General features: G+C 49.4%; 1 protein-coding gene across 3 annotated transcripts; it reads left to right on the forward strand.

Annotated features, from left to right (window-relative positions):
• Positions 1–761: 761 nt before the first annotated feature.
• LOC135896424 (potassium voltage-gated channel protein Shab-like) lies at positions 762–49,022 on the forward strand. Of its 3 annotated transcripts, none has more exons than XM_065424797.1 (8): positions 762–817; positions 901–1,424; positions 39,925–40,589; positions 40,884–41,747; positions 42,374–42,601; positions 43,031–43,364; positions 44,990–45,280; positions 47,457–49,022. In XM_065424797.1, exons 3-7 carry the CDS (start codon positions 40,041–40,043, stop codon positions 45,274–45,276), a joined length of 2,262 nt encoding a protein of 753 aa, XP_065280869.1. In that variant the 5' UTR covers positions 762–817; positions 901–1,424; positions 39,925–40,040; the 3' UTR covers positions 45,277–45,280; positions 47,457–49,022. The 3 variants fall into 3 exon arrangements, with proteins under 3 accessions (XP_065280869.1, XP_065280868.1, XP_065280870.1); XM_065424796.1 differs by having other exon boundaries at positions 763–817; positions 39,990–40,589; XM_065424798.2 differs by lacking the exons at positions 762–817; positions 901–1,424 and adding an exon at positions 14,694–15,390 and having other exon boundaries at positions 39,990–40,589.
• Positions 49,023–71,698: the final 22,676 nt, after the last annotated feature.

Here is a 71,698-nt window from a genome sequence, read left to right on the forward strand (position 1 = left end):
CGAGAAACTGCCGGAAGTGTGAGTTAAATATCTTACTCTCCACTGGGTGTACTTTTGCGAGGAAGACAATTAAGCAATGCTCGAATCACAATGACAGGCGGCGAGTCCATTCTTCGGTCTGCCTCGGTCGTCAAATCTGAAAGGGACAGGCCAAGTCTGTCCGCTATTTATGCATGTATAACCGCACATTTCACAGTGATCGCTGCTGCGCGCGTGAATTCGAGAATGCACGACGCTATTTGCATCGCGCGTGCAATCTGATTAGGCAAGGCAAGCAATAGAGTTGGCGACAATACCCAGGACATTTCCGAAACAGTGTGCGTGTTCTACACGTAGCGATAACTGGGTGGCAGTAATAATCCGTCTGGCGAGCATCCGCCGGCAAAAAGAAAAACAAAGTACACTTGACCATCACGTGAGTGAATAGTCGCACATACAGGTCTGTATTTTGATAGGTTGGCTTGTGTATAGTATAGTTGTGTCGGCGATATCGACCGAGGCAGGCCTCGCGACTTGGCGTCCTTCGCGACACGACGCAGCAGCGTGGAAGGGAAGGATAGGGTGCCTCGGTTTGTTCCCAGCAGTCGCTCGTATAACTTCGGCCTGACGGCTGCCTCATGTCGACGGATGACAAGGTGGCTGTATAGATGACAGTATAGCCGTATAGCTTGGCTCAACATTTATACCGTGCACCAAAAAAGCGGCGCCATGTCGCATCGGGGGCTCGGCACAAAATTGCGTGCCACACGCTGCCGATACGGAGAAAAAAGAAAGAGGAAGCAGTTGTGGCTTCTTCTTCTTCTTCAACGTTCGCACGGTACGTGTCGATTATGTTGAGAAGGACTAAACATCAACATCGACAAATATGTACACTCACGGATCACTGCACTTAACTTACAGGCGATTCAAGCACGTCGACGTCAGGGGACCGACGCCCGTGCAGGGCACTTCGCGGGCATCCCGCCGAGACGCCCTGCGTCCCGTCCAAGTCGGCTTGGCCAAGCAGTGCCTGCGACATGTCTCCAGAGAACACGTGTTCGCGGCCAGCGCGGTAGGCGCCACCTACTCTCGGCAAGTGTCATCTCGGCTCGCCGATTCCCATGGAGGACCGGCCAAGCGCGACGAGGGCCGGTGCTTCGGCCAAGGGGACCCTGACCAGTGTTCGAGGCCGTCCAGCGAGGCGACGCTAGGAGTGGGACGTCACTGCGACGACGGGTCTGTCAAAGTGGCAACGCTCGCCACCGGTTCTCGACCCGTGTGTTTGTGTAGTTCTCCTCTGTGTGTGGTGACACGTGTTACGCTGTGAGACGCGTGTGGTGCTCGAGCAGACCGCGCCCAGACAGAAAACCATGGCCCCGCTGATTGGCCGAGTGCGCTAAGCATGGGACCCGTTCGAGCATGGTACGCCGACCAAGTCACCTAAGGTGAGTGACTGTGCCGGCTCTGTTGTGCCACTAGAGGTCAACTCTGCTAAACAAAATGGGCGCGCTGGTGACTACGTCAATGCAAGGGTACCGCTTGTCCGCTCTACTTAATTCTTTTCGACAGCACTCGTGTGCCTAATGAAGTGTACGTTCACTAGGATTTGACATGGGGCATAAACAAGCACAACAAACGTACCGCTTTATAGGCAGTACGACAGCTCTCCAAAAACAGGCATACGTGCAGGACAGGCAGTTAACCCCCCTAAAGGTGTTTCCAGCACTTCATTTTTTTCATAGATTGTATATGTCCGCGGTGAATAGTGATGTAATGCTTTCACGTTACTCGGGCAACGTCGCTAGCTGTGAAGCCAGGTGTTTGTACTCTGGAACCAATTGAGGCAAATTTTCCGAGTATTTCGTGCGCAGGAAAGCTCGCTTGCAAAAGTCAAGTAACACGAAGCGAATTACCACGCCGTAAAGTTTTCGAGGTGTCTTGACTCACTGTGTGCTACATTCTCTCTGCACTGTTTCTCGAAATCCTCTTAATCTTTTCGCCAACTTATCACGCAACGCTAGGAGGCACTCGTCAAATATCGTCTATTTCTAGCTTTGTTGTCGGTATTAGGTGTGCTAAAGGAAGCCGGATGCCTGCTGCTCTTCGTGGTCACAGTCGCACTACGCGGCGTCGTCAGGTGCACCTGGGGTGCTGCAAAACCCGAATCCCTGGGAGAGTGTACAGTGGTTCGGTTTGGTACAAGTAAAGAAAGAGAACCAGAGTTCACGAGCGCCCGCTTGGGAATCGCGGATCGTTTCTGGGGTGCTTCTAACGTGATATAAGGAGTGAAAAAAAAATGTGTATCCGTCTCGCACGTGCACCTGCAATCACGGCGTGCATCCGTTCCTGGCATTTTGCTCCGCGCGTCGCACGGGTGAGTGAATGTACCGGCCGATCTCCGCACTCGCTGGTGCACGGAAATCTGCGGATTGAAGCTGAAACTGTCAAAATTCTTTCAGTCTACGTGGTGGTGCCGAGCCTGTGCCATTTTTTTTCAAAGCGAAGCTTTCTTTACGTCTTCCTATAAATTTTCTACTGCTGCTGTTGCCTTGAACCCGTCGTGGGGGGTGATTGTTGGGAACTCACGGCAGGGGTGCGGGCAGGGTTATATGCAAGACAGGAGCGCGGCAGAGAGAGAAGGCGACGCGAAAAACTCCTTTGGACCTTTGTACAGCGTCGAATGTGCGCAGTGCCCTTTGGAGCTCCCTGGTCGTCGCCACGAAAAACTCGTTTGGACCTTTGCACAGCGTCGAATGTGCGCAATGACCTCTGGAGCTCCCTGGTCGTCGCCACATCAGCCTCTTGACAACTGTAACTATCCGTGAACCCACGCAAAAGCATTGCAGAAATTGCTGCGCTTACCTTTTTACTAACGTGCACGTTCAGAGTGAAGCTAGATATTGTTACGGGATGTTGCGAGTATGTTGCTGGCTGCTCCATGTTGCTGGTGGTCAGCCATCTTAGCTGTTCTGACACATCCTGTATATATATTGTAAATATAGTTTTTATATACTCGCAGCATCCCCGTAACAATATAATGGTAGAAAGGAGAGGTGAAAGGAGGCAGAGGAGGGATAGAACACATGCAGTTGCGAAACGAGTGAACAGCCTTGACACTCCGCGCTCGCAGTTCCTATTCAAAGGATTGGGGGGGGGGGGGGGGGGGGAGAGGTGAGGTGAGAAGACAAGCAAATGCTACTACTGTATAGTAGACACTGCAGCGGTTGCGGGCAAACGGCAAAAATGTAAGTTCAAGGTACGGTGCGATACGTATTTCTTTTCTACTTCTGAAAAATAAACACCGTACAAATTTGTCAAGTGGACAAACTATGCAGGGCGTGCAGATGCAAAGCTGCACAAAAGCACCGTAGAGTCTATAGGCGACACTACGGAAGCGGTCAGACGTCAAATAAACTTTACTGTGCCCGCCGCGATAGCTTTGCGGCTATGGCATAGCTCGAGGTCGCGGATTTGATCCCGACCGCGGCATTTCAACAGTGGCGTAGAAAAGGAAACGAAGACGCTCGTGCGCTTAGATTTAGAGACACGTTAAAGAACATCACGGTGTCAAAATTAATCCGGAGGCCGCCACTACGGCGTGCTTCATAATCCGATTGTGGTTCTGGCACGTCAATAATTCAATTAAAGTTTAATACTTCTGCCGCGATGCGCTGTGCCATGTGGATCAATGAATACGCTCAGCCCTATAATAGGTTGTGGAGTATGGCGCACAACAACGCCTCAAGCGAACACCTCTCCCAGTGTGTTCTCTTTACTATGCAGGCAAACAGCAGTAGTGTACGCAAGGTAACGTTTACCACTCTCGTGTTGGAATAAAGGCTCAAGAAATTAAACATTCGCCGTGAACATCACCGCTAATTATCGTCGATCAAAGCAAAGAGCACAGAAAGCTTAGCTTACGTCAATTCCCCCAGTGCGTGGGATCTGCGCGCGCAAGCACGCACGCACGCACGCACGCACGCACGCACGCACGCACGCACGCACGCACGCACGCACGCACGCACGCACGCACATTTGTTGCGTAAATTTAGTTCAGAGTCGAACATTCCGCTGCCGGCGTTTCCTTTTTTTTCCCATGTATGTCTCTGACATGCTCTCTCAGAGATTCCCAACAGGTTCCGGTCAGCGCTGTCGAATATCGGAACTGAATTGTTCAGGGTTGAATGTTTCAAAGCTGCACAACATGCTACGAGGGACGGCGTGCTGCCGCGTACGGGTGAGCTTGGAACGCCTGAAGTTCCTTGAAGTACGCGTTAATCTAAGTGCTCGAACTTCTTTTTTATTCCGCTGCTATGGGAATGCGGACGCCGCGACCGGGAATCGCACCCTCAGTCTCATACTCAGCAGCAGAATGCTGTTGACATCGAGCCACAGCTATAGGGGCATATCTGAACATTGCACCCGCGGTATCGTACTCGACGTCGGAACATAGAGGCACCTCTGCGGATACGCTAGCGTTTGAGAACATTGGAGGATTCTTACAGTGACACGTTTTGGAGCCAGTTTCTTTGAGATGTGAGGGGACGTTAAAACGAATCGCGCGTTGTCGTAACTAACGTAGACTTGCATAGTGGCGCCCTTCTCATTCTGGTTGCAGCTCCGGGACTTCAAATATAATCGAGACAGCGGCATGTTGCCCGTACGCATTCAGGAACGCCTTCGATTAAAGAGGCGTGGTGCGTAGCGTTTCAGCGAACGGTCGAGGGAAAAAAAATCGTAATCGCACGACCAGGCTATACCTAGGGCGCGGTGTGACCTTGAGAATCAAAACAATGGGATTACATCGCACATCACGGACCGCCCAGTTCCCCAGCTTGGTACGCTATTGCTGATTTGTTGTCGCTCGACTACCCTCGCCCGCGTCGGAGCTCGTCGGTTCACCGCCAGGCGGGCGCCCCTGCATGCGCGTCGTCGCCACCGCTGCGAGTCGTGCGCTGCACGCGATCCGCGCATGCGAGGTGAATCGATACAGCGTCCCCCCCCCCCCCCCCCCCATCCCGTACACACTGCAGCCGGGACGAGTAGGTCGCGGCGGTGGCGCTGGAATCGGCCGAGAAATAGCGGCAAGCACCCGCCGGCACACTCAACGGTGCAGTTGGTGAGGCGGCCGACCACTTACCGCATTAGGGCTAATTTAAGCACGCAATATGCACCGATCTGGCTGTAAGCAGACCGGGACGTACGGAAAGAACGACGCACTCTCTGTAGATTCTGTTAGAGGTACCAGGGGTGATAGGTGGCATTCGCGATTGACTTTGGTCTAGCAGATTAGGCCGTTAATGGACATTTCCGAGATCGCTGTAAGTTGGTCGCCTTATAAAATGACCCCTGGCTCTCGTCCTCCACAGGCTATGTTGCCGTTAAAGTCAAAAGCAAAATCTGAATGCGTTTTCCCCAAGGAGCTCTGAACCATCGCTGGCTACCTTGAATATCGTTTGCGCTCATTGCCGAGCGTGACTGCACCACATTTCCAGGAGGATAAAGAAATTGAGGAGCACCCTGTGAAGGCGGTTGAACAGCGTAACTGCTGTGGTAGTATAAATTATGTTGGTATAGAGTTTTTTTGGTACGTAACTATACATGCATATAATTATGTATATGTCATTTATGCGAAATACAAAGAAATATCAGGCGCGCACTACGTCACGCACTACGTAATACATACACAGAGCTACCGTCGAAGGACTTTTACGACGAAGCTCTAAAGACGCAGATGTCGACGCAGCTGCGATGGAGCGCCGTTTAGACGCAGGTGGCCGTTAAGCCAAGCCTCGACGCGAGCGACTATATGCGTTGACCGGGGTGCAGTCCAAAGGCGTACAGGAAACAAAGTGCGTTTGTTTGTCATTTGCGATTGAGCATATATACTTCCTAGTTAGTCAGCTGAATGAAACTTGGAAGGACTATAGACTTTTATTCTAGCGGACAAACATGGACTGTCCGCTTCCCTCCCGTAGAAGCCCACGTAATGACAGCAGACGGGAATTCCACAATATTGTCACGTGGAGTGACGTATGAAGAACACAGTAGCAATACTGTGAAAGACGAAGCTAACTTTTATTGGGCTAACCTGTGCCCACAAATAGAGGTTACACTTAAAGAACGGCGACAACGGCGAACACAGTCGGCGATCGTCAAAACCTGATCAGTGGATCAAGCGCGTCGGCTTTTATAGATCTGTCGTCGAATGTTCCAGAGTAACCGCTGGGACCCGCGTGCCTTCCACAAAGTTCTACACCATTCGCGTCGCGCATACATGCAATCAGATTACACAAGGTTCGGCGACAACAGACAGCGGATAGACGCATCGATAACATTCTAGAAACTTCCGATACATGTAGACGCGTCCTGCGCTAAGCGATAACATTTCTTAGACGTTAAAAGCGCCCACCCCTAAAAGGTAAACGAGTTCATGTGTCAATATTTACGACTTCACTGTGAACTACTTAATAATGAAAAGGAAATGAAACTTGGCGTAATGTTAGATTTGTCTGAGCGGCTAATTGTCATATAATTTTCTTCGGTATAATTTCGATAAAACAAGAGTCACAGAATTTTCTGTAACCATAGTCCCTCCGCTGATGCCCAATGTATTGACAGCAGGCAGGAATTCTGTAACGTTTACAACTTCACTGTGAATTAACTAATTATGAGAAGTAAATGAAGCGGCGTAATGCTAGAGTCGTCTTAGCGGCCAATTTCAGTGTGATTTCTTGCCAAGATACCTGCATTTGATTGAGAGCTACAGAGCATTCGCAAGAAAGTTGGCTTTGCCGCAAAGTGTTTTCTGTTCACCGCCATAGACAGCTTCGCTTTAAAAAATGAATTGTTACCTGAGGCTGCAGCAGTATTACACTGTCCGCACTGCGCTTCTCATGGGAATGTAGTCCGAGGACAGAAGTCCTGGGTGGCTGCTGAACTTTCCATAGCAGCCAACACAGAGGAATGTTGAAAAGGTCCATTGTTACGTCTGAACGTGTCACTGAGGTGCGTCACTAAAAGTATGACAAATCAGTTTCGCTTATAAAGCAAAGAGTTAACGTGACATTTCCACGCGAACTACGATTGACTCTCTCATATAGAGCCTATTACTTCGCGTTTGCCTTCCATCATGACAGCGTGGGCGCGACTAGAGAAAGGGCTCGACTTGTGCTACTTCGTTTCGTAGCGAACAAACCGAAGGAGGTCCTCCCCTTGGATAAATTGAACTGAATTGATCCCTACTTGCCGTAGGCAGTTCTGGTATGGCGGAACACAAAGCGATTGAAAGTGGCCGTGACTGGCCGCGTATCTATTGCGATCGCTCTTCTGATCTTAGTCTCTCGAGCGAATTTCATTAAACTTAGCCGGAAGCCTAGCGTTCGTGTCGTCACTCTCACCTGCGTCCTTGTAAACCTTTAGCGAGCGTCTGGTTGTTCCGCTGCTGCTGTCGTGTCTGCGTGCTGTTCGTCTCTCTCCCCTTCCGCCTGTTTGTCGTCAAGGTGCAGCACGTGTGCCCGTCGTTCTCCGCTTTCGTTTGTATTTAGCTATTTTAAGGGTCAGCGTGTGTAATTAAACTCATATATAAACCTAAGAATAGAAAACGCATTGCCCACGGCTTTCGTTCTCTGTAAGAGCGGGGGCACGTTATCGCTGTCACTTCATTATTCGAGTGAAAGGACGGCTTTTTCAAACAAACATTTAAGCTTGAAAGAAAGGAAAATCATTATAAGATCAAAACAGGACTACGAAAGTGTCTGGATTTGTTAATATTATTACAGCGTTTTTCTCGGAATGAAGTTAGGCGATACTTAGAGCCTAGCTGATGCGCATTCATTACAGAGGCACATAATATACGCATTGTGAGCGAAGTATCATCAGGAATCGCCCACGGCTTATCAAACTTGCCAAATTTGACCCTTTCATCTACCGCTGTTGACAACAGCCTGACATAGACTGACGTCGTTGTCGCCGCCGTAGTATTGTACATCTGGTGTTATAAAACTGCTAACTGAATGGGACAAAAGTACGGCGACCGTGGCGTCACGCTATCATTACGTATATGCGTATAAATCAGTGGTTCACGACGTCCTGAAACTTTCGAACACACCCTTGACTACGTTTTCATTACGCGAAGGTACGCGCAAATGCTGACTGAATACTGAGACTGAGTGACTGAGTATATGTTGACGCAATTTTGAGTGTTTTATTGTTTCTTTATATACACCCAACCCTTACGTAATACCCCCTCGTGGGGTTTTTTAAGTAAATATCTGAAATGAAATTAAATGAAAAGGTACGCGTCACTTGCGTTACACTTGCGGCTGCCAAGAATACGTTGTAGGAGCTTAATTTACCATTCTACTACCCAAGAGAAACGTGTTGTGGTATGTTAAACACCACTATTTGACGAAACATTGAAATAAGCTACAGTATCGGTCGCTGATGTTGTGCAACAAAAACTTTCTTTCTTTCCTTAGACTTCGTCGGAATCTAATAATACGGGGTAGCTTGATATTTGATCGCAATTGCCTCCGTTGGCAAACTTTTCACTCGGTCTTTCGATAGGCAATGCTTGTCAAAATGTGACTATGGCGCGTATTCGCGGACTACCTTGAATTTTTCTGAGAGTACGTAGGGAGCCACTGAGTATTGTTTGTGAAACACTGCACTATAGACGGTATTTTCTTTTTTCTGAATCGTGAACTCCTTAAGGAAGGCGACGACCGAATACGCTTCTCCAAATACGCTTCTCGTTATAAAGGCGTACAGTTCAGGTTACCCCCACCCCTTCCCCTCGCCTGATGCGCGGGGAGCTTTCACGACTGCAATGTAAAGCAACCCGGGGCGGTTTCGCAAAGCCCGAGGGGAAGACTCGTCGTTTGTGTCGTTGCTTTTGCGCGCTGCAAGGCGAAACCGAAACTGGTCCGCTGCCGACAGTGCCGTGTGCGCGCGCGCGCGGAGAACCACCGCCCGTCTCCCTGCACGCACGCAGCCGCGGGCCAAGGACGAGGAAGGGCGGGGGTGAGTGCGCTGTGATGGGGGGCGCGTGCGTGCACGCGCGAGGTTCAGTGTGTGCTTCGCCGGCTTACCTCGGGGTCGTGCGGAAAAGCGTACGGAGGGACGGAAGGGTGGTGACGATGTTCACTCGTTGGGCCTTGACACTTGGTTGCACCCGCTCCCGTGATTGCCTTCGTGCACCTTTCGCTCGCCGCACACGTGACGGCCCGCCGTAAGGATTCCCTTAGCTTGTGTCGTTACTTTTCTCGTAGGCGGATTGGATTCGCGTAATTGTCTGCGCGCGCCAGAAGTCGGATACACCTTCGTGGAGAATTGGGGAAATGGGGACGCGCAGGAAAGAAAGGAAAGGCGGTATGGAGGTGCTTGTTAATCGAAATAACAGCAAGCACGGCAGCAGAAACGTGAGTTAATCATATTGCGAGCCAAAGTGAAAAGGACGAAGTTTTCCTAGAGAACATTGTGATGTGAACAAGAGGCACCGCGGTATACTGAAGTAACAGAAAGTATTCCAGTGGAAAGAGATGCTGTCACGATTTACCCTGAGTGTGTAGCAAGTATGTGACGCCCCCCTGAGTGTGTAGCAGGTATGTGACGCCCCCTCGGGGGCGTCACATACTTGCTACAGATGCGTCCTCTGGGTCGACACCGCATCTGGTGGAGGAGTGAAATTAGAACATTCACTCTCAAAGCTGAGGCCGTGCATAACACAGTACATGTCTAATCGGAGAGCACAGAAACGTGTTTGTCCGGCAGTTGGTTGAATTGGGCTTGCGTTGAGAAACGAGTTCCCCTACCAGCGAAGCCAACGTACATCGACGCCAAGGCAAGCGTGTATGTGAACTTAGTTTCGTCAGAAGAATGCATTATCGCAGGCCAGTGAATCTAGGTCCGCCCAAGTCTTTCACGTCCTATATCTCATCCGCACTGCCTCTTGGCGCCATTCGTGCCGTTTTCCGCTCGTCTTATTTTGTCTACAGTCCTCCTGAAATAAACAGCATTTAAACCAATCAGACTATGCCTCTACTAACAGCGCACAGTTGGCGAGATTCGCGTAAGGCCCCCGTGGTTACATCTTAGAATATTGCCCCCGTTTTAGCTGGGAAGACCTACTTGTATCGCAGCTTCCCGTTCACCCCCCAGCCGGAACAAAACAGGCATATAATATGAGCCGATGACGAACAAGCAGCGGCGAAGGTTTATTTTAAGACGTTCGTCGTCTTGAATCTATGTTGTAACAGCAAACACGGTGTAAAAAGCGCCTTCACCGCGAATGCCGTGCGGCAAAATAAACCGAGCAACGGTAGCACGCGAAGCTCGCGAACGCTATCCGCGATGAAGCAGGCGGAACTGCCAAGCGCGAGGTCGCAGCGGCCACTCTCCGGTGGGAGAGGAATGTGATTAACTGCGCATGATTTTGGTTTACCGTCCAAAAGCAGAACGGGGCCCATGAGAGAGAGGCCGTGTCTGAGGTCTGCGGATTGATTTTTTACCACCGGAAAATGGCCGCCGCTGCAGTTTGGAATCGAACCTGCGACCTCGTGCTCAGTATGAGAATGCAGCATCCACTGAGCTGTGGCCCAAGATGCAAGAATAATGCAGGTACGCCTGTACACTAAGATATTTAGGCACGTCAAGGGACGCTTGGTGCTCGAAACGATGAGAAGGCCGTTTACACAGCGTTCTTCATAGTCCGAATGCGGCCTCGAGGTATTGGGGGCGAAGACTTGCGGAGTCGCCATCTGTCGGAAGCGCCTCCCTTGCGTAGTATGAGGGATCACGCGGCGCGCTCCTCATATGTTTGGCTGTCGGCGCTCAATAAAAACACCACGCGGGAGCCCTCCTGAACATTTCTGTAAGTTCTCTCGAAACGATGGAAGTTTTCTACTGTCAAAATAATAATCTTGGGCAAACACAAAGCACAGAATAGTTTATAAAGGCTAACTTTTTACTGAATACGTACAGTGAACGCCACTGCGCGCGGTCACCGCGATGGAGTCTCCCGAACCGGCTTCTTGCGTGAAAGGTAGGCAGACGCTGTGAGCAAACTGTGTTAAATGTGTTCTTCTAGCGGGCTGTCTGCATAACCAAATGGTGCATAACAGAAGGACGCCTCAATGCAGCTATCGCACGGGTTCGCAACGAGCGACTACGCGTATGCATGTGTGTCCGCGCACAATGTTTTGTTTTCGCTGCGAGCGCATTTGCGCACCGTGTCGTGAGCTTTAGGCCGCAGAATATGAACATTTGACATCACAGAAACAACCATTGTTGCGTGGACACTATCAGAATTGTTCAAAAATAGGGCGATATAACGTAAAACTATTCCAAGCTTTTCTATTCCAATTCTGCAGTCAGCCCACCGCGATTGGTCAAAAGCTTTTTTGGACCACCCCCACTTCACCTGTCTGTCACGCGGCGTCACGAAAAGCGCGATAGCTCCCCATCTGATATGACGTGTACACACTGATTATGCATAATTTGACCGAACAAAACAAAAATAGTTATTTCAGATTCGACGCGTTCTTGTCATTAACCCTCGGCTATTGGTCAAAAGTTTTCGGGCTGCACCGACAACACCTGCCTCTCAGGCGACGTCACAAAACCGCAAAGACTTACCGCGTCAAAGTGACGTGTACGCATTAAAGATGCATTGATATGCCGAAAAAAAAAGAAAGCTTGAAGGTGGAACTTCAAGCTTTCGTTTTCAGCTCGCTTCGGCGCCTCCGAAGCAGCCGACGCGGCCGCTGTGTCCACGTGATCCCTCATGCCACGTCACGCCGACAGTGGCGCCAGCTTTTCCAGTGGTGGAGCTCGCCCCTAATATAAATTAACATAAGTAAAGTAAGTAAGTAAGTAAGTAAGTAAGTAAGTAAGTAAGTAAGTAAGTAAGTAAGTAAGTAAGTAAGTAAGTAAGTAAGTAAGTAAGTAAGTAAGTAAGTAAGTAAGTAAGTAAGTAAGCAAGTAAGTAAGTAAGTATATAAATAAAAATCACCGCCCAAGCACTCCGTACAGATGATTAACCAGCGAAGCTGAAACGTGCGGCCGCGGTGTTTATCACTTGGTTAATTCCGACAGTTCATTAAACGACGGCTTGGGAGGCTGTCGGATCTTCGGTACGCAGTTGCTGCTTGCGCTCGGCTGCACGAGCCTGTTCTTGTGCCCGGGCTGCAGCATCCGCACGGCGTAGACTACCTCGTTCCCGGTTCCACTCCAGCATTGCTAATAGAAAGCTGCCTGCTCCTCAGGAGTACGTATGACGCGTGGCCTACCCATGACACGTGGCCTACCTCTGGCAAACCAGAGAAACTGCTGCGCGCGCGCTCGGCTGCGACGGAGAACAATGACGTCAATCGTGGCGCAGCTAATCCAACATTACTTAGAAAGCGCAAGGCATTTTCACTCCGATCCATGACGTAATGTTATCTGGCCTGACTGCCATAGAATCTAATTGGGATTCTCCCGAGTAGGCAGCAGTGATTTTGACGTCACCGCTTTCATCACACCAGCCTTGTCAATGGAAATTTTGGGCCAAGTTGCGTGACGTCATGGATCGGAGTAAGCAGGCGTTGTGCTATCTAAATGGTGTTGGCTAATCGTGCGCCTCTCTTTCTCTTTTTTTTGCACATGCGCATGGGGCTGTGTCGAAGGAGTTTTCGACGTACAGGTGACCGACCGATGGATGGACGTATGAACCGGCTAGCCATATATACAGCTTCGCTGTAATAGGTGAATGAATGAATGAATGAATGAATGAATGAATGAATGAATGAATGAATGAATGAATGAATGAATGAATGAATGAATGAATGAATGAATGAGATGCACATGAAGCTGCTAAGCATCACTTCGGCCGGTTGGTACATGCTGAAGCTGAATAGAGTGACATCGCATGAACAAGGCGACATAGGAGAGGGACAAACATTCGTTCATCTTATCTTTCGTCCTCTCCCGTGCGCTGTTACTTTGTTTAGCTTCAACGTACTTTGACTACTGCTGATCAAGAAGATGTACATTATACGGTGAAGAATGTACCATACGATGTGCATCTTATTCATCAGAAGTAGTCAAACAATTTGTGCGCGCGCGTTTTTATTACTTTTTTCTTATTGTCATTCTGGCATAATGATACGCTACGGAGAAAGTTGACTGAGTGGATTCTGGTCAACAAGCGCGCAGGCAGAACAAAAATAGTTCAAGTAAAACAGCGCGACTGCTCAAACATAGCCCGAAACAAGCGGCGTATTACCCAAAAAGACGGTTTTGGAAAATCCGCTCTTTTTTTGTAATTCGACCGTACACGGGCGCGTGCTCACCAGTGCAATGTGTTGAATCAATTCCAAGTTGCGGAGCTGCGCTAGAGGAAAATGAATAAGTTAGAATAAGCTAGAAGAAATTAGGACTAGCTCACGGTGGTTGTGTAACCTGTTTTAATAGGACTGTCCTGTTCAAATCCGGTCTACTCGAGAACCCCAGTAGCTTCACTGATACCGCCAAAAGAAGCTTTGTACAGCGCTGACAGCGCGACACCGCGCATTACTTTGATGGACAGCGTACATTATTCGGCAGATCAGTCGACCGTTAGCGCGCGCGCTACCGGCGTTGTTCGGAGGGCACGTGTCTTCTCCAGTACGCTCGTGCGTCGTAAACAACTGGATGATCAAGTGCTCCGGAAGCGGCAGTTGTTTACCACTTGCTGCGTGGTGCCCCACTCGTCTGCTTACCCTCGAACACGCACGAGCATCGAGTGGGGTGCGTGCGTGCGACGATATACGCTGTCGTGCATGCTTGTATGTCGCGAAAAGTTAAACGGGGCGAGCGGCGCGCCAACCTACGCTAAAGCGCCTGCTACGGCTTCTGCTTAGCATCGCACACTGGCTCGCTCTTTCAGCGCACTTTCTGACTGGGGTACGCAGAAAGGCACACGGGCCACCACAGCAGCACGCCTGCGTGCTTCCTGCTTTATCGTTCCGTTTGTTATTCTTTATTTGATATTTGGCTTCTCCGTTGGCTTTTGTGCACTGCAGGCAAAGCACGCTTTACAGGGGAAAGGGAAAGGTCGGTCACGGGACGGAAGGGATTGATCGGCCGTGCTGCGACGGCGGGCCGGTGTGTGTGGCCGACGACAGTAGTCATGGAAACCTGTTGTGTCGCCGAAACCGGTGTGGTCGTTCGCCGCCGACGCCGAGCGCTGGCGTCGGCGCACCCTTGCCTCCGGGGCTATTTTTACGGCGTCCTCTGGCGTCGTCGACGGCGGCATGGCGGCGCGCCCATCGATCCCCTGGGCGAGCCCCGGGCCGCCCTCAGGTGAGCGGCGCGCACGTTACGACGGAGGGAGGGCGCGCGCGCCTTCTCCACTTGCGTGCAATCGTTGTCGGCGACATTTCTGGCCGCTTCCACCGCTAAGACGAATGCTTTTGTCGTCCGTATGACATGGTCCAGCGACCGCGGACACAAACAGATGATCGGAGGAGTTGGACGCTGTAGCGGCGCGCGGCGGCGTCTCGGCGCCGTTGCTCGCCGGGATGGGAGAGAAGGAAATAAAGGAGAGGAGCAGTGTGTGCGAATGCCGGTTGTTCCGGGGGCGGCGGCGCTGTGTGCCCCCTCGGTTCTTCTAATGGTCTCCACGTGACCAGCGCTGTCTTGCTTCGAACCCCTTTCCCTCCTCTTTGTCGTCGACCCCCTCGCTTTCCCTCAGCCTTCCTCTGACTCCGCGCCGGGGCCGCCCGTACGAGAGCGCCCTGCCAAGTCGACGCGCCCGTTCGCCCGCCCCCGTAGCATGGACCGAGGGCTCTACGCGGGGCCGTCCGCTGCACCGCCGCAACCGCCGTCACTCGTGGCCTGTGTCTCTGTCGACGGCTGCCGTCGCACGAGGTCCATGTTGCTCCTATTCTAGGGAAGAGAGAGACCTTCGAGAGGCCGTCGTGTTCGCGTGGTTCTCTTCGCGCCCATGAACCCGCGGCGGCGCCCGCACCGGCGGCGCCCCATCGCCCATGGAGCGGTGCTGCTTCTGCGGCGAGCGGCGGCCCGCTAGCCAACACGAGCCTCTCCTGACGGTACCCGTGCGCCGGTGCCGTGCCGGACTGGACTGGCGGCGCTCGGTGAATCCCACTAGCGCGTCCGTTTGCGGTTGTGGCGTTGCGAAGCCGTTTGGCTCGCTCGACCTTGCCACAGTCTTCGTTGTCGTAGGGCGGCTGGGACGCGCCCAAGGCCGGAGGAGGCCCGCCGCCATGCGGGGCCCTTGCGCCACCGGCAGCGAGTCGGCCCTAGACCGAGCGGCGGCCCTAGTGGCACGGCGTTGCTGCGGGCCGCTGCCTCCCGTCAACGTAGTCGTCGGTCGCCACCGACTCTGAGGAGTGGAGCTGCGCGCGCCACCGCTCAACTCTTTTCTGGGTGAGTAGTTCCCCGACAGTGCGTCCGACTTCGCTCCCGACAGTTGCGCGAAAGGGAAACCGCTCTCGGTGTTGCGTCTCGTTGGGCTAGCGCTTCTTGTCGACGCCCTGTTGCCCCGCGAAAGGGGACGCGCCCGATGCTGATTTACGGTCGAGACCTAGGCTCGCGCGCACGCTTGCCCCAGACAGCTAAGTCTAGGAAGCGTGCGTGAATTGACGTTGGAAAGCCGAGTGGCGGGTCTCGTAATTTTTCTGGCTTTTCCTGCTGCTTGCTCGCTCTGCCTTTTAACTCTTGTCATGCCTTGCTCGCTGTATCTACACGATGCCGAAATCTACACGACGTCGACAGGTCGATGTGCTCCGCACTTGAAACCTTTGAGCACATTTTCGCCTATCTCGTGCTTTCCTTACTATGTGATATGTTAGTTCGTGCCCGGCACGCGCTTCCCAGTGCATCAGCTGCCTAGTATTTCTCGGTATCGTGGCAGGCCCTGTTTGGTGCACTGGTCTGCAGGTCCTCTCGCCTGGACGGCAGGTTCGGCGTCGGGCATTGTTCACTGTGTCGCTGGCGGCGCCGTGTTGATAGATTACTTCGCGTACGGTACTGAACAAACTTTTTCCATGCGCGTTGCAGCCGTTCGGGTCTCAAGTTTGGCTTCAAGTTGGTCTGAATTTGTTGCTTGCTGACCTCACAAACTGCTAGCGTTTCCGAGTCAATGTTATCCCCGAGTGCTCCTCTACAGTGTGTCCTCATTGTTCATGCATTAGTAAGGGGCGTGCGTTCTCGGCTGCTCACAGCCGAGGGCTCCGAAATAATGTCGACCACTTCACATTCGAGCTGATGCCTTCCACGAGAACGCGGCTGCTGAAAGACCTCAGCAGCGGAACGCCACTCAACCACCACGGCAGTTTACAGCCTACGGGAGCGTTTTGTTAAGTATATCTCTTGCTACACGGTACCCTTTCCTCTTGCTCATAAATCGTCCATCGAGTCTTTTCCTCGCGATACAGTACGTGTTGCTCTTGCGGAAACGCTAGACTTCCACGCGTTCCCTGATATGGTTTCCCCTGTATCGCTGGCATCTCCTGTAAGCCGGCTTCGTCGCGTGGTTTTGATCCCGCGGTGGTCGATGTGGTTGCAGATTAGTACACGAGATGGCGCGAGTGTTGCGCTGCTAACGCCACTTAACGGCTGGGTTACTCGGGCACAAAAGGGAGTAGCCTGTTTCTCTTTGGCTTGGGGTCGGCGAGCTGCGCGAACGCTCCGCGCGTGCGCCGATACGCATCGTGGGACCGTCCCCAGAAAGGTTTAGGAGCGCGGCACTGGAATGGACGAACACGATCGTTCGAACGCGAAACCGTTCGCCTCACTGTACATGCGAACGATTAGGCGTTGATGTCCAGCATGGGAGCGAACATATTCGCTCGCTATCCGGTCGCGGTGACTCGGACTTCCTGGATTTGTCGCGCACCCATCGGCATGTTCTATGGGTAGTAATTCGGCTAGCAGGAATTAGTGTATGAAAGGTGCAATGAATGCCCTTTTGATTGTTAGCACAACTGTGTTGTCATTCCTTTGTCCCGAGAGCACGTTTGAGACCTGCTACTCTGAACCCTCGTTAGAAGATCGCGCTCACCGCCAACTGCCATATATGATCACACCAGGCTTATTGTGCCTTATTCTGGCTCTTAACGTGAGCTCGTCTTTGAAGAAAACCGGGTCTCGTCTACAATAGTTCACACGTCAAAGTTGCATCGTTCAGCTCGGTATTCTGATCAAAACACGAAAAGAAAAAAAAAAGCAACAGGTACTTGTCCTGTTTTCCTTCGAGTTTTGTTCGTGTCCCGTAGTGATCACGCAGCCGTCTGTGAAGAGTTCGCTTCTTGTGAGGCTCATTCGATTCGTACGTGCTTCGTTCGAGGCGTGCTTCTTGGCTGAGCCGATTGCGCAGTTGCCGCGGCGGTGCTCTTGGCAGGGCAGACCACCCATTCTTAATGCGTTGTTTCCGCCTTGCGTCAGCGATTTGGCATTCCTTCAAGGAAGGCGGTGTCGCGGACTCGCCGGCTTGCCAGCTGGTGACTCGGTGTCCACCTGGGAGAGTTCATTCTAAAAAATTTCCAGCTCGCGGCCGGTGAGACGGTGTCCTCCCACTCACTGGTCATCTAAGTGCCTTTTTTTTAACCTGAGCGTAAAAAAAATACAGAAGAAGAAAGAAACTTGCAGCTCATGTGAAACGTACTTGAATCCTGCGCTGTACTGTCATGAGAGTGCTAGGCAGACTGCATAAATTGTAATAAGGGGTCTACTGCGCTGTGAACACGCGCGGACAACAGAAGTGGACAGGACATGTGCTTTCCACCCTTCGCAAGATGAAGTTCCACCAACAAGCCCAAGTAATCTCCACAAGACTGCACAAAAGCGTCTTGCAGATTGGGCCAGTTTTTCTAGCTTTTGCGAAGTGCCTTGATATTTCTTAGTAAAGTCCTGTATTTAAAGACACTATTTAATCAAAATTCTCGAAGGCTCTTTCAGATTTCTTTAGAAGAGACATCAGCAGCAGCGAATCCTTATGTTATGCGAAACACATTTAATTTGTACTTTGTTTCCTCCTGATGACGTCGGTATCAAGCCTCAAAGCGGCACTGATGATGTACCCTATGCAGTTTACTGAACTTGTTTGTATTAGCATGCTTCAGCACCGAACAAAGAAAAAGTGGACTCAGTATTATTTTCATAATGAGAGCGCGCGCGTGTGTGAAAAGCGTACTGATTTCAAACGCATTTTTCGAGAAATTTCACTGAATCGAATCGACAAGAGACAGCAAGGAGGAATTAGACTTCTCCGCATTGACGCCTTTGCTGTCGTCGTGCAGCTTTTACGGAAACCGCAGCCGAATTCGAACAATAAACGATAGTCTACTCCCGAAAGCATGAGAGTGAGTGGTTCGATTTGTGGTTGCTGGAGTGGCACAATTAAAGGCGCTAGAAAAAAAAACAATAATTCTCGATCGAAGGAACCTCCAGCGTGCTGCTGCTACCAAGAACATTTGCAAAAGAAGGCGCCATATGTTGGCTCAACGCCTTCCGCAGCCCTGAGCGAAAAAGATTTTTCTTTCTTTTTTCCCCGAAAAAAAAAAATTGGAAGCACTGCGTCTTGGTATATTGTTTCGTCTCATCACCGTTTTTGTCCCCCGCCCCCTTTTTTTTTCTTTACTTCTATTTACAGCAAGAAGCAAATGCGCTTTTTAGCGGAGTACACCAGCGTGCGTAAAATACGTCGTAACTTCAAACGAAATTTCTTTTTCTAAGAGAAAGTTCTCAGAATAGGAACGCTCTCGCATGCCGTGCCCGGCGCATGCTTGCTCACCGTCGCCCGAGGCTCGGTGAGTCACTTCGCCGTCACACTGACAAACACAGCGGCGACGGGAAAGGCTAGTCTTAGCGCGAGTGTCTTGACGACTTTTTGAGCTTCTTTCTTTTCCCCGACCGCACTGCAGGAAAAGCAGGCTGTTGGGCATGCAATGACCGCGCGTCTCTTCCGCCTATCGTCAGCGTTCGTGCTTGAGTTGGCAGTGGGCCGGTGAAACTTGCCGCTCGGAGAAATTTGCCGCTCGGAGACTCGGAGAAATTTGGCCCCCGCCCCCCCTTCTTCTCGTGGGTGCGCCAATTTATAGTTTTGACGGTTCCGCTGAAGTGGACGTCTCACCGGAGAGCCGCGCGTCACCTTGCTGGCTAATGCATGCCGGGGAGCCAGCTAGTTTTGCGTTGCTTACTGCTCAGAAACGTTCTAAAAATCTCATTTTTTTTACTTGCGTAAAAAAATAACGCGGCTCGTGAATTTAAATAGCCTTGTTGATGTAGTTGCTGTTTCGCTTGATAATTATTCTGCCACATTTTGGATAATGTCTCTATAGGACGGACATTGCGGGGCTCTCAACGGCTGTTTTCACCTAGCGCATATTTTTCTCTCGTCCAACGTTTCGCTTTTGAACAATAATCGCCGAGACGACGATAATCGGCTTTTTGGACACCCTGTTGGCACGTGCAAAACGCGTCTAAAAAAAGTTTGAAAGTTTGAAGTCTGGAAAATGAATGACTTCTCAATAAGAGGCCGTTCAAGGATGCACCGGGAAGCACGGGAGCTCGATGGAACTTGCATAATTATCAAAACGCGAAATACGGAGACGAAAATACACAAATAAACAGGATTGCACTCGTGTTGTTTATTTGTGTCTCTTCTCCGTTCTTTTCGGCTAGCTCAAACAAAAGCTATATGCTACGTCGCTTTATCGTGGGTACTTGCTCTCAACGTAAAGTTCGCTTTGCCAGTGACCCTCCTCCGCCCTTTCCATTTCTCCTTGTTGACCACAATCATTACCGTCAGCCTGTTTAGGTTTACTGAAGGATGAAGGCCTCTCACAGATATTTCCATTTGCCCTTCTCGTGACTCCATCTAAACCTCTACCTGCCCTGACAGCGTTTTCTTCTTCTGGCACCAATTGTCTTTCTTTGATAGTCTAACGGTAACCTTACCTACGGGTTTCACTCAACTTCTTGCTCCTAATATCAAGTGGAATATTATCTACTCACGTTTGTTCACTAGTGAGCACTGCCGTTCTGCCGTCTCCACACGTTGCGCCTGTCACTTTGCTTTGCACTTCTTGCTGCAAGGTCCACAGTTTCCTTTCAAACACGTTTCGTTGTTCCTCGGCACTTGGGCCCTGCGGGTGAAGCAACACGGGGCCAACGGAGAAACGCAACAGGATCTCGGTCGATTCGTCCTCGACTTCGTCGACGGCTCGACTCCTGGCTTTGTGCACGCGCAGCCTTGCGCGCTCTTTCATCCCGCTGCAAGTACGATAGCCGTTTCCAGGGCTTCCGGCGGTCCAGCCGCGGTGTCGCTTCACTGTAATGACGGATGGGTGTGGCGCCGACATTGCACGTCGTCGTGTGCCTATACGTCACGCTTGGTATTCCGTGCACCCGCCGCGTGTGCACTGGTGCTCCAGCTCGATACAACGCGTGTGTCGTGTCCCATGCCCCGCGTCCATTAACAAGCTTCAAGGTAACGTCGCGCTTCCTTGTTTTTTTTTATTATTATTATTTTGGCAGCCCGTTATAAAGCGATTTGGGAGGTTCTATCCTCACGAAAAAGCGCGGTCGTGCATATGTTACCAAGTTGACAGGTTTCACACATGTATGCGAGAGAGAAAAAAAAAAGAAGAAAATGCTCCCAACGAAAGATAGCCGGGAGTTGCACTCGCTGGAAGAAATTAGGCTAATCGCGTTGAGTGAAAGGCGCACGAGATTTCTCTTTTGTTCCTTCTTTCAAAGCACGCAAAACTCAGCTCGTAAAGTCTAAGTTTCCATGAGCGTACAGGAAAGTGACAGTCTTTAACTTGGATCGCAAATGAAAACCAAGAAAATTATGAAAATTTCTCTAATGTGTCGTTTATACATATAAAAAAAGGCGAGTCAGCAGCGGTTGACATCGAAGAAAGACAGGTTTTCTTGAGCGCATTAGTGTACCACGTCGTTTGTTTGTTGTTTAGATTCTCTACCTTCGGGATCGGCCCACATGTTTATACTTGCCTGTCTCCAGGATCGGCGCATATTTTTCACCGAGTAAACCACACTTCCTGTTCCGGTTTTATGCGCGCAGTTTGAACGAGCGCATGTGGGTTCAATTTTTCCTTCTTTGCGCTAATTACGCATTATTACTGCTCCGCACGTGCCTGTACGCTAATTTGTGCACTTTTTCGTTCCAAGCTTGTATTTGACGCCTTATGTCCTGCGTGCACTAGAAGGCCTGAAATCGCCTTATCTTTCTGAGAGTAGTCAGAAAGTGGCAGACACATATCCAGACCCAACGAAGCCCAAAGCGATCTGAAGTTGCCAAATAAGTACTTGTCTTGAAAAACGTTGCACGCAGTGCGGGCTACATCACCAGTGCAAGTAACGTGGCCTCAACTTACAACGTTCTCCTCTGTTCTTCGTTGCATCGTACGTAATTCTGGTGTCTTACGGGACAGTCCTTGAAAAGCCGTCCCTTTTTTGTAGTTATCCAAAACGTGCGCCAGCTAAAGACAATTAGGTGTTGTGAACGAACGGCTTGAGAACTATACTCCGATTTTACAACGAATAACTCCATGTGAGTCATTATGCACATGTCGGGGTCGGCAGAGCCTCACATCGCCGTCTTCTGGGTCGGCCTATTGCACTGCCTGCGGAGGCTGCCTGACAAGAAAAGCTTTATACGTCATTGAATAATCGCACTGGAGCCGACTGTTTGTGACTAGTGTACATTTACCTATATATGCCTTTCGCGTCGGTTAACTTTTTATCCGCCCCGAGTCATTAATGTGCATCGTTAAGATATTATGACACGCATGTCCTTTACTCATGGCTCGCGATTTACAACGCATGTGCTGCGTAATCAATGAGCACCGATAAGGACAGGAAGCCCGCCTGCCCGCGTGAATTATACATCAGCTGGCAGCACAGCCTGCTCATTTATTTACCCGGGACTCATGTTTCAAGGTCACCTTGACGTAGCTTCTTGGCGAGCTATTCGTTGTGTATGATTCTGTAAGCAGAAACGGATGCGCGGATATTATATCTGTGCACGTGGTACAATTTCACGCTGCATCTTGTTGGACTAAAAACGTGGAACTCTTTGGGAATTCACGCGAGCTTTCGAACGGTGGGAGCATAAACACATTAGACTGCTACTTCGTACTCTGGCACGAATACAACGTACTCTCGTGACGCAAAAAAACACACACAAAAAAGCGATAACGGTAATCCAAAAGAGAAGTCTCCACTTGACGATTCATGGTGTTTGAAAATGATAATAAAAACGTTGCGTTGACACTATAGTTCCGCTATTTACGCATTAGCGGTCCTCAGATGAAGCGATGACGATCGCTTTTTCTTCAGATCACCTGTTCCCTCTGCTTAAAATCGTCCGCTCCCTTTGTTTAAAGTGGTGTATCCTTTCTGCTTAAAATTGTCTGTTCTATTTTTCAATGCGTGCAACTAAAGTGTTGTTGAAGTTTATGCAGGACACCAAGCTCGATGGGCGGCTCTAGCAAGGCGCAACTGTCTCATATACATAAGCACTCACCACTTCTCTTATCATCAGCACCCATCCCAGTACTTTCACTCCCCTTCCCTCTTCCCCACTGTAGAGTAGCAGACTAGAGCGCTCTAGCTCAGGTCGACCTCTCTGTCTTTCCTGCCAATAAATTCTATATTCTATATTCTGTCTGTTCCATTTATTTAAACTGTGCATTCTGCTTTAATATGATCTGTTGGTTCTCTTGGAAGACGTGCATTCCCTGTGTTCAAAATCGTCCGTTTTTACCGCTTGGCGCACCCGTCTCTTTAAGTTAAAGTGGCCCCCAGGAATCACAAAGAGCGAACACAGCTGCAACCTTGCGAACGCATCGATCGCGTTCCCGCCGAATCGTCGCGTGTTCCCTGTCTAACGATCCACGATAGCTGCTGGCGCGGCTGCGCGTCTGAATACCGTGTCTCTCGGGCTGCGACAACGCGTGCACTGCGGTGGGGGGGAGGGGGAGTCGATGGCATCGCTGCGGGTCGCTCCAAGTCGCGCTGCTCTATACACGGCGGCCAGCGTGTTCTCCCAAAGCTACCTTTGGTTCTTCCCGCCGTGGCGAAAGTTGCGGGCCCGCGGACCCTTTCGCGATGTCCGCGACCGTCACCGGCGAGTTCTGCTGGCGGCGATCCACGTGTGGCCGATTGTCCGCGAACGCTATGTGTGCGTCGCACGCTTCTGGGCTGGACGTAAGTGCGGCACAATGGATGGATGGATGCAAAACTTTAATAAGGTCCTGAGGTACGCGACTCAGCGCGCTGCGGGCCGCTCCCACGTTGGGACAGTCAGGCCTTGCCCGACCGCCGCATCCTGGGCCCTCTGGACAGTGCGGCATAATAATTTTTTTTTTCACTATCTCCCGTTCGGCTTCTAGCGGCGTGTTTAAGGCTGGGAATGAAGAGTCCAGTGTTGTCAAAATAATATGGAGAAGTTTTTAAACAGAACCAGTTAAAATGGCCGCATTAAGTCGGACACTACCTCTAGCCGTCTAAAGTTGCCATGTAGTGATTTATAGCAAGCACATACATTATACCGGAACCGAAAGACCATACACATTACAGACGACGTTCCGAAGAAAGCCACTTGTTCAAATACGTTTATCTGACACGCGCTTTCTTTATTTCTTTATTTTTCGTATGCACACCAAGACGAATATCGAGGTGGGGTTTGGATATCAACGTGCACACAAGTAGTAACGAGTAAATGGTGGCGACTTGTTGGGGAATACGAGAATAACTTTGAAAGCAAATGACTAACCGTGCCTCCTTGTCTAGCCTTGTCCATTGCCTAAGCGGCGAAAAATAAAAGGAGATCAAAACTGTATACGACCATATATCGTCGTTGATGGAATGAGACCGTAGTATAGTTCACCTTGTGTTACAGACTAATGAAAATAGAGACTCCGCTGCTTGAGTGCTCATCGGTGTGATTGTCAAGAAAAATAATGCACTCGGGGACAGCGCAGACTGCGAAATAAAAGCCTTGGGAGATTTGCAGGCGTGGTTAGGGTATACGTTAACGCAGTGTAGGTGTAACTGAAGATCACTGGTAAGCCGTTGACCAAAAGTGGGAAGTGGGAGAATTATTATTATTATTATTATTATTATTATTATTATTATTATTATTATTATTATTATTATTATTATTATTATTATTATTATTATTATTATTATTATTATTATTATTATTATTATTATTATTATTATTTATTACGCGTCCATTTCTCGCTCACGGTTAATCTTCACACTGCCTACAAATGTCATATTTTGTTAGTTATTGAGATAATAACGTGTGACTGTAAGCGTCAGGAGCAGCCACTCTGAGACGAGACGCCTTTTATGTTAATACCGCCGCTATTGTTGCGCTGCTTTTCTTCGGTTTTCAAAGTGCACTTTTTGTTCCTAAAGGACATATGCATAATTTCATTAGATATTAATAATGGGAGAAATGTTGTATTAACATTAGGAGGAAATGTCAATTATTTACGCACGCAGCATCGTCCTAATGGCGGACTCCTGTCACCTGCGAGCGGAATAGTCTGGCCTCCCAGGTTACCCAATGTCGTATTTTCCGATACGGAAGATAAGGAGTAATGCTAGATATCATCTCTTGCAAGAATGTTTCATTGTTTTATGGTGTAGCTAGACTTTTGTTTTCCTCGTGGATTACTCGCTTCATCTCAGTCTGGAAGGATTTATAGCTCGCCTATAACTGTGTATCTGTATGAACATTTGTTCGGTTGCATGAGGTGAACATCACGAATGCGTTGCTTTCAGTAGTTTTGAATAACTTCATTGCACTAAGTAGCTAACTTTAACTCTTTTGTTTAATTCTGCAGTGAACTGCGCAATCTTCCTGCTAATATACGTTTTTTCGTGTCATTGTCACATTTGTAACATCTGCAGCTTACTTCTTCTGACTGGTGACTCGATACAATAATTAACCTCGATACGTTAACCTCGGAGCCGTACGTCGAGGTTTAGATCTCAGTGCACCAGATCAGCGCTTCCTTGCCTAAAATTCATCACTGATAAACGCCTCAAGCCGGCGTATACCAGTGGTGACTGACCATATAGGCGTAAACGTAGTCCACGATTAAGGAGCAAATACTTAGCTGTCGCTATTTCAGTTCGTGTGTGCGGCACAGTACATCGCAATATTTATTTGTCGTCATGAATCAAATTGCCAGCAGTGTCCTCCCCAATTTGCAAATACACATTCCGTACCTAGTCGGCCAGTGTTGGTGTGAGGCTCCTACAGATGTAAAGATGGCAGGTGCGGCGTCTCTTCGCGAGGGAATTGTCAAGTACCGGGCGCACCTGTCTTCGTTTCTCGTGTCTCGCCTCCCGCTTCTTGTCAAAGCTTTCCTGCCAATGGAGGTGAATTTTTTTTCTATTGCGATAGCAATTATGTGGACGCTCCAGGCGAATTTCCGCCGACGTCGTCGTGGTCGGCGGCGCCGCTGCGATGTTCCGCATAAAGTTCAGATGTGGTAACGTCGTCGCCGTATGCTGTATGTGCGAGTGAAAGCGTGCCAGGGTGAGACGCCGATTGCGGCTCAATCTCGCGCGTGCTAGAGAGGAAAGCAGGGAGGTGTAGCGCGCCGTCTTCCATCGCGCGCAAGGCACCGGAAGGGAGGGGGGGGGGGGGGTTCTATTCCATCGGCGACTGCATATGGCGCGGCTGCGCGGGCTCTATCATGAAAGCAATCTGCGATGAAAACAGAGTGCCCCGAGTGCTGATAGCTACGTGTGCGCTGTGTTATCGCCGCTTATAGTTCGCGTTGAAGCGAAAGGCAACACGGAGGTCACTTCGCTCGCTGCTGCTGCCGCGCCTTCTCACTCCCGCATTTTGAGAGCGAGTGCGCGCTCATCGAGTGAGATAGGTTCATGTTTATATATAGCTTTCATTGATTACGAGAAAGCGTTTGATTCAGTTGAAACCTCTGCAGTCATGGAGGCATTGCGGAATCAGCTAGGGTGTAGACGAGCCGTATGTAAAAATACTGAAAGATATCTATAGCGGCTCCACAGCCACCGTAGTCCTCCATAAAGAAAGCAACAAAATCCCAATAACGAAAGACGTCAGGCAGAGAGATACGATCTCTTCAACGCTATTCACAGCGTGTTTACAGGAGGTATTCACAGACCTGGATTGGGGAGAATTGGGGATAAGAGTTAATGGAGAATACCTTAGTAACTTGCGATTCGCTGATGATGTTGCATTGCTTGGTAACTCAGGGGACCAACTGCAATGCATGCTCACTGACCTGGAGAGGCAAAGCCGAAGAGTGGGTCTAAAAATTAATCTGCAGAAAACTAAAGTAATGTTTAACAGTCTCGGAAGAGAACAGCAGTTTACGATAGGTAGTGAGGCACTGGAAGTGGTAAGGGAATACATCTACTTAGGACAGGTAGTGACTGCGGATCCGGATCATGAGACTGAAATAATCAGAAGAATAAGAATGGGCTGGGGTGCGTTTGGCAGGCATTCTCAGATTATGAACAGCAGGTTGCCATTATCCCTCAAGAGAAAAGTGTATAACAGCTGTCTTACCAGTTCTCACGTACGGGGCAGAAGCCTGGAGGCTTACGAAAAGCGTACTGCTCAAATTGAGGACGACGCAACGAGCTATGGAAAGAAGAATGATAGGTGTAACGTTAAGGGATAAGAAAAGAGCAGATTGGGTGAGGGAACAAACGCGAGGTAATGACATCTTAGTTGAAATCAAGAAAAAGAAATGGGCATGGGAAGGACACGTAATGAGGAGGGAAGATAACCGATGGTCATTAAGAGTTATAGAAAGGATTCCAAGGGAAGGGAAGCGTACCAGTGGGCGGCACAAAGTTAGGTGGGCGGATGAGATTAAGAAGTTTGCAGGCACGGCATGGCCACAGTTAATACATGACAGGGGCTGTTGGAGAAATATCGGAGAGGCCTTTGCCCTGCAGTGGGCGTAACCAGGCTGCTGCTGCTGCTGATGATGATGATGATGCTTCTGCGCGCGTGACACCATATTTGTTAATTTAGTTAGTAAGTGAATGTTTACGTGTTTATACAGTCAATAAAACTACTGTCCTTACTTGATATAGTTGTCTACCATTTCGCTTTAGCGATCGATGCTTCGATCGCCTTTCCGGCGAAAGTGCGACTTTTTTTTTTCTGTCACTTCATTCATCGAACGGCGGACGCAGCGCATAAGTCAGGCGACGGCGGCGCCGAGTCGTGGCCGAGACGAGTGCTGCGCAAACGTGCGTCCAATCCTCCGGACTCGCGCGTCTCTGTTTGCTGGGTCCGCGATGTCGGAGAGCGTTTGCGATGCTCGGTGACATGCACGGCACAAAAACTAACGGCTCATCTGGCGTACAAAGACTGCGGATATGCGTACCGACTTTGCTCGACTTCTAGCCAGCTCGCTTGTTAGACGATACGCACCAGAGGAAAGCTCTTGCAGCTCCTTTTGCGGTAGTAACTGTCATTCCCTTAGTTAATTCTCTATTTGAGAGTTCTGTTAGTCCCCTAAGGAGTGTGTTCACTCTGCTTATGCTAAAGGTCAACTGCAACGCAATCTTCAACCGCATAAAGACTCTATATATATATATATATATATATATATATATATATATATATATATATATATATATATATATATATATATATATATATATATATATATATATACCTCCATGCAATATTTGACGCTTGAAATGCGAGTTGAGGCTTCACGAAAGGCTTTTTTGATACCGAAACTGAAAAACAATATTCATCGATTCGAGCGCAGCTCTATACGTGTTTTCATTTCACGATGTATTGGCTGACGCAGACAAGCTATCTCGTGCAGCACGTTGCAAACGGAGCGAAGTATGGCGCGAATGCCTCGCTAATCTAGAGATCGCGAGAGGCAGCGTATGGGTGACGCGTGGGCGCAATTCACAGCAGCCGCCGTAGACAGGCCTCCCAGACGAGGCGCGCTACTCTGGCGCCATCTCGTAGCCATCGCCGCCGCACTGCGCTTTTCTTCTCACGCTTTCGCCGTAGCCTCCTCCCCCGCTTTCCTCCTCGCGTCTTTCATCTCCCGCTGCGCTCCGCATGCGCTCTTTCATCCTTCATTGTGCTCGTTCCCTCGGCTACGCCGACGCCGACACTCGCTGGAGGAACGGGCGCCTAAGAGCTGCGCCCTAAAGAAAAAAAAAGAACGGCGCTACTACCGCTTCCGTCAAACGACGCAGAACCCGGAACATTGAATCAGCTTGGATGGCCCCGGCGTGACCGCCGATATAAGTCTGCGTACGCGGCGCGCTAGGTATCACGGTGGCGGTGGTCTGAGATTGGCGTCATATCCGCTATCCACAAGGTACACGCATCGTCTGCTTAGGTACCATTTAAAAGCTGTTAATAACAAAATTATGCAATTACAATCCCTGAAGCTTTGCCAAGAATGTTTCAATAGTATATATACTATACTTATTTATAAACAATTTGCGCAAAGTTAGATTTTTTTTTTGTGCAATTACCTTTAAGCAGGGTGAAAGTGCGACGTAGGGTAGTACGGGGACTCTAACAAATAATTATACAGATCCGTTCCACATGTTGGAACCTGAGAAGCGAAAATTTCGTGAAGCGGTTAAATAAATGTCATGCGACTGATTATATTCTGCACGAGGCTTTGTGCCATAGCTATTAACTCCCGTTCAGTGTAGACGGCAAGGCACGGGGAACCCCATCGCGCGATCCATGTGACCGTCCATTGTACTGTCTGCGGGATTGGCAGCCTTTGCTTTGGGAAGAGCTCGCACAATGAAAAGTTTGAGTGGTTTATGAACCAACAAATTAGTGAAACTGCATTCCCAGTTTGAGTGGTTTATAACCCAACAAATTAGCGAAACTGCATTCCTGCTTCCGGAAACTACACAGTACGTCATGGCGGAACCTATCTATCTCAAGACCAACAGCTGTTGCGACGTAGACGGCTGACTAATTCGGCCAATTAAGCATGCCACCGATATTTTAGCTCCTATTTAAGGTATATCGTTAATTTATTATTTTCATTAGCGACTATTCCTAGGCGTTTTCAGGGGCCCAGTGTTTCTATTATTATCAAAGGTGGCGACAAAGCTAAAACATCAAATTACAGATTACATCAAAGTACATCATAACATCAAATTACAATCCTGCTGGTATCTTCCAATGTAGCTGAAAAAATAATACTTAAACGGATGGGATTATCTTTAAGTGAACACAATACTATGACAACTTCTCAACTCGGTTTCACAAAGCTACGTTCAACAGACACCAACAGACACCAACAGACACTACTCCAATTTGCAAAAAGAAGTCATACCCACTCGGAATTTCCATTGATTATTTCATTTCATTTTATTTGTGCCCATTTACAAGCAAATGGAGGGGGCCAAGGTAAAAGCTGCTTATTGGCAGCTTGAGTGGTCCCTGGCCCCCTTTACATATTGGCAGAACGGTGGCAAAGAACACTTTCAGAAATGAAAAAAATAAATAACAGTGGGTTACATCAAAATAAATTACATTTCTTTCATTGAATGCATATGGTTTTACGGAATCATGGCGAGTTAAATGGTAGTTTTCACCAGACAGATGAGCTCCGATGGTGTCAAGGCATGGATGTCAATATCGGCTTCTAGGTAAGAATTTATTAGCCGTGGCAAGGTATTTGCGACCATTTGATGGCCGTAATTTGTCCTCGAGAAGGGTATGAGCCATTTTTCATGGCTGCGCGTCTCATATGAGGGTGTATTCTCTGTTAAGTTTGCTATATTTGTAATTAAGTTGCTTCTATTTTTTACCTGAAAGTAATAGGTGCGTAGGAGGGTTTGTTTGTAGAGATGATGGCTTTTTGTTATGTTGTACTTGGTAAAAAGATTCTCAGTGTGTGAGTTGTATGGCACATTTGCGATAGCGCGTATTATCTTTTTTTGCATCAATAGTATTTTAGAGTGATTGGAAGCTGATGTCGTGCCCCATACAAGATGACAATAATTTACATGCGAGGCAAATAGTGCATTATAAATGATCAATTTAACTGACATTGGTAAAAGGTAGCGATTTCGATGTAGTAAACCTTTTACGCGGCTCAGTTTCTGCAGTACAAAATCCACGTGAGCGTCCCATTGCAATGTGTCGGTAAAATATACGCCAAGTACTTTTACCGTGTCAACAACCTCTATTTTCTCAGAGTTATAAAATATGTTGTGGGTCAATGGAGTACATGTACCTCTTGTTTTAAAGATGACTGCTTGTGTTTTTTTTATTCGAGTTTACTTTTAGAAAGTTGTCCTGGCTCCATTTTGAGAGATGGGTTAGTAGGTTGTTCGCTGCACTAATGAGGCCTGTAAAAGAGTTGTTTGATAAAAAAAACACTCGTACCGTCTGCGTAGTTTATGAATTACTTCAAGGCATTTGACAGAATTAATTACGTTACACTAATTAAAAGAAATATGGTTCTCCCGCAATAGAGAGTAGATGTAAGCATGAAACGGCTACCGGGAAAGCAGATTGGTTGGTGATGATACTAGCCACAATCTTAAAATTGGTATAATGCGTGTTCGCAACGGCACACCCCACCCCACCACACCACAGCCCACGAACCTGTTTTGAATTGAAGCTCACTGCAAGCGTCGTCTCGGCCAAGGAGCCATCCGCGGCGCACCGGACGCTGCCGGCTTGGTCAAGCGGCCTGGCGCAATCTCTTGAGCCACGGAACTCACGGACCGCTGGCGTTGAACAGGCAACCCTGCCTCAGCGCCAATAGATGGCAACCAAGTGTGTAGTGCTCTGTATCATCTGCCTCTTGAACGTCGCCTACTGGAAAGGACAAATAAAACTTCAGCGTACTAGAAGCTACATTTGAGTGATATTGTGAACAAACATTAGGAAGAACTCAAAAACAATATTTTTTGTAACTTGTTTTGACAGTAACTAGCTTTTGTAACGTGGTTCTGTACAAATAATTGGGGGTCAGAGACTGCATATACTTAAGTTTTGACCGGTTGTTCGGATGATCTCGTTCTATTCTTGCAACTTCCCTGCAAAACGGCGCTGGCTTTTGACTCAAGATTACTTGAAGATCGCCGCCAACGGGGGCTAAAAGCATTTCATGCTTTAAACTGGAGCACTGTGTATTTCGGAGTAACTTCCTGGCCGTCTTAAAGACCTACTTGCAATACCGGCATCAAAGAGTTGGAATTAATGAGTGCATATTTTATCAGAAAATAATTTGCACATGGTGTGCCACAAGGCAGCATTATGGGCCTACTTCTTTTTCATTTATATATGACTTATTTAGTAAACGTTAATAAAACTAGCAAATAGGTTATTTATGCAGATGACACGAGCTTGACACGGACTGTAATCTATATGCACTTGTAGACAGAACAAAGGGTGTCCTCCTCGAATTACTGAACACACGGAGCACAAACGATTGCTTAAATGTAAGCACCTCGAAAACAAAAGCCGCACTCTCTGGTCCCCCAAAAAAGCCCGTAAATTGTAATGTGGGCCTCATCATTTGGCTCAGCAACTATTTAAATTGTGCCTCTAATTGAAGGCTTACTGTGTGCCATTTTTAAATGAGAATACGCGGTGCAACAACCAGGCCGAACTTGTTGTTGCTAATGTTTCCCACACCGTACGCGCCTTATCGCGCTTGCGATTTCTCTTGCCACAAAGAATTAAACTTCTATTATATAATTATCCCTTTTTATTTGCCTTAACTTATTGCTATCTGGTATGCGGTGCAACTTACGCGAACTTATCCCGGATATATAGACTACAGAAAAAAGTGTGTGGATAATTGTAGACGTTCCACGCGATTCACACACTAAAGCCATTTTCGGTGCCCTTAGTTTACAATCAATATATAATTCCCTTTTATTGAAGCGATATCGCCTTGAGTGAAAAAGAAACGATTCCTTCCTGAGAAAGCAGATTTAACACTGCTCGCCCGTCCACACAGTGCACGTGGTATACAGATATGGAAAATCACTTAAACACGTTCTAATTCCGGTCGCCAAATGATCCGCTACTTACTCCTAATAACACTAAGCTATATGCCACAATAAAGTAATGCTATTTTCCTTTTCTACCAAATATTTTTTTGTGTACATTACACGTGTGTGTAATATGCACGCACTGTAAGATTTTCTACGATGTTTGACATTGTGTAAGATTCCTGCTTTTTACAACCACTGCGGTTGCTGTGCGTCAAACGGGGTGAAAAATTTTGCGCCGCCCCCCTCTTGTGGCTGATTGTATGTCGCCTTTGATGTTGAAATAAAAGCGATCGATCGATCGATTTATTTATTGATTTATTGTTTGCTATAATACTTTATCCGATCCTGTAGGCAGTGCAGCAATGAACTGCACTTTACTCGGCCAAGTACCGACTAAGCAGATGCGCCAAACCCCAAACTCTATAAAAGTAGACATAAAAAGGCTCGCTTTGGTAATGGAATTGTGCTATTGAGGACGTGTAGTTATTGCCAATGAGGACATTTAGGTACCATTTATTTTATCACTGAGTAATTCCATAAAAAACAGGTCCAGCGGCCGGAGCACCCGTAAGGGGTGGTATCGCTGTCCTGTGTGTGAGCTACTCGGCAAGAAAGCAGCGCCCAGCCACAGTCGGGAAATAATTCGGGGAGGGTCCGCAAAGAGATCTTGAGCTGAAAAAGTCCGCTATGTGGGAATCGGTTTAAGCGAAGCTTCATTCATTGTGAGGAACGCTGTTCCTGCAATTAGAGACCGCGTGACACAGTTGGCCATTTCCACTCGTGATGTCGCCGCTACAGTGGTAGTTTCCCGAGAAATCCGTGACGTCATTCCCTAGTTTCACTTCAAGGAGCTCTGTATACCCTTAGCTTTCTGTGCTGTACATGTGCCAGCAAAGGAAGGCGAATATGAAATTCCTGATCAGTGATGAGAATTTTAACATTTTCTAAATAAATATTTGGAGGAGAACGGCAGGGGCCACTTGTGCAACAACGATGGTTGCGAGAGAAGTTTGACCATACCACTTGCGAAATCGCCTTTTGAACGCTGCGTGGCCAGCTGCTGCGCCGTAAATTTCATTAACTAGATGTAAGCGTCTCCCGTAAGACTGTCAAGCATTTGTCGCTTTGGCGCCCACCAGTGGCATGCTCATTTCTCAGCCCGTGGATTGCGCAGAACTTGTGGGCTTAAATAATACGCAGATCCAACTAATTGGAATCTATATACAGCGAAGCTTTGGGTGAATGCATAAAGAGTCGAAACACGAGTCAGCGTTTATTGAATGTCCGCAGAAAGTGACAAGGAAGGCTTTATGCAGGCACTGTAAAGAGGCTAAAGTGCAATGCCGCGCATGCGCCAAGCCGAACTTTCTGGTTCTTGTTTTTCTTTCCCCCGCATGGCCGGCGCCGCAGCTGCCGCGGATGCGCGTAGGTAAGCGCCACCTGGTACTGGTGCAAGGAACCCGGGTGCACGCGTACTCCGCTGTGATTGGTTGGCCTATTCGGCATGAGAACAGCCAGGCCGCAGCATCTACGGTCACGAAATCCGGCGACGTTTGCAAAGAAGAGCTGCGCTTAAAAAAAAAAGGAAACAAGACCGATCATGTCTACAGATTTCGAGTGATCTCCACTTCCTTCTACGTAATTAGGAAATAAAAAAATTGTCGTTTCAAATAAATTCGCAGTTGCTGATAATTGTGTAACCATGACGTGCGTTTTGCAAGGGCGTTATCGCTATTGATGCCTTATTGCATAGCACACAACTACGTAAATTGCACCGGGCTCCGCAGCGACTGTTAGAAGAGCGAGGCAGATCGATTGTCCTTGCTGATGCCTCCAAATACAAGAGTGATTTTAAGTCGTGAAGCAGGGCGCGTTCAGGAGAGCAGCTAATATAAATTACAGCTAGTGGTATTTCTAGCGCATGAGCGTGGTATTTGTATGCCTCCTACGAATATTTTCCTATAATGATTATATTAATTAAGGGAAATGAGACATCCACCCATTCGCAGCAATTGCTACAAAGGAAACCCATACGGGTTCCTCGAAAGAAAAGTCTCGCAGTTGAAGAAAAATTCGTCCTAGTCCGGGACTCGAACCCGAGACCATCGCCTTTCTGGGGCAGCCCTACCATCTGAGCTAACCAGGCGGCTAGCAGATCGTAGGGCGAAGTCGAATTTGTCAACAACTCGAAGCAAAGGTTACTAATGATTCTATATGAAGCATGCCTGCTTGGCAAGAGCTTCTGTCTTTGGCAGCCGCTTCCCCCGAGGGTAAGGCTCATCCGATTCTCTCCACGGTGCTGTCACTTTAAGGTAAGCGTAACTAAATGTTCTGCAAATATCTATTATTTCTTTGTAAGCTGTCCTTTTCTGTCACGTGAACGTGACGTATGACAGCGTCATCCGTCACGCGCTCATCCGCGCTCACGGAGTATTAGCCTGCGGGCGATTGTTAAACGATCGCCGCGTAAATGTGAGAAGATACGTTGAGATAAATCTTTGCAAAAAACGAGTACATAGACCTCGTGTTTAAAATTTAGAATAGTTAAATTTCGGGGGTTTACGTGCCAGGACCATAATCTGATCATGAAGCACGCCGTAGTGGGGGCTCCGGATTAATTTTGACCACCTGGGGTGCTTTAACGTGCAACCGATGCCTGGTGAACGGGCAGATCTTTTTTTTTCTCTCTCTCTCTTCTTTTCTTTTTTTTTCTTTTTTTTCTCTCATAGAATTGTAGCCGCCATGCCTGGGATTTGACCCCGGGTGCAGCGCAACGTCATAGCCGCTAAGCCACCACGGCGGGTCCAGACCTTGATTACGCACCATATATATAGTAGGATAGTGAGCGTATGGCAAAAGCTCTAACCGCGTAAATGATTACAAAATTTGCCATAAATATTGGTATAAAGGGCGACCGAGCGTCGCAGCTGCCAGCTAGTTCTCTCAAAAATTAATTAAAACTTCGTGGAAACGGTCTTCGTGGAAGCTTCTTCACATTTGAATGAGCTTTGCGAAGACTCTACATGGCAGCATCAGCTAAAGGCGTTCATAAGTCCACGCGGATTTCCATAGAGGCTCGCACTGAGCTGAGGGTCTTCTTGATATATGCCTGCTCGATGTTTGCACAGGGCACCTAAATATTTCAACGCTAACAGCTTTCTTTCGGAGCTGAACGCGCTTTCCTGTATCTGGCCGTATGCGCGCCCGGGAATCCCCGTTTGTGCAGTGTAGTGGGCTGGCCCCGCATAGCTTCGCGAATGGCTGCGAGGAGGCATCACTTAGTCACTGGAAGCAAGTGACGTCACTTGTTTGGGGGCGATAGCTTCTCCGATAGGTGCGCGCGCGTCGGGTGAATCGTCACCAGGTAACGACGACGATAGCTTTAATTCTCGCGTCAAACGTCATTAGCGTTCGTAATTCGCATAAAGCACAGAGAGAAGCGTCGTGTGGTTTCCTCAGAGTAAATAAAATACAAAAGTCAGGCAGTGCAGTAAGTTTGTGCGTTTTGACAATATCTTAAGCACAAAGAAAACCTAGATAAAAAAAATGAAATCTTTATTTCACCTGCTAAAAAATTGCATTCACTCGTCCAAAAGCATTGCATACCACTACGTCAAACTCTAATCATAAAAAATAATTAAAGTCTTAAACATATAATAAAATTGTGGAGTTTTGCGTGCGAAAACCACGATCTGATGATGAGGCACGCCGTAAAGGGGGACTCCGGAAATTTGGACCACCTGGGGTTCTTGAACGTGCTCCTAAATCTAAGTACAGGGTGTTTTCGCATTTTGGCCCCATCGAAATGCAGCCGCCGTGGCCGGGATTCAATCCCGCGACCTCGTGCCTAGCAGCCCAACGCCATAGCCACTAAGCAACCACGGCGGGTAAGCATGTCATCTCATATAATCTTGCATGTTCGTCCGATTCAAAGTCAGTCATTCAAAGTTTCATCAATAATTCAGCGGGGTGAGAAAGCTATTCGCTTAGTTCTGATAATCAGCTTCGATGGTGCTGCATAATTTTCTCACGGATGGCCTCCTTTCTTTGTGACTTTTTTCAGTATCTCTGCAAAGTATAACCATTCCATCTTCTCGAAATTGACTTTCGCGTCGCGTTAATATAGCTTTTTGCCACCACTTCTTCTTATACCAATCTCATTATGCGTCGTGCTACCAAGTTCAATCTCCGCTGCCTTTCTTCCTCGCTGCGTGAAGAAACTGCTGCCTCTCGTATCTTGGCCCCACAGTAAGAGATGTCCGCGGCCCTTGCCGTCCCTTCACTTGTCACTCTTTCCTTGTCACCTCAAACATCTGTTTGGGCCTAATCGTCCAAGCCAATTAAAGCTTTTGTAACCTCAACGAAAGTGTTTTCGGTTCCACAAAGAGTCGATGGTCGTCCCACCGACTTGCACACTTCGCCTTGGACGCCCGACTGGCCATCTTGAACGCCGTCCGATTTACTTGGCGATTATACGCACAGTGCAGCGGGAACGTTCCTTCTCTTTCTCTCGTGCTCACTCGTTGCGGTCCTTCGAAGGCCTATTAACGAGAATGGACACTCTACGGTCGCCGTTGCGCGCGTCAATTCGCCGCAGTAAAGAATAGGGCGCACATACGGCATAAACCACGAGCGGGTCATTAAACACACCCTTCGCCTCGGCTGGGCTCGTGGCGCACGTCTGCGATAGCAGCGCCGCTTTCCGGTTCGTGTGAGAACGTAAGTGATATTGATTGCTCGCGCGCCGTGTACGCGCTCGTGCTGTCCAGCGCCAGGCGGCCTCCGCCAGGATGTGCGGCCCGCACGAACGACCGGCAGGCGGCCAGGTGGAGTCGCCCGTCGCACGCGGAAAAAAAGGAAACGGGCTCGTTCTGTCGCGTTGCGTTTCGATCCCGCACGTCCTTTGTCCGATCGCAATGCCGCCGCCGCCGCGAAGCGCTGGAGCTCGGCGAGAGACGCCCGGGCAAACGCGTGTTGTGTCCCGAGCGCACTAGTGGAGCGACTTGCCTCAAGGGGAGACGGGACGCACCGTTCCTCTCGGGCTGCAGACACGGGAAGTCGTGGGAAAATCACACGCGATAAAGCTTTTACATTGCATAGCCAGTACAATTGGATGTTTCCTAAAACCAGTGTTTGTGTACTTCACTGTGAATGCAGCTGTAATGCTGCCGAACACGAATTCGTAATCGTTGCCGGAGAAACTGAAACGATCTCCCAAAGATGTCATGAGAGATCGGCATAGCGAGATAAAAAGTGTTCGCTTCTTCACGTTACCACTTTTCTTTCTTTTCTCTTTCTTTTTTCTAACCTCGTTTAGTGGGTTCTTTGGAGGCCAAAATTAATGCTGAACGGCATGTCGCAAAAAATAACAGTATTTCTGGTTCAGAACATATTCTGAAAGTTGGAATATACTTCTTCGGAACAGAGCACAGAGCTTCGGGAAATAAGCTAAACTTATTGGCCCTTTCTTTACTAATTTAGTTTAGTCGAAGTTACAGGTAAACGCCTCCTAGAAATCATAGAAGGGCGACCGCTTATCGTTCCTTGTAGGTCTCTGAAGCAGTGAAGCAGGGAAGATAGCTACTCAGGTCGCTGATTTAAAAAAAGAAATAAATAAAAAGGAACGTTCAGCCAAGTGCCGAAGCTAAAGAAGACAAAGTCGACGCACATGGTGGTTCAAATGATCGGATTAATAAGTGCCATTTTTACCTCTTTATTCTGTATCTTCTTCATGTTCAATGTTATCTCATTCCCTACCTTATTTGCATCGTATTTCACGCGCGATTGCGTCAACCTGGTGTTATTATATATATATATATATATATATATATATATATATATATATATGTTTGTGTGTGTGTGTGTGTGTGTGTGTGTGTGTGTGTGAAGCCAAGTGGGCTGATCCCAGAGATAGTGCAATCTGTGGTGCAATGCGGTTTATTTTGTACTATGCTGGTACTAATTACGCCTGTCCCGTTAATTTTACCTGTTCCGCGACTAATTGTCACATCTTGTGGGCACGAGCGAAGCCGCTTTCCAGACGCCATTGCCTCGAGCGAGTCCTGCTCAGTCCAAGTGAACTGGCTCCATTTCCCAAAAGTACCTCGTACGATGGCTTTGCCTCAATATGTCTTTATGTACGGTGGTGCACACTTTACATGGGTATGGCGTTATGTGGCTAATTTTCGACGATATTGGCGCCAATTGCGTACGTACCGTTAACCTCGTATGCCTGCTCTGCCACTAATTTTCGTTTCTATCTACCTACATTCTGATACCTACTGCGACCCGCTATGACGCTGTGAAGGCGCGAGTGGGCCGGTATTCTTTTCAGAAATGGTTACAATGTACCGACATCCCAGTTACGCCAAACATTGTGTGAAGTCAGGCAAGAAGACCTTGTCTTCCAAAAATTGGGTAGGCTGTATCAGGAACGCAGTCACAGTGGGGCACGTGAAAAGTCTTTTGAGTGCTGGAGGCGGTGTATGGGCACTGGGGTAGATAAATTACGTAACCAAATACACAAATTACATTTACTCAAGCATCAGAAAGGTTACATGCCTAACTTATGTTACAGCTAGTCGGGGTCTTACGGTGTAAATTTGAAATCGTGCTCGCTCCCTATTCGTAGTGGAAACGTTTATTTTGCAGAGGGTGTTTGGGCAGTAGGGTAATGAAAAGTGACACTCTTCTGCGAGAGCGTCATTTTCAGTTATTTGGGTGTGGGCTTTCGCTATTCAGGCGTCGAATGTACTTGCAGCGCTTCGGTTAGTCACGAAAAGTTTCATTCAACGTGCGTTGCATGTTGAAGATACCCTTTGACTGACAAGACACTTGATATTGCCCCCACTTGATGCTTCATTCGAAAGAACATGGCGACGACGAAGGGTAGAGAAGCGCAGTATGCGCAGTCGCAGATTAAGATTTTTGGCTGAGCTCATCTACCAAACTGATCGAAGAGCATAAATGTTCGCGTTTTTTCTCGAGTGCGCTACCAACTAACTTTTACGCAAGGCATCATTTTGGCACGCATTTGTCTCCGCGGCGCAGGTGGGTGAGAGCCATGTCAAACGTCACATTTAATGGCAAGTACAATTTTTGTAGTGGCTTCGACGTACAAGAAGTGCGGTTAGTGCCTGCTTTGGGACAGGGACACCATTTTTCAGATAACGTGTAGTGCATTAATGATTTCCCAAAAGTGTTCTTGAAGTCTCGAACATCAACGTAAACATCTATCAGGCGTCGGCGAGATAAGTTGGAGAGCGTACAGTGTAGCATGGAGACCGCACATGTTGGTGCCGGAGTCCATACGTACAACATTGATCCTTCTGCGCGAGTTCTGAGAACATAATTGTCGACGCGGCACCGAAAAGCTGCACGTATGAGTCATTGTCTTTCAGGTATGTCTTCGGAAAGCAGGGTCGTAAATATGAGTTCTGGTCACTCACGGTAAGCAGAAACCACGATATGTTGCTTACATCTGCATGGGTTCTGAAAATGCCATCGTTTCTGGGTTTCAAGGCATATCAGAAAGGCAAAGTGATTGAGAAGCTCAGCAGAAGGCCGGACTGACAGAACTTAAGCAGATTTGCTAAATTTCTAAGGAATATATAACCGAAATGCAATTTGAAGCACATCTGCATTTTGCGTTCTCTGTGGTACCTTTGTAATCGCAAGGAAACACTAATGGAAACTCGCTGCTATCCTGCTCTCAAACGTATATGAAAGCGTCGACAGCGAGCACGCGAACTGCAACGGCGTTTTGGAGTTCATGCGGGACCGCGTGAGTGTTGTTCTCCGCGGGGGGAAGCAACCGCATTGTCTTCTCCGACACATAATTCCTAAACCAAGACGTTGGCCACTGAAATCAGAACCTTTCGCTCCGACCAGACGTGCCTTCCTCGAACCCTGTCTGTGGGCAGGACTGAAAGGGCCGCCCCTGCTGCTCGTCGCAGGCGGATGATCGGCCGGGCGTGCGGCGGCGGCGCCCGCTGAGCGGCGGCGCGATGCAGCGTGCCCGGTCGCTGTCGTCGCTGCCGCCGGAGCCGTTCATGATCATGCGCAGCAAGGCGCTCAACCGGCGCGTGGTCATCAACGTGGGCGGCGTGCGCCACGAGGTGCTGTGGCGTACCCTGGAGCGGCTGCCGCACACGCGGCTGGGCCGGCTGCGCGAGTGCAACACGCACGAGGCGCTGGCCGAGCTGTGCGACGACTACTCGCTGGCCGACAACGAGTACTTCTTCGACCGGCACCCGCGCTCGTTCGGCGCCGTGCTCAACTTCTTCCGCACCGGCAAGCTGCACTTGGTCGAGGAGATGTGCGTGATGGCCTTCAGCGACGACCTGGAGTACTGGGGCATTGACGAGCTCTACCTGGAGTCATGCTGCCAGCACCGCTACCACCAACGCAAGGAGCACGTGCACGAGGAGATGCGCAAGGAAGCCGAGTCCCTGAGACAGAGGGACGAAGAGTACTTCGGCGAAGGACGCCGAGCCCAGCTGCAGAAGTTCCTGTGGGACCTGCTCGAGAAGCCCACCTCGTCTCTGGCCGCCCGGGTGAGAGGCGCTGTCGAGTGTGTGTGTGTTGTCGTGCTCCCTCTTTCTCTGCTGTCGCTTTATTTGCTGTTCCGCTATGTTTGTTTGGTTCTTCCGTCTCTCTCTTTTCGTTCAGCGCGCAGCAGGTGCTCTCTCTCTCTCTGTCTGTCTGTCACCGTGCTGTCTTAATGCTCTGGGGATGGGCAGCGCGAGAGGCCGCGCGTCGCCGATGCAGCAGGCGCCACGGGCGCAGCGGCCGTGGGGCGTGGTCAGAGAAAACCAAGAAGCAGCGAAAACGCGACCGTTGTCCCCCAGGTGGTGGCAGTGCTGTCGATCCTCTTCATCATCCTGTCGACGATCGCGCTGACGCTCAACACGCTGCCCGAGCTGCAAGAACGTGACCACAAGGGAGAGGTGGTGGACAACCCCAAGTTGGCGCTGGTCGAGGCCGTCTGCATCACTTGGTTCACGCTCGAGTACCTGCTGCGGTTCCTGTCGTCGCCCAACAAGTGGAAGTTCTTCAAGGGAGTGCTCAACGTCATCGACCTGCTGGCTATCCTGCCGTACTTCATCTCGCTCTTCCTCACCGAGACGAGCAGCAAGAAGCAGGACCAGTTCCAGGACGTGCGTCGCGTGGTGCAGATATTTCGCATCATGCGCATCCTGCGAATCCTCAAGTTGGCCCGCCACTCGACCGGACTGCAGAGCCTGGGCTTCACGCTGCGCAACAGCTACAAGGAGCTCGGGTTGCTCATGCTGTTCCTGGCTATCGGCATCATGATATTCTCCAGCCTGGCATACTTCGCCGAAAAGGAAGTGGCCGACACCAAGTTCACCAGCATCCCGGAGACTTTCTGGTGGGCAAGTATCACCATGACTACCGTCGGCTACGGAGATATCTGTCCGACCACGCCTCTGGGCAAGATCGTCGGTAGCGTCTGCTGTATCTGCGGCGTGCTCGTCATTGCGCTGCCCATCCCCATCATCGTCAACAACTTCGCCGAGTTCTACAAGAACCAGATGCGCCGGGAGAAAGCGCTCAAGCGCAAGGAGGCCCTGGAGCGTGCCAGGCGTGAAGGCAGCATCGTCTCCTTCCACCACGTCAACCTGCGCGACGCCTTCGCCAAGAGCATGGACTTGGTCGACGTCCTTGTGGACACGGCCCATGGCACCTCCCAGGTACGCCTTCTCTCTGCCGCGTAGACCTGACGTGGCAATTTCTTTCTCCACATGTTTTTCTGTGTGCGCAGTGTCGACTGCTAAGGAGCGTCTTTTGAGTTATTCAATACAATTTGATATTACGCGGACATGCTAGTCCTGAATTGTTCTAGGTTGCCCAGAAACGTTGAAGACCTTGCTGTGTTGGCGAGCACTGTCCGAAAGTTTGCCGACGTGCATGCTCATATGACCGGACAGCGTTCTTGCACATAACTGCGAGCAATAATTTCACGTGAAGCTGGGTTGCCTAGAGTGGTAGCTGTTCCCTGATTCCTGAATAACAAGGAACATATGCAAAAAAAAAAGAGACATACATTTCTAAGGACGTCTCGTGCCTTCAAGGACTGCGTAGGCACAAATCTGAATCAGCTATAGAAGTCTCAGACAGACAGTGTTCTTTCATATAAGTAGGTGTAGTTGCTGTGAGCGCCCGTTCTTGCACTGCACTTTGAAAAAAATGCTCTCCAAAGTATGACCAGCTTCCAGACGCGCGGTCAGCCACCGTGACACCGACCCGGAAGACCATCGAGGACGCGAGGCAAGTGAATCCGGCGCGCTTCTCCGCACTCGTCGAAACCCCCGCGCAGGGCGACGCCATCAGCCTCGGTGAAGAGTCCGCGGCCCGCCTGAACGCCGGCTGCTTCCGCAACTACGAGCACACGCTACAGGCTGCCGCCAGCGGCGGCTGCTCAGGGGTACCACCTGGAGGAGGAGGAGCCCGAGGCGCGTCGGACCCTCTCCTGCTGCCGGAGCCGCTCAACTCTCTCAGCGGCAGTCGCCAGCAAGCGGCGGGCCAGACGCTGGCGGCCTCGCCCGTGAGTCTCGGCTCGGGGGCCTCGGGGACGAGCGCCGGGGGCTGCGGGCTTGCCTTGCAGGTGGCTCGAGCGCGTAGCGCCCCGCGCTAGGATCTACCCCTTCGAGACCGGGCCAGGTAGCGTACAAAACGCACACACGCGCCGCAAAAAAAGCACGCACCACTCAAACCACTTGGCCGGCTAGCCTCGCGTGCACTAACTCTCTCTGCCCGCCTCTGCCTACCACTGCTGCCGCTCTGCTTGTCTGTCTGTCGCCGAACCGCCGCCAGCAGCCTCCGGCGCTCGTCCCTCGCTGCTGGCCGGTTCGGCCTCCTCGTCCCCCCGGCCCTCATTTTCTCTCCGCTGTGCTTTTCTCTCCTCCGGCCGGCCCTGTGCCGCTATGGCCCGAGGGCGCCGGCGGGAGCGTGCAAACCCCTTGGTGACTCGCAGGAGTTCCTCGAAGGCGACTTCCGGGCCAACATAGAGCTCAAGACTATCAACCGCTGGGACGTCGGCAGCGTGGAGAGCTCGGACACGTACCTGTCCTGCGCCACGCAGCCGTTCGCCTCGCAGGCGGACCTGAGCCAAGAACCGGCGGCCGGCCAACAACAGCAGCCAGTGCAGCTGGTGCGGCCGCGGTTCCTGCAGGGCGTGCGCACCAAGGCCCGCTTCGACCCCGTGGACGCCACCCGGGCGCTTCGACCGGAAACCATCGAGCTGCCGCGACCCGAGCCGCACGTGTTCGCGCCCTCGGCCGCGCACAAGGCGTCGCCTTTCTCCAAAGGTGGGCTTGTGTGTGTGTGTCGCGTTCGGCAGGTCGCAATAATCCTGTATTATAGCTGCGATCGCTTTGCGGTTGCGCGAAGCTGTACAAATTCTCGGCGCGAGATCACTACGTTGTAGATCTGAGATTTCGCAAAGACGGCTTCTTTTATTTTACTATTCAAATTTATTTTTGTCGGGATGTGCCACGTTCAGGGCTTCCGTCCTCAGAAGACGTGCACTTCTCTCGTTGAGGCTGAATGATAGCCTCCGTGAATGCGCTGCTTACTTTTTTCCGTACAGGACACCATCTTTCAGGTCAAATTCGTGTGGTCTCTGTTGTGACCGATGTTCACTGCAGAGCAGGAGTCGCGCCTCACTGTTGTGAAAGCAGGAGTACTATGCCACACTCCCGTTCGACCGCTAACCTTGGTGTCTTCAGTTCCTTATCGCCGTTGAATTACGCGAATGGAATGGAAGGCCGCGTAGGCATGCGCCGACACGCCCGAGGACATTTCTCTGAAGTGAGTGTTACAAGGGCGTTGCAGCGTAAGGCACAATGCGTGTTCGCAACGGCGGTGCTGTATAGTATCCTAACTGTTGAAAAGAACACACAGGAGAGCGGATATAAATGCACATATATTTACGACACTTCGTATGACACAAGAGAATAAAATACTGCAGTCAGGGTTAATGTGCAGCGAATACCAGCTTTTCTCCCTAAACTATACATGATAGTGACTTCTTTAAGCATGAACTGTTCTCTGCAGTCACTCGCGTATACTTTTTTTTAAATTTTGTCCAACACTGAACTTCATTGAGCTCTGTTCGTCATAATCCTTCTTTGTTGCATGAGAAGTGGTAATGTCAGATAGCTTATTGTCCCATACTTCCGCCCCAGGTGAATATGTAGCGTGGAACACATGATGGATGTAAGGAGAAATTAAATCGAAGGGTAGAAAGAAACTAATTTATCGAAGGACACCCTCAAGATTTTCCAAATGCGATAAAAAAGTTTCAACTTTCGTCAGATGCATGCTTATTTTCAATATTCCCACCAATGTACGCTAAGAAAGTATTCAGCGTTTGGCACGCTATATAAATTTTGTTCACATATTAAAAAACCAAAGTATATAGTTATTCGCTTATTTTGTGAGTCAAAAAGCATACTCTATTGGTTCGATTGGTTCGGTGAATACACCTACACTCGCGATCTAAGAAAAAACTTCTATACCTTACTTTTCCCCTAGACAGGCCCATAATTTCGCCTTTCAAACCCACATAGTTTTCCACCCCTGTGTACTGTTGTAATAGTGGCACCAAGTCTCGAAACCTGCTTTTTGCGCACGGAAGCCTGCCTAACGTGCCATATATCAACAACTTTTTTTTTCTTCTTTTCATATCATGCTGTCGCGATGCTATAGTCACACTGGCTTCGTTACTGAATAGGCGTTCCCTTTAAGAATGAACCGTATACTGTGCACGCATCCCTCTCTCTTCCTTTGCTCTGACAAACGCAACGTCCGCTAAGGCGGGCGTTGGGGTCACGCGTATGGGTCTCCCCGTGAAGCTCGCGAGTGCCGCGCACGTGCGCAGTGCCGGGCTTCCGTGCCTTTCCTCTCGAGCGCGTGTCGTGCGTGATCGCAGTGCTGACGCTGTTCGGCGGCCAGTCGGGCAAGTACGGCGGCGGTTCGGGGGACCCCGGCGAGCGCGCGGAGCCGCCGCCGCCGGCGACCCGCGGCGCCGCCAAGTCCATCCTGAAGAAGCCCGAGGAGCGGAGCACGGCGTCGACGGGCACCGCGACCACGCCCAGCCTGGGCGCACTGTGCGTGCACACGGTGGACGTGATGTGCTCGCCGGTGCGCGCCGAGAGGACGCCCCTGCTCACCGCGCAGGAGGAGGACGGCAGCCCCGCCAGGGAGCCGCGCTCGTAGCCAGGTGCGGGAACACCCGTAGATGGGCGCGCTCTCGGTGCGCCGGCGATCGCCTGATGCGCGGGGTTGGATCGGCGTTCGTGAGAGGCAGTCATATGTGCAGCTGTACGCGTGGAGTGACGCACTTGTTCTCAGCACACCGCGGACGGAACTTGAACCGAGCTGTGTGTCTGTACCTACCGTCCATTTAGTATATGTATAGGACTCTTGTACCAACGAATGGTGCCAACAAAGTGTATATATCATTCGGTTCTGAATTCTTCGTTGCAGCGTTTTTATGTTCATTTTCATTTATTTATTTATTTATTTATTTATTTATTTATTTATTTTATTTTATTTTATCTATCTATCTATCTATCTATCTATCTATCTATCTATCTATCTATCTATCTATCTATCTATCTATCTATCTATCTATCTATCTATCTATCTATCTATCTATCTATCTATCTATCTATCTATCTATTTATTTATTTATTTATTTATTTATTTATTTATTTATGCTGTATAACAGGGAAATGGATTTGCTCTCCGAAATACTGTGTACCTCAATCTCTACAGAGCAACTCATGCACAACAGACCGGAACAGGTTAAACGCCTCCTAAAGCAACTCTGGGGGCCCCAGTTCACTGCGCTTCTGGCTATGAGACGCCACAGCATGGGGTTCCGGTTCTATATATTTCAACCACATGAGGTCATCGAACGTGCACGTGTGAGTCTCACCACACAAGTGCCTGTGCATTCCGCCCCCTTAAAATTGCGACCACCGCGGACTAGAGCGATCCCACGACCTCGCGAGCCCAGCAGCAAAACGCCGCGGCCCTGCCTAAGTTGGCCGGTTGCACCGTGGCGAGAGAAGCGTGATGCGCGCCGAGCTAGCCACATTCGGCGTCTCACGGTGCGCGGCGTCCTTGAGGCGCTCCTTTCGGTGGCGCCGGAAGGGTTTTCCACCCTGAATTGCGACTGCAAATATTAAGCATTTCAGGGGCCGACTCCCCGCCTTTCGCCCTCACCAGGCGCTTCCGTGACGTCTCCTGAATTTCGCAGTGTATGCAGACACCGAGTTTCGAGCACGGTACGTGTAGTGTCTCGCATCTTACTTAGCGCCGCTCCCTCTCTTGTTCACTTAAACATTGTACAGAGAGTGAAGTTTATCGTTTGTTCGTTTTTCCTGATATTACGATTGCTTCTGTATGAGCGTTGTGGCATCTGCGGTATACCACTTATTATTTTTATTTTTTTAAAATTCCCAACATATTTTTCTAAACCGTCCTGTCAGCACTTTTCTGCCTTTTCAGGATTTCTGAGAGAGGCAGAAATTACCTACTTGAGAAGTCGCAATGTCCTGGTAGCTAATGTATATAAACTCACTGATTAGACTCTTTAATATCCCCTTTACGATACATATGTTGCGACATTGAAGCCCATCAGTAGTGAAGTCATGCGTGTTTAGCAGAAATCCTATTGCTATAATAACATTACTTTCGTGGTATGCTACAACACACACATTGGAATTCCAGCAAACATTTCCCCGAGACTGCACCACTAGCACTTCAGGACAACCTTAACTGGGATGCCGATGCATTATTAGCCGATTTTGGGGGTGGATTCTTTGACGGTATTGCTAGCCTCATTTGGTTTACCGGCTATATTGTCATTGTGACCAGCATGTTGGTGAACCACGAGCAAGGTGAAAGCTGCATATTCCTCACACTATCGAACAGCCTGTGGAAAGTTATTTTGATATCCGCTTGACGATACTCGCGAGCTGTTTTTGCCACATAGCGACATTGCTACGCTAATACGTACATAATGTCACGTGACGTCAAGGACACGATCTTGGAGCACCATGCATAGTTTAGGATTCGCTGCTGGGCTCATGACCTACTACTCGAACCAGGTAATGAATTGAGTTTATTATTAGACGCAGTGCGTGTCAACGTTACGTGAGCCACACAAATGACAACACAGAAGGAAAGGAAGAACATAGATCACGTGATGCCACGATATCTGTCTTTGTTGCCCTATAATGTCGTAGATTTCGTGTTTCGGGAGATTAAATGAAGGCGCAGCATTTCGTTGTGCCGCAGTGGTTCTCCGACATGGCGTCCGTGATGGCGCCAATGCAAGCTCTTCACCGTGCCTTACATCTTGTTTCCTTTTGTTCTGTCTCTTGCAGAGTGGCCTAGTGCGTGTGCGTGGGGGCTGCCGGAAAGGGGGGGCTACGCAGCGGCACCACACGGTGCGTCCCGGGCGCCGCCGCGGGCGCCATAATTTCGGGGCCTCGGTGGGGGGCGCTACTTGTCTCCTCCGGGATCCCCACCGAGGCCCCAGGCGGCGCCGCGCGAGCGCCCGGGACGCCCGGAGGAGACCCCATCGTCACCGACACCCACCGCAGCGGCAGCAGCAACAGCCACCGACGATGTGACCTCATCTCGCGCTTGTACATACCTCATTGGACAACCACCACAGCATTTCCTCCTCATTTTTTTTTATTTTATATATCGAACTCTAGACTGCTCGCTATCTCACATTCTTGGTGCGAATAACGACCCTGCTCACTTACGCCTTCGTGTTACTCAGCGCACTACAACCATTCGTCTGTGTGTGCCACGAAGAACGGTGAATCTCTCGGAGGGACTGACACGACTTCTTGCGCACTATCGGCCGGCAGTGAAGCGCGTCACATATGCTGCTGGCGGCAAAATGACGTGTTGTGCTTTTTTTTTTTTTGACGCAGCTCAATTGCATCGTTAGCGACACCACAAGGGTCACTATTAAGCCTATGCCACGTGTCAGTGCGGTTGTTAACTGACCGAGTCGTTCGAACCGTGTCTTGATCGCCGCGTTGCCACGGACACGGTGAAACAATCACAAGCGGACCGAAGACGCCCATTAGCTATATGATCACGTTTGCGAATACAGTTGCACATAGTGTGCGCTCCCTCTAATCATTTTCGGTGCAATGCGGTGCATAACTCTACAGCCCTGTGGACTGTCAGATCGGTCGACTCTGGTGGCGTTAAACGTTTCGTTATGATGCTGGGTTGTGTCTGCCGTAGCCGCTTCTCTTCGTCGGGACAATTTCGGTGGCGCTAGCAGGTTTCAGCTCTGCGCCCTTCATTGTTATTTTTTTACACGTTTCCTGTACAGTCACTGCGTAATTGTCACAAGCCCGTTTCCAGTGCGATGCAACTTTCTGAGCGTGTGTGTTCGCGAGTGCTGTATGCAAAAGTAGAAGAGCAGCTACCGGTTGTGAGCCATCCGCAAAGTCTATGCATTGAAAACCATTGATCTCTGATGCCACCGGTAGGCGACGAGTCATCACTGACGCAGACACGGAACTGCGCCGCCCCGGCAGACGCGCTGTATGAAACACACGCAAGCCGAGCATAAATTATCCACTCGAAGCTTTGCTATGTAAAAACATAACTGGTGCACAGAGAGTACTCGCGACTCTCCCGGCGTCACGTGACATACCTCCTTGTGCTTTCGGCTCTGGCATGTTTTCCTTCGGTGCGCAATTGATTGCCTCAGCTTAACGTGGCCTACTCTTCGTCGGAGGCCTGCTAAGCATTGGAAGGTGCTGTGAATTCCACTTCGAAATCCGACCCTCTTTAGCGTACGAGTGCTAGAACGACGTGAACAAGATTGCGCAGGAGTGTCAACATACGACTTTATTCTTGTTAGACTACGCGTGCACCTGCGTCGGGCTGCCTTCGACATAAAAACACTCCTCCTCGCTTTTGTAAGCCTGCTTGCGGCATTGGGAATGCAATCACATGCAGTGCGCAGATGCTTGACCGCTGCCTGCAGCTGCGTAATAATCTGGTGTCAACTGTGACCTTGCAAGAAGGCCGAATGTCTAACGACGCGCAGGTCGTGTTCTTGCTTTCTTTTTTTTTTTCTCTCTACGACGCGGCCGCACTGACGCATCGTAGCTTTCCCGCCGCCCTTTTTTCCTGCCACGTGACGCTCGAGGAGTAACGTTGCTTCCGTCCTTTTGCATGGCTTCGGTGGCGAGCTGCATTACGCCGTCATGTCAGTGTGCTCCGGTTGGGTTTCTATTGCAGCCGTGGAATCTGAATTAACGCTTCGTCGATGCGACATAGCACGCAGTCAAGGGAGCCGTGCCAAGGTGGTGCATGTGTGGGTCTCGGAAAATTTCATTCTGTTCGAAAGGAGACTATGTCCACTAGCGGCGTTTGCAACGGTGTAAAACGCACGCTTTAAAGGAGTTGAACTGCTGGGCTAGTTGGTATATTGACGCGAGAACCAGCTTGAAATATAGCGCAACGGGACGGCACAACAGAAAGGAAGACGAGCCTGTGTTCGTCTTCCTTTCTGCTGTGCCGTTCCGTTGTTTCAAGAAGTGGAATGCACACATTTCGCCAAGTCAGCGTGGATTTGAAAACTTGCTAAAAGCTAACTCTAAAAAAGGATAAAAAGATAGGAAGAATTTGCAGTTAGTAAAGTATGGTAATCGTCTCCCAAACGGACCAATTAATTCCGCGGCGTGATTACACGTAACTTGCATCGTATATAGGGTGTTTCACGTAACTTGAACCAAGGAGTTGAGTGGCTAGCCGATTGCAAGCTAAATGAAACCAACGGCACATGGTTTGCAGTCATGTGGCGCTCCTTAGATAATATTCCGCTTAATTAATTAACTAAGATGAATTATGCAAAATCTTTAATATTCACTTTAGGGCCAAGTGCGTTTCGTTACGTTGTAGAGGGCATTCCAAAACGACCGATCCAGTTTTTTGTGGCAACGTACATGTTGCGTGTCGATTTTTTCCGGCGTTTAAAGCCCGCGAAGTATGAAATAAAAAACACGTGACTGAGCTCGTGCATCGCCGTATTGCAGCGCTCGCCACCGCGCGTCGTGCGAAAGAACCGTGCGCGCGGACCGTGGCCAAGCGAGCGGCTCCACGCAGTCGGCTTCGCAGCAGTGCGTCGGCGTCCGTGGCGGTGCGCGATGGGCTCGACGCGCGGTCGCGAGCGCTGCAGCGCGATAGCGCACGAACGCAGTCACGCGGTTTTATTTCATATTTCGCGGGCTTTCTTTAAACGCCGAGAAATATCGCCACGCAGCATGTACGTTGCCACGAAAAATCGGGCCGGTCGTTTCTGAAACCCTTCTGCAACGCAATCAAACGCATTAGGCCCTAAAGTGAATAATAAAATTTTCGCATAACTCACTTTAGTTAACTAATTAAGCGGAATATAAAAAAAAATATACTAAAGAGCGCCATATGACGGCAAACCATGTACCGTTGGTTTATTGCAGCTGCGGCTGACTACTTTTTTTTTTTAATCCTTGGTTTAAGTTACGTGAAGCACTCTGTGCACTGCAATGGTTTTCCCCGGCAGGTGGTTGAATCGAGACCAGACACAACGCACTTTGTCCACTGTGGGCGCCACTTGGGACGTATTACGTTGTGACTCAAGCGCGTGCACTTTTTGTAATGGTCGCACTATTTTTGTGGCCGCTAAGACAGCGTTCAGGGAGGCGCGGGCGCATGCCTTAGGTTCTGAATCATGCTTGCCATCACGCTCACCGCTTTGCAAATGACTGTGCCCTGTCGGTAACAACAGTCGCATACCATGTGTTGATGGTAGATACTTGGAGGAGTTCAACTCGGCCGCTGAAGCAGCTAGGCGTGCGAAGCGCCATTTCTGTATTCAAAGAGTGCGCGCTTGGAAACATCTATGACGTCATTCTGTAGCAATGACGTTGCGCACGCAGGCGCAGAAAATTGATAGGAGAGGTAGTAGAGCTGGCTCATTCCAAACGTACGCCCTTGTAAATGCTCTCCAATTAGTGCAATGTACGAGGATATGGCGCCTGGAAAGATTTCCGCCATACAGTTGTTTCCGCACCGAGCGAGGCGTTCGCGTTTAAAGAACAATCGTTACGTATGACTCCGAAGGTGACCCATGGTGTTAAAGTACCGTACACATTGTGACGTCACGTGTAGGGATAGTCGAAAGGCATGCCTTTCAGGAACTGCGAAACGGCTCTCGCTTGGTAGCCTGCCTGACGGGGGTTGCCACTACTAGCTTCGCATGTTTAACCGCAGCAAAGCGTTTAGTTTCTGTGCCAAATATGGCATGTAATACTAGTAACGTCGCCAAGACCAGTGGAGGTATATTGTAAATGTCCACCCAGTGGAGATGTCCATTTCGTTTGCTGCTGAAGTTCTGATTGGCTGGGCTGGGGACACGGTGAGAAGGAGACAGGCGCCCCCAGCCAAACAGGCACTTTAGAAGCAGACGAAATGGACATGTACATTAGGTGGACACTTACAGAATATCGCCCTAGATTGATATACGGAACTGCGTGAAACCTGGGCCCTCCCATTGTACCGACGCACCATATACGTAGAAACACATATTTTTCACCCGCGAAGGCCTCGCGATTGAAGAAAAAATAATACTGATTCGCATAGTAGTAACGCCAGTTGCACACGTGTCTTCAATATGTGTAGCACACACTGCATGCCCGCGCTTCGACTGCACGATGTCCACAGATGTGCAACGCGTCTTTCTCTCAGCTCAAGGCATCTCTCCCAGCCTTTAGTCCCGCGCTGTAATAACAACAACTACCACCAACAAGTCTTCTGCGCCGCCTTCAGCAGCGAGCAGCAGACGCGTGTGTCAGTCACCGATGTCTTCGTGCGCCATTGTAAACGCATTTTCACCGTTCCTTTCTCGTTTTTGGCGTACGGGTGTGGGATGGATATATGGATATGAGGGCGCCCTGGAACGGTTCCTTGGCGAGCGTATATGAGCGGCCCCCATTTGTTTACGCGGCCGAGAGGGTTCTTTCATCAGGCGCGACGAGCGGTGGTGCTTTTGTGCCCTGCCCTGGCTTTCTCGCCCGGCGTTTTTGAGAGCGGCGCCATGTAGCCCCAGCAGGGCAGACTTCGCTTGGCCGCGCGCCAAGTGGCGCGCCCGCGCGTCTCAATCCATAACAAGAAAACGCGTCGCCGCCGCTCGGAAGAAAAGGGGACGCCTGCTCGCGTCGTCCTCATCCACGCGGCCAGCATTTATTTCGCGATCGTTACTGGGACACTCCGTGGAGCCGGCTGAGGAGGCCCACTTCAGTGATACTATACCCCTCGCTTTGTTTTCTTTTCTATTGTTACTTTTACTTGAGAAGCTGTACGCGACAGTTGGCTCCGCCGAAGATTCCGTTTTCGGAGAAGATCCCATCGCAATACATTGACCTCCATTCCAAGAAAGTGAAGAATAAAAGCGATTCTATTCTTTTATATTTGTGCATACGTGATTGTGTACATCGATGGAAAGGAATGGCGTTTCCAACGACGCATGCTTCGATTGCGCCCTGTCGCCTTGCCGCTGCGTTTCATTGATTGTGCGAGTAAGCTCGTTATTCATACGGATCTGCAATTGTTGCAGTTGTTGGATGCCATGGACTGATCAAAGAAAGGAAGGGTAAAACGATGTAGCATGAGAAAAGCACCAGGCTTTAAAAACACACAATTAGTCGTAACGTGCACGCATTTTTTGAAAAGCCTGCGTACGCAACGGAACATGACTGCATAAGCTCTCGTTAGCAGGACGAGCTGCCGTACCTCCGACGGGGCTGCACCTCATTGAGTGTGCAGCATCTAAGATTTGCCACATCATCGTTTTTCCCGACAATTGTTTATGCATGCATAGACGCGGCGCATGTAGAACGTGACGCTATAAGCGAAGGCGTGCAGTACCGAGTTTAGAATTAGCAGAGAGGCAGTGGCGTAGCTAGGTCGTCTGGCACCCGGGGCCCATAGGTCTTCTGTGACCTACTACTACCCCCCCCCCCCCTGGTTGTAGTCGAGGAAGTCGAGGATATCAACAATTTCCGGGTGTCTTCAGACGTATATGCAACCCCCCCCCCCCCCTTACACTGGCCCCTTGCACCCGGGGCCCACGGCCCCCCGGGCCCCCCTGTTGCTACGCCAGTGCAGAGAGGTGACCTTAGCGTTTAAGTGTAAAATGCGAAACATGCGACAGTCGACTTCCGTTAATTCGATCTTGACCGAGCCGACAGAAGTGATAGAATTATCCGGCGGGTAGAATTGAAGAAAAAAGCTAATAATCAAACACACCGCCGCTTCTTTTGGCAGTATTTACCAGATTTCAATGCGCTCCCTTATCACTGCGTGCACTACATATTTATGAGTTCAAAGCACAAAACAATGTGCGCCCAAATCTAACCGAATCCGATTTTATAACAAGAAAAATGTACAAAGCCTCCGAGTCTGTCAATCAGCAAAAGAAAGGTCAGGTAGGATGTATCAGGGACGCAGCTGCAGTGTGGTACGTGAAACGCCTTGTGCGTGCTGCAGAGGGCGTGTGAGCACTACAGGTGCAGACATAATGCCAACCAAATACACAACTTACATTTATTCATGCATTATATAGAATTCTTTCAATAGATGAAGCGCCAATAGTGACGGCACACAGGAAGGAATACAGACAGGACAAGGCGCTACTTGCAACTGTTTATTGAAGTCAGAGGAGGCTAATTATGTAGCCATGAGGAGAGGGGAACGAGAAAAAACAGAGGAACACTGACTATGTGAATGCGCACGTGCGATAACGCTGAATATATATATGAAGGGAATCACGTTTATTCTAAATCTAAAACTTATCTAAAAACGTGCTTTCATTCATGTAAATATTCAAAGACGGGATGCTGACACAGGTGTCCCCCCTTTTCTCAATCTGGTTGGCCTCCAACAATTCACGCGCCACAGAATCTTTACTTTTAAACATGATTGTTGTATCATGAAGCCTTGCTTCACATACTTGTTTATTCTCTTTCCCGCAGGCCTTGCAATGAAGCGGCAAGTTTGAACCATATCCATTTTTCAATGAAAGCTTATGTTCCCGCAGGCGTTCATTAATACATCTTATATAGAAAGCTTACATGTCTTACCTTGCAGCTAGTGCACCTCTTAACGGTATAGTATTGCAATCATGCTCGCTCCATATTTGTCGTGGCCTCGTGTGTTTCTCTATGAGGTAACGAAACGACCCCTCTACTAGCTGGCGAGGCTACACTGTGCCGCTCGAGCCCCGCCGTCGATGGCTGGGGCTTCTGCGCGCTCCCTCTGGAGACGGAGGACGTGTACCGCCGTGGTCAAAGGCGTTGAATACTTCCCTGGCTCGCTGCCCGAGTCTGTTCACGCCATTTCTAGACCGTATACTTGTGGAACGCAAGCTGCGGGGGAGTGAGCAGATAGCCGAGCAAGCGTGACATTTACTAAGTATGGACAGCTGGGCTAGTTGGTTATGATTAGCATTGTGAAACATTTACGCAGTTTTGTAGGCGGCTCCAATGAACACCAGTTCGAGTTTCGTAACTTATACATACTATGGCACAGTGAGCCCTCTTTCTCTCAAACGCGGCCAATTCTGCTCGGATGGAGAGATATAACTTTATTATGTCCTTGATGGGGTGGCGGGGGTCAGTCCTCCCCTTCCTCATCCGGACGGCCCGTACCGTACCTACCGCACTAACACATGCTCGGATGGAGAAACGTATACTGTTGTGCTCCGCCTCTCAAAGTCATGCGTGGAGCGTCAACGGCGCCATCTGCGTATACGCGACATGTGTGATCGACTAATGTGGCTTCCTTTCTTCACACAACGATACTAACGCAAAGCAAGATGCATATATTCACGCATTGGAAAGCTTGCGTGCTTCTGATACAGGGTTCCTACGGTCTAATCTTACAATCGTGCTTGTTTCCCATTAGACAATAGGCCCGCCGTGGTCAAAGATAGTGAGCGTGAATTGGCATCCTTCTATCTTGCTACCCGAGTCTCACCACGCCATTTCTGGACACACCATATCGAACGTGGAGGCATCATAACCGAGCAAGCGTGAAATTTCTGCAAAAAAATAAAATAAATAACTAAATAAATAATGCACACTTGTAGGTTTTATAGCTCTTGATCAGCACAGGTTTGAGTTTGATGGAGTATAACTACTATGACTGAGTAAGCTCTCTCAAACGCGATCACACCCGCTCGGATCGACACCCGTACTGTCGAGCTATGCGTATGTGAACGTTCAATGAGAACCTCAATTTAACTCCGATTGCGTCATGCGTCAGTGCCGTCTGTGCACCCGACACATACATAATCGAGTAATAGTTTCTTTCTTCTACTGTAAGAGTTGGGGTCGGGTATGTAAAAAGGGGTAGCTCGCCCATGCCGTAGTCCGACTCATCCATGCTAAGGATGTTGTTGAAGGGAGTAACTTGTTCTCATCGAGAACGAGGAGCACGGGATTTATTTACAATGTCTAGATGAAGGGTGAAGAACGTTACATTTCATCAATCTATAGCATGACCGAGAACGACGCACAGAGAGCAGCCGGCTTCTCGAAACCCCCTCTCTCCCCCCTGCCGTCCATCCTTCGTCCAATCCGTAGTTCAAAGTCGTCGAAGGACCCGCCTTTGAGGGTGAGGGTTCACACACTCACTCCCGCACTTTTGTTTCACCGAACACACTGAACGGAGTAGGGCCTCGGGTGGTCACGCTTGACTCAAGCTGGCGCGTCTTGATTCGAGAGCTGACTCCGTGGTTAGCTGCCGCGTATGTCAAATGACCGTGACGATTGCCGCAGTCCGTGGGGGAGAGCGCCGTAGGACCCCCTTTTTCAGGAGTTTTCTTGCTCCAATTGGTCCGTGAATGCGACAGCGAACCGAGCTAACAATGTGGCTAGCCTTACTGGCACCCTAGGGCTGTCCGAAGGGGGCGCACTGTTGGCTTCGCGAAGCGATTCGTCGTAGCGGGGCCACAGAGGCTCCCCGCTGGCCGATCATATTAGGACGCGTGGGTAGTGCGGTTGCAAAGATATAAGCGATAATAGTATAACATGTTTTCGTTACATGCTGTTTTAGCAAGCGACCACCTTGACTAATTTAATGACGTTTCACGTCGAAAGACGAGACCATACAGAGTTAGCCTTGACAAAATGGAAATTTGTTTACAGCTAATGTCCATCGTAGTCACTCTCAGACGGCTCTTTATCGCTACGGGCCATATGCCCTTTTTGCGCAGCCTCAGATATTCCGCATCTCTTGAGCGACGACTTCGAAATCATCGCGAACGGGATGTTACACTTCGTCAGTTCATCACTTAACACGCAAAACTCCGACATGCCGAAAACACGTGACGCGGCTTCGTTGCCCGCTAGCTTAGCACGTAAAGTAACAATTCTTCTGAATGTGTTGTAATGAAAGCAGCGCGCCGTCAACGACGGCGTACGCAAAAACTTGCTCTGCCGCCATCTTGGGGTACCACTTGCGATGGCGCTAACACCAACGCCACGAACGCGATTTCTGTTTCGTATCCGATCGTAACGCGCAGGTAATTTTCGAACTCCTTGTCACGTGTTGTAATTAGGTAAATACGATAACCATTCATGATGAGCTGCCGTTTTCACTTGTAATTCTGCCGAGAACAAGCCGAAAATCTGCATTTTTCAACGGGATATAGCATGTCTTCGATGCATCGAGTTCCTTAACGCTGTCAAGGCAGAAGTTGCAGCCATTCCAGTGACAATTTGGGTAACCGTCGGGATTAGGCGCTTCAGTTCTGACCAGTTAAGTTCAAATCATCGGGTAAATGCCAGTAGGTGCACAATGTTCTAACCCACGCACCAGCGACGACTCCCTCTGAGGTACGGAAGCGGATCTTGAAGGCTTTCCTTTTACTTATTCCAGAAACCTGAAGCATTTGCGGAGAATCGGAAGCACGTCATGACCACCATGTTGCAGCTACACTGTAAAATAATTTACACTCTAAAAAGTGAAAAGGGGTGTAAATGTGTTTATAGCTCACACGCTTGTGGTGTCCCTTATATAGATAACACCCTAAGGGTGTAAGTTATAGACACATCCACACCCTTTTTCACTTTTAGGGTGTAAATTATTTTACAGTGTATCGCCTATTTTAGGCTCGAAATAACCGAGTTTCGGCCCATTAAAAAGTATGGGCGTTAACCAGAATCTTCGGCCAGGATCGAATTAACCTATCGAAGTAACTGGAATGAAATTGACGGAAATTTACTGTGTAAAAGTATGTACAGGATGTCCCAGCTAACTTTAGCCAGAGTTTAAAAATATGCAAATGCGACGTAGCTAGACACAGAGTTTCCTACAAAAATTACTTTGTAGGAAAATCTATGGCTGGACAGAACAAAGGTAATGTTGTTTGACACCCGCCGTGGTTGCTCAGTGGCTATGGTGTTGGGCTGCTGAGCACGAGGTCGCGGGATCGAATCCCGGCCACGGCGGCCGCATTTCGATGGCGGCGAAATGCGAAAACACCCGTGTGCTTAGATTAAGGTGCACGTTAAAGTACCCCAGGTGGTCAAAATTTCCGGAGTCCTCCACTACGGCGTGCCTCATAATCAGAAAGTGGTTTTGGCACGTAAAACCCCAAATATTATTAATGTTGTTTGACGTCGCCTTGGAAATACTCAAAGTATGTTTTCCTTCCGCCTAATTAGATAATTAAACTTCTCATATGTTATGATTAGATGAAAATCATCAATAAGGAAATTGTAGAGCGACATGAAAAAATCCCGATACAATTTTCTGTTGCTCAATACGTGCTACACAAAAGTGATTTTCCGAGCGGGAAAGAATACCGAAAATACACGTAGAATTGCCGCGCGACTGGCCGCTCGAGGCGCTTCGGTTTACTTGGCATACCAGGAACCATATCAAATTTACTCACGCTGGAAAGAAACGCAGGAGGGACACAGCCAAGTACAAGTAAACAAGCGAAAGCGTAAAATGACGATTTCAGGTAGTGTTTTTCTTATTCGCCCTGGAAGAACTATAAAGAAATATATATTTGCCGCACAATCACAATTCTTTTGGATCCCTCGTTTACTGCTCTACCAAGCTGAGTGCCAAAACCGACTCGTATTGTCATTTGGGAAGCTGCATAATGATGCGTGGCGGCCAGCCCCGTACAACCGAGAAGAGCGCAGCACGCTACAGTTCTAGACGCACTGCGCCCACCGCGGAAGGTTAGAGAAGCACCCACACAAGCACAGCAGAGAAGTGCCTATACTTCGGTAGGCTCGACAGATAATTGTAGAAGCGTCATTCAAAACACACGGAATCATTCTCCACTTCCGGCGGCGTTTTCCATATACTTCCTTTCCAAATAAAAAGATTTTCACCCATAAATATTTTAACGAACAACGGTTTTGCTGTTGCCTCGGTTCTCTCCCTTCGCAGAACTTCTTGCAACTCTTGTTTCCCGTTGCCAATCTTGCATGAAAAATACCAGACGAGGTAGCGGATGGCATTCATATTGCTTATGGGTTCAGCAGTAATTGCAGGGTTTGATTAAAATTTTTTTGGAATGGCTGTGAAACGTAGATCGGTGAAAAGAAAACAGTAGGGACTTTCTAGCGGCAGCGCCTTGAGATTTCGAAATAAACATCGAAATAATAAGAAAGGCGAGAACATTCCGTCATTTTTTTAGCTGGACGACTATCAATCTGTCTCAGGCCCTCAGTTCAGCCTTGGCCGCAATGCTGTAGCAGCAGCCCAATGCTCACCGCCGAAGCTGTCAAGTCTCAAGATTGATTTGGCGGCGCTTTAGGAATGTGGCTGAAGAGTGGTAGTAACATGGGCGGCGTGAGTGTGTAGGAAGGGGGGGGAGGAGGCGTATGCCGCCTAATATCGGGGGGATGGCGCCTCCCAGCCTCCCCCCTCCTCTCCTTGGGTACGTGCCTGGTTCAGGTAAGGACAGTCAGAGGCCGAATTGAAGAAGAACTGAAACTGAGAAAAGAACTGGTGCCATCCTTAGTACTCGCTCCAACTGGATATGCCTTGCAAACTTACTGGCTACAATTCGCAAATTGCAATATATACCGCAATTTAATTAAGTCAGGATATAATTAGTGATTTCTCGCTAATTAGCCGTATGTGCATTTAGATTTATCGTGCAAGTAATGTCCGTTTGAGAAATCCATCTCAAAGACTATAATTGTGCTATCTACCACATGCGATTTGTAAAAATTTCTTAGGCCCAAAGAATGAAACGTTCCTTTCCTTCGAGCGCTTCCTAACCTTACGTGAGGCCTCCTTACAGCGAAGGACCAATGGAGGAAGCAAGCGCACTCTGAAAGCTCCCTTCACCCGTCCTCAGGCAAGGAGCGGTTGCCGCATCCCTGGGTTCGAGATTATCTCTTAAAAGCTTTACGCGAACACCAATATTCAATAAAAAAATGTTGTATCGCCGCACAATCTTTACATTGAAGAGCTAATATAGAGAAGCGTGGACGCTTTCATCTAGTTTTGTTTACTAAACTTTAAAAAAGTAGCGCATTACAGTGCAAAACTTGATGTGCTCCAGCAACGCTAGCACGCCGGCGTCGTGCAACGCCTAGCAACGCTTTCATGCCGCACGCGTGACTACAGTGTTCTAGAACACTGTACGCGTGACTGAAAAGAACATGCCTGGCAAGACGTACCGTGCTCACGCTTCTCCGCAGGTGGGCGACAGCGCGCATGCGCAAGCAAACGTCACGTGGTTAAGCAGTGAGGTGAAGCGCTCGTTCAGGGCCAGGAGCGGCGTAAGGACGCATGAAGGTAACTTTGGAGCTACCTTATGCGGAGGAAGCACCAAGGAAGCCTTTACCGAGGGCCCCTCAGTAAGGAAGCTTTCAGAGTGACATAAGGTAGCCTGACCGCAATGAAGGCTTCTTTACTGAGGTAAGGAAGATTTCATTGTTTGGCACTTAGTCTTCGTAGAAACACCTGGTATATACAGAGGATGCTTTTTCTTTTCTTTGTTCTTTTTTTAAATAACACAGATCTTTCTTTATAATAAAGCTTTAAGCGCGGCAAGCGTGACGTTTTTGCAAAGGAGTTCCTAGGCGAGGTGGACATACTTTGCCGCTTATAAGGCGAGCTTCAGAATACTCATTCACAATACTCGATGTAGCGCGCCGCCGACGGCGGCGCGCTACATTGAGGCACCTTAGTTTTTCTTTCTTTGCCAATTTAAAATTATTTTTCCTTTTTAAAGGGACACTAAAGACGAGAATGATTTCTTTCTGGATCAGTAAATTGCCTCTCTACTACAGCAAAAACGCCACCCTTACCACGATAAAGCGCTTGGTAAGCCAAAAAAGCGCAAGAACGAAATACGGGTGGCGCGCCCCCTTGAAGTTCCCGCACCTGGTCGCTGTGACGTCATGGATTTTGATGGCATCTTCTAGGGCCTACTTAATTATATAGCGATACAGATTGACTACATTGTCTTCTAAAGGAACCAAATATTCAACATGGCAAGTTTCGGGAACCTTAACTCAGCCAACGCGGCCAAAATGCGAAAACATACTTAGGAATCCCTGACGTCACACTGACGTATCGGCGTCGGAGTAAAGGCGCGAAATTCAAATACTGATACTTCGACCTTCATTTTCTCGTCTAATAATGAAACTATTATTTTGAAATGACTGCCTGCAGTGTTCTCAAACAATGCTTTATTAGTATAAACCGATTTCGTGTTTCGCTTTCGTGTCCTTTTACATCCCGAACAGCGTACTGGATTATACCACTATAAATCAGGGTCATTTCATTTCCATCAACGTCTCAACACAATCTGGCCAGTTGTCAGTCCCTTTAAAGTTGTAAACTCCATAGTTTCGTTTCTTAATATTTTGTCATTGTCAATTTTTATTTAAAGATCGATAGGGGCCTAAATTAAAAAAAAGATATTTTTACGGTCACTAGATATTAACCCCCGTTTTCTTTTAGATGAAACAAGATCATCAAATATGATGATGTGTTTGCCGAGAGAAACGATTTCTCCGTTCCCATTCATTTAGACAGGAGCCCCCGAACTAAAGAAGCGCCGGACAGGCCTGCCGGCCTAAGTAGTGTGGCAATGTTCTCTGGTGTGGCCTTGACCTAAATTCGCCGGTCGCCGCTGACAAGCTTACCCTACCACTAGCGCGCGTATCACGTACAAACCATCAGATGAGGCTTTATACCACATACGCGCCTAATGGTGGCCAACCATGGCCCGATATTCGCACATGCTTTGTCGCCGTTCCCCCTGTCTGCTTCGCATTAAATGAGTCCTGCAACAGATTTTACTTTGCATGTCTAAAAACCGAGATCAAAATAAATTATGATAATTAACGCACACAAACCCAAGTTATCGGTCAGTTAGAAATACAAGAGAAATGAGCAACTCTCAACTCAAGTTGTCGCGGCTCAAGCTGCCAAATTTCCCTCTGCCCATTAGCAGCAGGGCATTAGCGAAAGTCGGCGCACCATGTTTGCCAAGCCTGCTGAGCTTGTTGATGGCGATCGGGTAGCACGAGGTTCGATCTCTGAGGCCATAGCGTCAGTTCTGTGGCTAGGACCATAGAGTTTCATCATCATCATAATCATCATCATTATCATCATCATCAGCCTGGCTACGCCCATTGCAGGGCAAAGGCCTCTCCCATACTTCTCCAACAACCCCGGTCACGTACTAATTGTGGCCATGCCGTCCCTGCAAACTTCTTAATCTCATCCGCCCACCTAACTTTCTGCCGCCCCCTGCTACGCTTCCCTTCTCTTGGAATCCAGTCCGTAACCCTTAATGACCATCGGTTATCTTCCCTCCTCATTACATGTCCTGCCCATGCCCATTTCTTTTTCTTGATTTCAACTAAGATGTCATTAACTCGCGTTAGTTCCCTCACCCAATCTGCTCTTTTCTTATCCCTTAACGTTACACCTATCATTCTTCTTTCCATAGCTCGTTGCGTCGTCTTCAATTTGAGTAGTACCCTTTTCGTAAACCTCCAGGTTTCTGCCCCGTATATAGGTGAGTACTGGTAAGACACAGCTATTATACTTTTTTCCCTTGAGGGATAATGGCAACCTGCTGTTCATGATCTGAGAATGCCTGCCAAACGCACCCCAGCCCATTCTTATTCTTCTGATTATTTCCGTCTCATGATCTGGATCCGCCGTCACTATCTGCCCTAAGTAGATGTATTCCCTTACCACTTCCAGTGCCTCGCTACCTACTGTAAATTGCTGTTCTCTTCCGAGACTGTTGAACATTACTTTAGTTTTCTACAGATTAATTTTTAGACCCACTCACTCTTCTGCTTTGCCTCGCCAGGTCAGTGAGCATGCATTGCAATTGGTCCCCTGAGTTACTAAACAAGGCAATATCATCAGCGAATCGCATGTTACTAAGATATTCTCCATTAACTTTTATCCCCAATTCTTCCCAATCCAGGTCTCTGAATACCTCCTGCAGACACGCTGTGAATAGCATTGGAGAGATCGTATCTCCCTGCCTGACGCCTTTTTTTATTGGGATTTTGTTGCTTTCTTTATGGAGGACTACGGTGGCTGTGGAGCCGCTATAGATATCTTTCAGTATTTTTACATACGGCTCGTCTACACCCCGATTCCGTAATGCCTCCATGACTGCTGAGGTTTCGACAGAATCAAACGCCTTCTCGTAATCAATGAAAGCTATATATAAGGGTTGGTTATATTCCGCACATTTCTCTATCACCCGATTGATAGTGTGAATATGGTCTATGGTTAAGTAGCCTTTACGGAAGCCTGCCTGGTCCTTTGCTTGACAGAAGTCTAAGGTGTTCCTGATTCTATTTGCGATTACCTTAGTAAATAGTTTGTAGGCAACGTACAGTAAGCTGATAGGTCTATAATTTTTCAAGTCTTTGGCGTCCCCTTTCTTATGGATTAGGATTATGTTAGCGCTCTTCCAAGATTCCGGTACGCTCGAGGTCATGCTGCATTGCGTATACAGGGTGGCCAGTTTCTCTAGAACAATCTGCCCACCATCCTTCAACAAATCTGCTGTTACCTGATCCTCCCCAGCTGCCTTCCCCCTTTGCATATCTCCCAAGGCTTTCTTTACTTCTTCCGGCGTTAACTGTGGCATTTCGAATTCCTCTAGACTGTTTTCTCTTCCATTGTCGTTGTGGGTGCCACTGGTACTGTATAAATCTCTATAGAACTCCTCAGCCACTTGAACGATCTCATCCATATTAGTAATGATATTGCCGGCTTTGTCTCTTAACGCATACATCTGATTCTTGCCAATTCCTAGTTTCTTCTTCGCTGTTTTTAGGCTTCCTCCGTTCCTGAGAGCATGTTCAATTCTATCCATATTATACTTCCTTATGTTAGCTGTCTTACGCTTGTTGATTAACTTGGAAAGTTCTGCCAGTTCTATTCTAGCTGTAGGGTTAGATGCTTTCATACATTGGCGTTTCTTGATCAGATCTTTCGTCTCCTACGATAGTTTACTGGTATCCTGCCTAACGGAGTTACCACCGACTTCCATTGCACACTCCTTAATGATGCCCACAAGATTGTCGTTAATTGCTTTAACACTAAGGTCCTCTTCCTGAGTTAAAGCGGAATACCTGTTCTGTAGCTTGATCTGGAATTCCTCTATTTTCCCTCTTACCGCTAACTCATTGATCGGCTTCTTATGTACCAGTTTCTTCCGTTCCCTCCTCAGGTCTAGGCTAATTCGAGTTCTTACCATCCTGTGGTCACTGCAGCGCACCTTGCCGAGCACGTCCACATCTTGTATGATGCCAGGGTTAGCGCAGAGTATGAAGTCTATTTCATTTCTAGTCTCGCCGTTCGGGCTGCTCCACGTCCACTTTCGGCTATCCCGCTTGCGGAAGAAGGTATTCATTACCCGCATATTATGCTGTTCCGCAAACTCTACTAATAACTCTCCCCTGCTATTTCTAGTGCCTATGCCATATTCCCCCACTGCCTTGTCTCCAGCCTGCTTCTTGCCTACCTTGGCATTGAAGTCGCCCATTAGTATAGTGTATTTAGTTTTCACTCTACCCATCGCCGATTCCACGTCTTCACAGAAGCTTTCGACTTCCTGGTCATCATGACTGGATGTAGGGGCGTAGACCTGCACAACTTTCATTTTGTACCTCTCATTAAGTTTCACAACAAGACCTGCCACGCTCTCGTTAATGCTATGAATTCCTGTATGTTACCAGCTATATTCTTATTAATCAGGAACCCGACTCCTAGTTCTCTCCGCTAAGCCCTGGTAGCACAGGACGTGCCCGCTTTTTAGCACTGCATATGCTTCTTTTGGCCTCCTAACTTCACTGAGCCCTATGATATCCCATTTACTGCCCTCTAATTCCTCCTATAGCCCTGCTAGACCCGCCTCACTAGTTAACGTTCTAGCGTTGAACGTTGCCAGGTTCATATTCCAATGGCGGCCTGTCCGGAGCCAGTGATTCTTAGCACCCTCTGCTGCGTCGCAGGTCTGACCGCCGCCGTGGTCAGTGGCTTCGCAGCTGCTGGCAACTGAGGGCCGGGGTTTGATTGTTGTGTTGATATAGGAGGTTGTGGCCAAGTACTGCACCAGGGTGGCCAATCCTGCTCATACAAGTTTCATACAATCCTGCTCATACAATATAAGAGTTTCATACAATGCTACAATAGCCTCCGCAAGAAGGCAGTTGGCGCGCCATGTGCTCGTCATATTGACGTGTCGTTGCCATGGTTGTAACACCTGGCTCATGGCTGTGCGATAATTAGGCGAAACTTAAAATGCACGAAAATGTCGCAGTTTCACCCGAAAGGCGAAGCATCGATTGCGGCAGCAATGATTTATCGGCGTTATAAACTTATAAACATTCGTTTACTAACGTACTAAATTAACAAGAACGGCGTCACGCACGCAGGCAAACATGAACACAGCTCGCTTGATGACCGCGGTCACTTGCTGTCAAAACGCTGGCGTGGGGAAGAGCGGCAGCAGCAGCGAGCGAATTGCCCTACGTGTTGCCTCGCTTCAGCGCGAGAACACAGCGGACACGTAATAATCTTCCCTCAGCCCACCTAGACTCTGTACCCACCGCAGATCGCACTCAAGAGGGCCCACACGGCGGCGCCATACGCAGTATAAACCCCGCCCACCTGCTGCCGTGCACGCGATGAAGGACGGCGCAATTCCTCCCAGACTTTCGCCCTTGCGCACGCCAGATCGAGCGAGTGAATAAACTTTTATTGGGTCCAGCAAAAGCGATAAAAACGCGCACCCATCGAGCCACTACGCTTTTCGGCTCACCTTCGCAGCCAGAGCAAACGGCACGCGGCCACAATGTTATCGCAGTGGTTTTTTACGGAACGTCACGGCGAAGGCGGAAACTCGCCTGGAGCGTCCATATAATTACGATCGCAACAAAAAATGATTAGGAGAGTGCGCGCCTACCGTTCACCAGCCGAGGGGCAGCGCATGTCCCGTGTACTTTCCCCGTCTTTCGACCAGCGAGAGACTGATACAAGTGTCAGTGCTGCAGAAACTTCGTTCACAGGCCAACCTCCATAGGAGCCACTCTCTCCTCTTACCGCCATGGCTGATGAGCGCGTTGCACACAGGGAATTTTACCTAGCCGGAGAATGAAAAAAAGGTAAAGCCAGTTCCTCGCAGTTAAAGCTGTCAAAACAGCGAAGCCGGTGATCGTTTTCTGAAGTTTGAACTCATGTTTAGCACGATTTTCATGAAATTCTTTTGTCTCGGTTGCACCTGGTCGCCGGCTCCATTCTTGTATGTTGTCGGGAGTCTTTGCTGTGTCGAGGTACCGTTGGAGCGTTGGGATTAACCGACCAGTCGGTTAATTTCGTTGTGCCAATCGTTCAACGTAATTTGGGGGTCGAGAGTGAATAACGAATCAGATCATGATCACTCCCCAAGTTTTCGTTTAGCGATGCCCACTGTGCGTCTGTGATGTTTAGCGTGTACGCGCGATCAGGTGTTGTGTCCCTGCTCACGCTGTTACCTGTGCGTGTGGGCGTGCTTTTTGCTGTCTGCATGCCGAGGTTCTCAACCGATTGCTCAATTAGGGCTCCTTTAGGGGATGTGGGCGCGTAGCCCCACATTGTATGTGGCGCGTTGAAATCGCCCAATATCACCATCCGGTCTTTGGTGCCCGCTATGGTCTTAGTGTCCGATAAAATTTGGGGTAGGTCCAGACCTTTGCTTTTGGGAGGGCTGTAAATGTTTATGATGCTGTGTGCTTTGCCTCTTTTCCGCGGTAGCACGCTGATCGTTACGGAATTGGTTTCCCCGGTACGTTGGGGGATGAATATCATTTGTGCCGTGATTGTCTTGCTCACCAGCGTGACAACTAGGATTGTGGGGGTCGCTCAGAACATAATAGCCCTGTAGTCGGGCCGGTTTGGGCCCAACCTCCTGAAAACATATTATGTCCGGAGATACCTGAGAGCTTTTAATAAATTGCTGGAGGGCTGCCGCCTTTCTAGCGAAGGATCGGCAGTTCCATTGCCAGATCTTTAATTGTTCCGGGTTGCTTGGTTTTAGTTTCTTTTTAAGTGTAGTAGCCACGGTTCCCACTCGTTATTTATGCTTTTGACATCTCGGTGTCCGAGCCGTCCGTATCAATTATGCGGTGGGCCGTCTTGGTCTTGGCCAATCCGGCGCCGACTGCTATGGCGCGTTTCTTAGTGGTTTTGGCTGCAGTCTTTAGCCGCTCCGTCACCTGTTGTTTGTGCTTCTCGAATTCTACCAGCATTTGTGATAGGCAATCGAGGAGTTTCTGATTCACGAGGGTTATCATCTCGTGCATTAGTGATTTAGATGTTTCTGCCAATAATAGTTGGATTTGGGCCATTGTGGGTGGCGCTTCGGTATTTGGTGTTTGTAGTGTTGGTGATTTGGTTCACTACGTGTGAGAGTGTTCGTATTTGAGGTGATTTGTATAGGTTCTGTCCCGGCCGATTGTCTACGATCTGATTCTAGCTGTTGTAGTTTTTGTGTCAGGCGTTCCTCTAGCTCCATAATTTTTTCGTCGGATCGCTGTCGTTAGCATTCCTCATCTCGAAGTTGTGCGCGTAGCTGCACGTTTTCTTGTTTAAGTATTTCATAACCGAGATCTCGCCGTGTGAATGCCGTGTGTTGCGGAGCATTGGGAGATACAACCGTCGCCCAGCTCACCTGAGGCTTTTGTGACTGCTCGTGCTGCGGGGGCACTGGCGCTTGTGCGGCCTTGGACGGCTCCCTGGATGGGCTCCTACTTCTTTTGCCATAGGGAGATGCGGATTTGTGGCGATGGCTCTCTTCCTCATCCTCTGAGCTGAACCATCGCAGTTTCTTCTGGCCGCTCGCTCTCGTGAGCGGGACTGACGATTCGTGTTCTTGGAACGAATGCGCTTTAGTTTCTGTGGATTGGCTGCTGCCAGTCTCGTGGCCTGCCGCCCCGCACACGGCGCATTTGATCACACACACGTGAACAAGGGCGGGGGAATCCTTCAGGACGCATTTTTTGCAGATCCGGTCGGTACGTGTCCCGCTTGGAAACATTCCGTGCATATTTGAACAGTGGGCTTGTATGGATGGAGTCGCATCTCTCCTCCCATGTAATACATACATTTGCGAAGGGAGCCACCGGTGAACGTGATGAGTGCCGTGGATAACCTGCTATAGCATCCGAGCTCGTTCGATTTGAACTTGTTACGTTTCGCCTACGACGCGCGGTGTTGCCGGCGCGGATGCAACGGACGCCGGGGCTTCATTCAAAGCGGCGGACATTTTGGCCCGTTCGGAGCGGCCGCGACGCATCCCCGCCGAGCGCGTCCCGGCATGTTTCAGTGCCACGTGTCTTCGTGTGTGCGTGTGTGTGTGTGTGCCCACGCTTGTCAAAGCGCGGCAGCTGGGGAGATGAGCTCCCCCAGTGTGAAGCGAGGAGGTCTGACCGGCGCCGGCCCGGCTGATGCGTCACCTCCTTGTCTCTACATGTCTCTCAGTCCGTCCGTGCCTTGCTGTCACGTGGTGTCATCTCGTGACCTTCCTTCTTGCCCGCGACGCCAAGAGTATAAGAGCAGCTGCCCCCGGACGCCAGGAGAGAGGCTCCGATTTCTTCTGTTGAGTAACGTGCTCTCCCGTCTCTCTACTTCGGTCGACCTGACCGCCCGCTCTTTGCGATGCTAGAATAAACAAGTTGTTCTGTTAGCAGTCGCCTCATGTTTTGCTGGGACCTTCGGATGCTTCCAGTGTGCCCCAGGCCGCCAGGCCAACGCTACCCTTGGGGCTTGCGACCCATTTGCAACAACGGGCGCCAACGGTCCGGTTGCAACAACGGGTGTCAGCACTGAGGTTCCAATAGCTGGTGGCAGCGCTGAGATTCCAACAGCCGGTGCCATCGGTGCGGTTCAAACATCTGGTTGCCAGCGGTGGGATCGCGACAACGGAGGCCAGCAGCGAAGATATGCGGTTGACTGTATGCTGAGCAGCACAACGACCATCCGGGAACAGTGCAACGAGCCCTGTGTGATGACTGGTTGCCTGCAGCGGAACGACTGCGCTAAATTCTTGGCTGCGAGGTTTGGTGAGTGCGGGACTTTCTTCTTCTGAGTTTTGCCAGGCTTTTGTTAGTGTCAGAAACAGAGCTGGTAATTGTGGTTGTCGTTGCTGCCGGGTTAGTTGCGGCAAGACAATAGTAGGCAGTAGAGAAAGCAGCATTCAGAGCAGCCATGGATTTGAAGTCGTTGCGCAAACCGAAATTGTAGGAGCTTGCAAGAGAGTTGGGTCTGGATGTCTCAGACAAACTCAGAAAACCGGAACTGCTAAGGGCTATTCTTCAGTTAGGAGCTGAGGATGACGAGCTGTCGGAATGCCTTGAGACCATTGAGGAGAGGGAGACGGCAAAAAGACAGGATCGCGAACTTAGAGAACGAAAAGAGAAAGATGAGCTTGAACGAAAAGAACGAAAAGAGAAAGAAAAAGAAGAGCGCGATAACGCTTTGGAAATGAAGCGTCTCGAGGTAGAGATGGAACGCGCTCGTAATGGAAGTCAGGCACACGGTGCAGGAGAACGAGTATTGTTTAAAATGACTGACTTGATGCGGCCGTTTAAGCTTGGAGAGGACATTGGTTTGTTCCTGGTTAACTTTGAGCGAACGTGCGAGAAGCAGGGGTTCTCTCGGGAAACGTGGCCACAGCGCTTGCTCACTTTGTTACCCGGCGAGGCGGCCGACGTAGTCGCTCGCTTGGAGAGAGAGGAGGCAGAGGATTTCGACAAAGTGAAATCGAGTCTGCTAAAAAAGTACAGGCTGTCAGCGGAGGCGTTCCGTCGGAAGTTTCGAGAAAATGAGAAAGGCAAAAGTGAGTCGTATACAGAGTTTGCCTACAGGCTTATGTCAAACATGCAGGAGTGGCTCAAAGAAGAGAAAGCGTTTGGTGACCACGAGAAAGTTCTGCAGTGTTTCGGGCTAGAACAGTTTTATAGTCGGTTACCTGAGAACGTGCGGTACTGGGTCTTGGATAGGCCAGACGTTAGTACGGTGGCTAGAGCCGCTGAGCTAGCCGAAGAGTTTGTGACGCGTCGGGCTCGTGGAGCTAAGGACGGTCAAAAGGGTGAATTTGGCTCCAAGTTTGAGAGGCCGAAGTTCACGCCCATGAGAGCAAAGGGGGACACACGTAGTGCGGATGCGAGTGAAAGCAGTCCGACCGAACGTAAGGAGACGGCGGCAGCCGAAGCCGAACGCAGAAAGCGGTTCGAGGCGAGGCAAGCGCGCGTGTGTTATACGTGCCAGAAGCCGGGTCACTTTTCGGCGCAGTGTCCAGAAACAAAAACAAAAGTCGTGTTTTTGTCATTATGCAGCACTGACGAGAACATGAAGCTTCTCGAGCCTTACATGCGAGACCTCCTCGTGAACGGGAAAGAGTGCCGAGTGCTTCGCGGTTCCGAAGCTACGATGGATGTAGTTCACCCCTCTTACATAGAACCCGACATGTTCACGGGCGAGTGCGCATGGATCAAGCAAGCCGTGGAAGCTCATAGCGTGTGTCTGCCCGTAGCAAAAGTGCTTATTGAAGGACCTTTCGGAGCACTTGAGACGGAGGCGGCGGTGTCATCTATGCTGCCCCCTCAGTACCCGTACCTATTTTCGAACAGGTCCGATCACCTCCTGCGCGAGAAGGGACTTTTGTTTGGTGAGGCTAGCGTTCATGCCTTAACCAGATCGAAGGTTCGGGAGCTCGCTGCAAAGGCGGTAGTTGCGGGGCCGACGTTGTCGAACGATGAGAAAGGGTCAGAGGCGCAGCAAGCTGATATTCAGAGCACGCCCGAACTGAATAAAATTGAGCCTGTAGCGTTAAAGGCACCAGATACTGGAGAGGAAATTCCCGATGCGGGAAAGTTAGAAGAGCTATCTGCAGATTTGCTCATCGCGCCTACGTCAGACGGACTTAATAGGTTGCTAAAAGTCAGCCGGTCGGCTTTGATAGCCGAGCAAAAGAAGGATGGCAGCCTAGAAAACATACGCTGCATTGTCAAGGAAGGTGTCGCCAAGAAAAATGCTCGCTTTGTGGAAAGAGGTGGGGTCCTGTACCGGAAGTATATAGACCGCAGGGGATTGGAGTTCGATCAGCTGATCGTGCCTCAGTGCTATCGTCAGGATCTGTTGCGCTTGTCGCATGGGGGTTCGTGGTCCGGACACCTAGGAGTTAAGAAAACTAAGGACCGTCTCTTGCAAGAGTACTATTGGCCAGGGTGTTTTCGGGACGCAGACCACTTTGTGAAGACATGCGACACCTGTCAGCGGGTGGGCAAACCAGGGGACAAATCGAGGGCGCCGTTGAAGTTGGTACCTATCATTACGGAGCCTTTTAGACGGCTCGTTATTGATACAGTGGGACCTCTGCCGGCAACAGCCACGGGGTACAGACACATTTTGACTGTGATCTGCCCAGCGACAAAGTTCCCTGAAGCAGTGCCGCTTAAAGAACTCAGCTCAGTTGAGATAGTCAATGCACTACTGTCCATATTTGCGCGAGTTGGTTTTCCTGCGGAAATCCAATCAGATCAGAGCACAGTGTTTACTAGCGCTTTGACGACAGCTTTTCTCGAAAGGTGCGGGGTAAAGCTGTTACACAGCTCAGTGTACCACCCACAGTCGAATTCTCTTGAGAAGCTCCACTCCGTCATGAAGCGCGTGTTGAGAGCATTGTGGTTTGAACAGCAAACTGACTGGGAGCTGTTTCTGCCTGGGGTGGTGTTTGCATTGAGGAGCGCGCCGCATGCGGCTACGGGGTTTTCGCCAGATGTGCTAGTGTACGGTCGCTCGCTGCGATCTCCGCTTCGCATGCTTCGAGACGGATCACTGCCCTCTCCAATGGCTGCAGACTATCTCTTTCACAAATGGCCGCCTCCTGCGCTGGAGCCTCGCTTTGCAACAATATTCCTTTGAGGTGCGTTACAAAAAGGGGAGTCTCAACGGTAACGCCGATGGCTTAAGTCGAAGCCCCTAACGTGGGAATCAGGCTCAAAATTGTTTGTTATTGATGTTTTTCTTCCTGAGGCAGGAT

Source organism: Dermacentor albipictus, chromosome 6 (genome assembly GCF_038994185.2).
Source record: "Dermacentor albipictus isolate Rhodes 1998 colony chromosome 6, USDA_Dalb.pri_finalv2, whole genome shotgun sequence".
Lineage (NCBI taxonomy): Eukaryota > Metazoa > Arthropoda > Arachnida > Ixodida > Ixodidae > Dermacentor > Dermacentor albipictus.

Coding starts and splice junctions, on each gene's coding strand:
- LOC135896424 (XM_065424797.1), top strand. CDS start 40,041: ATGCAGCGTGCCCGGTCGCTGTCGTCGCTGCCGCCGGAGCCGTTCATG. Junction 40,590..40,883: donor CCTCGTCTCTGGCCGCCCGG/GTGAGAGGCGCT, acceptor GTTGTCCCCCAG/GTGGTGGCAGTGCTGTCGAT. Junction 42,602..43,030: donor AGACGCTGGCGGCCTCGCCC/GTGAGTCTCGGC, acceptor GGTGACTCGCAG/GAGTTCCTCGAAGGCGACTT.